Consider the following 54906-nt stretch of genomic DNA (forward strand, 5'->3'; position numbering starts at 1 on the left):
GGTGGTGGGGGAATTTGAGGGAGGGTGTCTGTGGTTCAGGTGCTCTTTCACAGGGACCAGCTGGCACTCAGAAGTGTGCCCACCATTGTGGCGCTCCTGGGCTGTGCAGAATTGCCCAGGGAAAGAGAGTTTAGAAGTTCCCAGCATAGGGAACAAAGGGAGAGGGCTGGCCTTTGCCAGCCTGTTCCTGGGGTTATGGGTGTGGGGCTGCTGGGGGTGGATTTGGGTCTGTGAGGGGCTAATGTGGGGATTTGGGTCTGTGTGTGGCAGCTGGGGGGGAATTGGGTTTGTGTGGGGCTGTAGGAGGTGGACTTTGGGGGCTGAGAGCACCTACTTGGGGAGGCCAAGAAATGCCCCCCCCCAAGTGGGAGCAGGCTGAGCCTTGGTGGGGGGGTGAGAGTAGAGGTGGGAGAAGGGCCCCTGAGGGTTGGGGGGCATTTTGCATGCAAAATGCCACCCCTGGCAAGACAAGCCTCCCGCAGCTGTAAGTAGTAGAGAAAAGAGCACCTACTTGGGGAGGCCATGAAATGCCCCCCCCAAGTGGGAGCAGGCTGTGCCTTGGTGGGGGGTGGGAGGAAAGGTGGGAGAAGGGCCCCTGAGGGCTGGGGGGCATTTTGCATGCAAAATGCCACCCCTGGCAAGACAAGCCTCCCCCAGCTGTAAGTAGTAGAGAAAAGAGCACCTACTTGGGGAGGCCATGAAATACCCCCCCCCCAAGTGGGAGCAGGCTGTGCCTTGGTGGGGGGTGGGAGGAAGGGTGGTAGAAGGGCCCCTGAGGGTAGGGGGGCATTTTGCATGCAAAATGCCACCCCTGGCAAGACAAGCCTCCCCCAGGTGGAATTGGTGGAGAAAAGAGCACCTACTTGGGGAGGCCATGAAATGCCCCCCCAAGTGGGAGCAGGCTGAGCCTTGGTGGGGGGTGGGAGGAAGGGTGGGAGAAGGGTCCCAGAGGGTTGGGGGGCATTTTGCATGCAAAATGCCACACCTGGCAAAGGAAGCCTGCCTCTTCATTTTTTCTCCATAGGAAATAATGAAGAAGATGAGCAGCAGCAAGCTAACAATATGCTCACCCTTCCCTTTCTTATGCGAGGATAGGGGGACCTGGTTTGGGGGCCATAACATGGCTCCCCAAAGTCCAATCGGTCTGAAACTTGGGGGGTTGTTAGAGAGGGGTTAGAGGAAGGTCCCCACCAATTTTGGGATGATTCGGTGGGAAAATGCCTCCCCCAGGCGTCCGGGAAGACAGAGGCATTTTCCCATTGAAAAACCCGAAACAACCCGAAACGTTTCGGGTTATTTTCTTTCGATTAACCCGAAACGTTTCGGGTTTCCCAAAACGTTTCGGATAACCTGAAACAACCCAAAACAAGTTTGTTTCGGGTTTCTTTTGGGTTTCAGAAACCCGAATTGCACACCCCTAGTCCCAAGTCTTAAAAGGTAAGAACCAGTGCTTTGAACTGTGCCTGGAAACAGGCAGGCAGCTAGTACAAATGTTTCAACACAGGGGTGTAACAATTCCCCTATCCTGTCATAAAGAATATTAGCTGATTTGGAAGGGGATCATATTCTTAGGAATTTCTCCAGTGAAGCCTATGGTGGCAATTGGATGTGATAGTTGAGGTTAAGAAGGGAACAAAAGGTACAAAAATGCTTGCCATGTTACTCTCCCCAATTGTGTCTTACATCAGCAGCAGTCATCTGTTTCCCCTTCTGCATTTCCCACTGGTAGCTTCCATGCAAGCATGGTAATACATCATTCTTATTCAAAGAAGTTAATTGTAGGGTAAAAGGACAGAGGGAAAAGGAATAAGATAGGAAGGAATGAGAGATGTGATGGTAATGGAGAACTTTAACAGTCACTGCTGAGTTTACTCTACCACAAACTTTACATCTATATTGCTCACCTTTGGTTTTGTAAGAATGATGATGTTACCATTTGATTTACATTTGTAGTTGTGAATCACTATGTATAGGAGGAAGCAAGTGTCTGGAGGCAAATAAAGTGAACATGCAGCCAAGAACAGACTAGCATCTAAAGTGGTAAAACAAAAATAAAATATTTACAGTGCAATCCTAGGCAGGGTTATTCTGGTTTAAGAGCATGGATTTAAGACTCTGCCTAGGATTGCACAGCTAGTGACTTTGATGAATAGGTTTATTATTGACATATTTTGGTATTTTATTGTTCTATCTAAACCTAAGGCTCAAGCAACTAGAATTTCTGCATCCTCTGTCTTTTCAATCTAATACCTAATGTGTGCACACATGCATAAATTACATTGAAAAGATGTTGTACTCCTAAGAGTTCTTAACTCAAAAATGGAATTACTGATTTTGTAGCAAATATATATAATTTGTCATTGACATCCACTATGTACCAGGAGATTAAAAAGTAGCTTATGGGATGCTGATTTTTAAAAACAAAAACAATAAGGTGGCAGCAAACTGTAGACGTGGTTTAATGTCTATCCTGAGTGAACCAGAAGAAAATGTTATTCAAAACAGAATTGTTAAACACAGAAGAACAAGTCTTGTTGAAGCAGCAGCAGCATGGCTTCTGTAAAGGGAAGTTCTGCCTCACCACATTCTTAGAATTCTTCGAGAGCATCAAGCAGCATGTACAAGGGGTGACGATTGTATATGTGGACTTCCCAAAACCATTTGACTTAGAGTGATATCAGAGGTCTAGAAAATTATACATAGAACTGACAATGGGTACTCTAATGCAGGAACAGACTCCTCAGAGAATGAACAAGAGGAAAAAGATACAACCCTGAGGAAGGGTTGGGGTGGGGGTAGAGGACACCTGACAATGCCAGACCCCCTCTAAACCTAGAGGCCCTGGATCCTAAGGCAAAGGACCTATCCCTGAAAGCTCAGCTCCATGCAATGCTCCAAGTCAGCCCCCCTGCATTGTAGGGCCAGATCCCAGATCACTAGGATCTCCCCCCACCTGAAGGGAGTGGCAGAGATCGTAGGCCCACAAGAAGACAGCCCAGAGATCAAGGGGCTCAAGCTACTGAGCTGGATCACTGACTGAGCATATATAGTACTTTGAAGGACTGCCCCCACCCTTGCTGGAGGAAGCCCAGGAATAGGTGGAGCTTCTTCCTCTTCAGAATACAAAAGCCCTGGGCTGAGCATAGGGTTGCCAGGTCCCCTTACCCTCCTGGTAGGAGGGGGGAGATCCAGCACTCACCTTCTTGTTGCTCCTCATATGAGTACATTGCTCACACACGTGCTCCCAGGCCTGTGCAATAATATAGCTTTCTAGAGGTGACATCATGCAGACCTGGAAGCGCATGCGCGCTTCACAGTGGGCCTAGTTGGGCTGAGTGGGCCGAGTTGGGCTCAAATGAAGCATGGGAATGTTCTTGGGGCGCTGCAATGACATCACTCCCAGGAGTACACTCAGGAAGCCTTTTCCCCTGCCTCCCCCCCACACACACACACTGGCCAGGTGAGTGGTGGTGGGAGTTGAGGATGGGAGCAGGGTATCCTCTGCCCCTACCGGATAACCTGGGATCTCTAGCTAAGCAGACAGCCTTAGTGGTTAAACTAGTGTGCATGTCTATTATGCCTCTCTGCTACCTGTGAGCTGGCTAGATGACAACCCTGATCACAGTACTTTTTAGAAGTCTGGGCCTGGCCTCCTGCTATACTCTTGTTCTTGCTCCTGGGGAATCCATAGCCTGCTTCAAGTCCTAGCTATTGGGGCCAAAACATAGACAAAGTTCATTAAGAGAAATTTTTCTCCTCATGATAGTAAATTTAGTACTAACAAAGGTAAATACTACTACACACAATGAGGAGTTTCCTTATGGAATTCACTGCCACAAGAAGTACTAATAGCCTCTGCTATAGATGGATTTAAAAGGGAGCAGGGTTGGACAGATTTATGGAGGAGAGGTATATCATTGGCTTTTAACCATGATAGGTGAATGGGGCCTCTGGATTCAGGGACACAATGCCTCTGATTGCCAGATGCCGAGAAATAGCAAGTAATGGCTGTTATCTAGGGACATGGCTTGCGAGCTTCCTTGAGGTATAATCTGACTAGGCCACTGTTGGAAACAGGTAGTTGGACTTGATAGACCATTGCCAGGGCCGGCGCGTCCATTGAGGCAGATTTGGCAACTGCCTCGAGCGTTGAGGCGCCGGGGGGGGCACAGGGGCAGGGGCGCACGCCACAGAGCTGGCGGCGGCAGTGCTGGTGGCTGAGCGGGAGGGCTGGCTGGCAGCGGCATGCTGCATGATGATGTCACGTGCAATGATGTCATCATGCAGTCCGGGTGCACGTGCGGCAGCAGACCTGAAGCTGCCCCTGGCCTTGGGCGCCAGAAACCCTGGCGCCGACCCTGACCGTTGCTCTCATTGGCATAGTTACTCTTCATATTTTTATGAACATAATAAAGGTATAGGGGAATAGGGATTCCCAAGTACAGAACATTTTGTGGCTGCATTATAATGGGGGGGATCTCTAGTCTGTGATAATACATTTTAGTGTTTATCACCTAGAAGTTACTGGTATTAGATGTAGATCTAATTGTCCTATTTTGAGCTGCTTGAAATGGCAGGAAAGTATGCATATTTACAAGTGAACACTACTGTTCATAATTTCAAATGGCATATCAATTCAATTCAAATACCTTTAATGGCATACAAAGATCTGAGACAGCAAACAAGTCACTATAAAATTACATAAAATATCAGAAGTCAATATATTTATACAAAACTTGTATGAACAAATGGCATATAACAAAGTTTCTTACAGTGTTACAAAGTTTTTGAGGGTAAATTAGGCTCATGAAAGCTTATGTGGTGGAAAGTGCCATGAAGTCACAGTTGACTTATAGTGACCTCATATGGTTTTCAAGGCAAGAGATAAACAGAGGTGGTTTGCCATTGCCTGCCTCCACAAAGCGACCCTGGATTTCCTTGGTGGTCTCCCAGCCAGGTCTGAGATCTGGTGAGATTGGGCTAGGTAGGTGGGCATCTTCTGGGCTAGAATGAGTTTGTGGAAGGCATTTTTTGCAACTGCATTTAACTTGCTTAACTAGATAGTCCTGCAAAGTACTACATGCTCTCGGTCAGTGATCCAGCTCAGTTGCTGGATGATATCAGGCTAGCCTTTGTCCAGGTCAGAGTTTGAAAACATACCCTAGAAAAAATTGTTAGTCTTTAAGGTGCTATTGAACTCAAATTTTTTTCTACTTCTACAGACGAACATTGCTACACATCATGAAACTTTTTAATAGTGTAAGCTCCAGGGCCGAATCCACACTTACCGGCACAGCGCTAAGCAGGCGGAGTGAGAGCGTCTTTCTGGCACGATTTTTGATGTCATCGCACCATGATGCTGCTCTCGTGGCGCGATGACGTCATAAAACGCACCAGAAAGACACTGTCACTCTGCCTGCTTAGCGCTGTGCCGGGTAAGTGTGGATTCGGCCCAAGTCCATTCGCACCATAAAGACCAACTAGATTTCCAAGGCATGAACTTTTGAAAGTCAAAGCTCCCTTCATCAGGTACGTGACAAAGGGAATTTGACTTTTTTAAAAATTCAAACAGACTTTATTAATTAAATAAAACATCCTTATACATATAATGATAACATTCGATGATAACATGAGGTTAACTGATACAAAATGTTGAACATGTAGATTTTGACAAATTATAACATTACAATTAGGTAACTCTGTTCTGGAAAAGCTTTGCTACTATAAGTAGTAGACGTGTATATAAAACATCATTGTTCTAAAATAGTTCGATATAGAAAACTTGAAGGCTGCATGTCATTTTTATCAATAAATTCGAAAAAGGGCATCCATTTTTCATAGAAATTTGGTTTTTTATTAGGTGAATTTGAACACTAGATCCTGTCAGTAATTTTTTCAACTATAAACTGATCCCAGACCCGGGAATACCATTGTGTTACTGATGGAGGGGTGTGTTTGTTCCAATTTAGTGCTAGCAGTGACTTCGCTGCATTCAAGAGACTTGATATAAGATGTCGTTGTATATTTGGAATCTGAACTGCTTGCCAAAGATCTAGAAATATTAGTTGTGAGTCTAGTGGGATTTTATATGAAGTTATATGTTCTATTTGTTCTAAAATGTCTCTCCAAAAATTTTTGACCCTACAACGCTCCCACCAGCAGTACGCATATGAACCATCTTCACCGTATTTTTTCCAGAAAAGAGGAGAATGGGACGATGTGATCTTTGAAAGTTTTTTGGGTGTGTAATACCACCTCATAATGATTTTGAAAGTCTGTAATCTAACATTTATTTCATGAGATTTTAATAGAGAAGATGTCCAGATTTGGGACCATTGTTCTTGTGTTATTATTGCCTTACAATCTTGTTGCCAGCTGTCTTGATATACGTATCTTTTGGGTTTACTGCTATGTAATATTATATGATACACTTTGGAAATTAAACCTTTGTCAATTTTGAAATTGGGGTCTAAGAGTTTTTCAAGATCTGTTTTGGGTTTTTCATTTATTTCATGTAATTTTATTTGCGAAGCCATGAAAGAAAGCTGGAAATAAATGAACCATGGTATGGAAACATGTATTCTGTTCAAGTTCTTCTTTTGTTTTGAGGCCTTTTGTTGTTGTTATATCTGATAGTTTTGTTATATTTAGTGTTTTCCGATAATTTCGTATAGTGAACTGATTTCCAGGAGGGTACCAGTCTTGTAGTAGGAAAATGATATTTTAGGAGTTAGTTTTCTTTTGTATAAGTCCCGTATTTTAAGTAGATGTGTTATAAATAGATTGTCATTAAGTTGTTTTGGGCGAGTATTACGTTAACTCCATAAAATTTCTTGAAATGACATTGAAGAGAATAGATAATTTGAAGCTTGGATCCACTCAACACTCTCAATATTTTTCATAACTTTTATTATTTTGGCTAAATGTACTGTACTAGCATATGCTGAGATATCTGGATATTTGATACCCCCGTTGGATGTGAGTGGTTTTAGAATTTGAAAGGAAATTCTTGGTCTCTTATAATTCCATAAAAATTTATTTAATATTGTTTGCCATTGCTTTAATGTAGATTTGGGTGGTAGTATAGGAATAGTGCAGAAGAGAAAAATAAATGTTGGTAAAATGAAGGCCTTGATTAAATGTAATCTGTCGTGCCAAGCCAATTGTTGTCTATTCCATTTAAGAATATCAAGTTTTATTTCCTTAATTTTCTTGGTATGGTTATATTTTACAATATGATTCACATTATTTGGTATATTCATTCCCAAATAGAGAAGGTATTTATCTACCCATTGATAATTGTGCATCTCAAAAATTTTATTTTTAGTTGTTTGTGATATGTTAATTGGAAGAATTGTTTGTTTTGCAATGTTTGTTTTTAACCCAGAAAATTGAGTGAATGAGTGAAGTGTGTCTTTCAATTGTTGTAGTGATTCTTCAGGTTTCGTAATGTACAAGAGTGTGTCATCAGCAAACATGCTAAGTTTAAAAACCTTATTTCCAATTGTTATTCCATGAATACTGGTTTCTTTTCGGATTTCTGCTGCAAGGGGTTCTAAAGCAAGGGCAAACAAAAGGGGAGAAAGAGGACAGCCTTGTCGTGTGCCTCTAGTTATATGTATTGCTTGTGAAGAAATATTATTTATTATAATTTGGGCTGTAGTTGGGGAGTAAATCATATTGATAGGGAATTTGACTCTTGAAAGCTCGTATTTTGGAAATCTAGTTGGACTTTAAGGTGCGAATGGACCTGGAATCTACTGCAGACCAACATGGTTAACCACCTGAAAACTTCTTATAGTGTGTTTCTACATATTATAAAGACTGTTGGCTTGGATCCTGACTAGTAGTTTTACTTGCGCAAGAACTTACATGCAGATTATAATTTTCCTACCTCTCCCAAGTTCCCCCCAAGGATGGGCATTAATCATGCTCTGTAAGCAGAAGTCCTTGCACCCATGGAAATGCTACTACTTGCAATCCAGCCTTAGAAAATTTCTAAACTTTATTTAAAGTGGCACTGAGTTCACTGAAACAAAATTTAGAAAATGGAACATCTATCAGGGATTCAGCTTGAGGGCCGTACTAGATGGGACCTGGGAGACCCTTGATTAATTGCAATTTGTTTAAATAATAAATGCAATGGAGATGAGAGAGATTTGGCTCAGGATCATTATGCATTTGTGTGGGGAGGGGAGGCTAACCCTTGCACAGGGGAGGGTTTTTTACCCTGATGACAATCACACACCCATGTATGGCACTGTACATTTTCCTCCATCACAGAGCAGCTTGAGAGGTTGTGCAGTTGAGATCAGGAAAACTGCTGGAGGAGAAGTTAAACATCTCTCATAGCAGCACAGCCCCAGCCTGAATACACCACTCTCCAGTGGCTTTTAACCTCTTTAAGAATTGCAGAAAACAGAGTCACGGTCCGATCTTCTAGGTCCTAGTTGCTTTGATATGAATGGTATGTGGTTCCAAGTGTTCCCATTAAGTCTTGGAACCTACTTTGGGGAAACAACTTTCAAAAGGCATTCCCTAAAATGTGTTACTTCTAACAGATAAGCAGATTGTCATTCTAATTTACTTTATTTATTTTTTTAAGTTCATTTTTAATTATCTGGGCTATTTGTATGCAGTCTTTTGATGAAAAATGCTTATTTATGTGTTGATTGGAACCTTTCAGGTTACCTACTTAATCACTGCAGAATTGTTTTCTTTGGGAAAGAAAGTAATTTTTTAAAATAAATCTGAAAAAATAATCAAGCATGCGTGAGGATATTGTGTCCCCTTTAAGCATGAGTAATACAAACTAATGTTTCAAACATACAAAAGAAAAATCTGTTTTTGTGACTCTCTCATTTTTACAAGCTTGCCATAAATAGTGTGATTTTTATGGTCATAACACTTCAAGGACAGAATATGAAATATTCAAAAACAGAGAAGGCTGGTCTTCATTTAATCTTACTTGGCCATGGTGGAAAGTGATTGTCATGTATGTAAGAGAAATAATAAGCCACGTTGCTGACTAGTTCTAATTAGTTGGTTACAGTAAAAAGAGAGACAATTAATTCATCTGGCCCTTATTTTTTAAAAACTTTCTTTTATTGTGTGTTATCTTTAATTTCTGCTGTGATGGTTTGATATGTAACCAGAAGGAAACCAGGCAGCTACTTAACAATATAATTACTTTTAAAACAGTACAATAGCTTGAGTTTTGTGGGTTTTCTACAGCGCAACCATAAGCAGACTCATACTTTTCTAAGCCCGTTGACCTCAACATGTAGATGTAGAAGGGTATAAATTTATATTGCACATGTGAAGATCAAGCATTGTAGTATGTGGAAAGCCACGAGCTTTCAGAAAATTAACATCATCCTCTTTTGAACAGATGCCACTAACAATGCTAAGACATACTTCATTAGAAAATATATTCTTGTATTGAGATTCATCAAATACAATTACTTTGGTAATCTGACAGTGCTTCAGTGATGCAATGAGATCACACAACCACACATTAAAATAATGGAAAAGAGTCCAGTAGCACCTTTAAGACTAACCAACTTTATTGTTGGAGAGGGGAGGGAGGAGTAGATGCAAACAGTAGCTTCTGATATGGAGATGAGTTTGCTTCTGTTAAGGAAGTCAGTTCCTTCTGATAATGAGATAACCATTCATAGTCTCTATTCAATCCCAGCCTGACTGAGTCAAATTTACATATGAATTCCAATTCAGCAGCTTCCCGTTGGATTTTGTTTTTGAAAGGTTTCTGTTGAACTACAGTGACCTTTAAGTCCTTGATGGAATGTCCTGGTAGACTGAAGTGTTCTCCCACTGGTTTCTGGATGTTGCCATTTTTAATGTCAGATTTGTGTCCATTTATTCTTTTGCGCAGAGGTTGGCTGGTTTGTCCAATATACAGAGCAGATGGACATTGTTGGCACATGAGGGTATATATCACTTTGGAGGATGAGCAGTTGTAAGAACCAGAGACAGTGTAGTTGATGCCATTGGGTCCTGTAATTGTATTTCCTGGGTAGATATAAGGGCAGAGTTGGCATCTGGGTCTGTTGCAGGGCCTGGTACCTGTGCTGGTGACTCTGCTAGCTGATTCATGATTGTAAGTGAGAAGTCGTTTCAGGTTGGGGGGCTGATTTCAGGTTGGGGGAACTGTGATTCTCGAAAGCTTATGCTACAATAAAGTTGGTTAGTTTTAAAGGTGCTACTGGACTCTTTTTGATTTTGCTACTACAGACTAACACAGCTAACTCCTCTGCATCTAAAATAATGGATAAATAGGTGGTAGCAGTGGCCAGGGGTTCCTTTCACCAGTTTTGGCCCTTCCTGGATGAGAAAGATCTTGCCACTGTGGTGCATACCGTAGGAACATTTAGAATAGATTACTGCCATGCGTTCTACATGGGGTTGCCCTTGAGGATTGCCTGGGAGCTACAGTTGGTACAGAATGCTGCTGCCAGAATTTTGACTGGAGTGGGTCACAGGGACTATATCACGCCAGTCTTCTTCCATTGATACTGGCTCTTAATTTGCTTCCGGGCTCAATTCAGGGTGCTGAGGTTGACCTTTAAAGCTCTATATGGCTTGGCACTAGCATTCTTTCTCCCACATGAACCTACCTATCCACTCCGATCATCTTCTGCCTTTGGGTGCCCTGTTTTGGCTGCCCCTGCCATCTACAACATGGAAGGCACAGGTCAGAATCCCTGCTCTGCCATGGAAGCTCGCTGTGTAATTTGGGCCAGTCACATTCTCTCAGCCTAACCTACCATCACAAGGTTGTTGTGAGGATAAAATGGAGAAGAGGAAAATGTAAGCTGCAAATTAAGTAATTATTTAATTAAATGAAGTAAATAAATATAATAAAAATATGAAGCTAGATTGGTGGCAGCCTGAGAAAGGATCTTCTTACTCATGATGCCAAAACTGGAATTCCCTCCCCAGGGAGATTCATCTACCTCCCTTGACAATCAAATAGAAGTCCACAGTTTCATTTGTAAGTGTGCGTGGTATGACCAAATGCTCCACCAGGGAAAAGCTATTGGTGCTAATTTGTTATGGAACCTGACTACTCATGAAGGGCTCTGTGCAGCAAAATAAACTTTTGGCCGTCTAGACTGCTGTCTACAGAATAGAGCTATCCCCAAGAATATGGAAGCTAGCCATTGTTCCCTGATATGAATGAAAAGTTAAAGATGGATGCCTTGGTCCAAAGCTCCATGTGGGCAGCGATATGCACTCAACTTCTGCCCATGCAGGCTGTGGCATTTACTGAATCTCACTGCTTCAGAGCTGAGAGTCTACTAATACTACCTTCTTGACAGTTCTAAAAAGGAAAAGTAGCTCAGTTTGGCTCAGTGCTGAAGGTCCCGTATTCAATCCCCAATAAAAAGGTTAGGTGAAGTGCTTAAGAAGACCCTGGAAAGCCACCATCAGCCAAAGTAAACAATAGGCCAAGATGCAAGGCGGCTTTGTTTGTGTCTTAATATTTGTTTCCTAACTTATAAGTGTTCATAGAGAAATAGTTATTTGCTTGATATATGTCTTCCAAGAAAAAAGGACAAGGGAAAAACTCATATATAAACAAATATGGTCCAGATGTGACACGTTGCTTCATGTCAAGCAAACATGGACACTTGTTAACAAGAATAAGCCTACCCCAGCTATTATTTTGTTAATTTCCAATGGGTACACCAAATTGCTAACATACAGTGTGAATTTCTGAAGAAATAGCAACATGTGTTGGAAATCATCAAGGAGAGTGATTTGTGAACTGTTTTCACTGCTGTTCTTTCATCCCAGCCACAGCACTTGGTGTTTATCCAGCTCTGTTCATGGCATTGCTGAGCATGACCAGTGATCCTAGATCCATATCAGCAGACATGGTCATCCACTTCAGTGGAGCCTGGATTAATATCAAGTGCTGGTATGCATCCAAATCCAGATGTGCATCAGCTTTATACACATATTGCCTTATTAAGTCGAAGCATTTCCATTTTAAGCACATCGTTCCTTCCTTCTATGGAAATTTCTGTGAGCAGAATGAAAACAATACTACTTATCTTACAGTGCCACCTAGAAGAATGGTATAATATTTGCTAGCCAGAATTAGGAACACGATGGTATATTATGATAAAGTGCAATGGATAAGAGATGACAGGCATTCTAAGAAAGGAATAGGAACAAGGAATTGACAAGCCATACAGTAAGTCACATAGCAAATATGGTGGGAGACCCTTCCCCAAACTTTGTCAAACAACCTGAGAGGGCTTTCTTGGTTATGGCACTAAAATTATGGATTCCTTCCTCTGCGATATTCATCTGACCCTTCTATCATTAGCCTTGTTCACATGTTACACATACATCCTGTGAAGTGAAAGTGTGTTCACATTACAAATGAAACCAGGGACCATTACCTTAAATGTGCGGTTTCAATCATACTTCCATCTGTACATAACAAATGTGTACATAACACATACTTTCATCTGTACATAACAAATGTGTACATAACACATTCTCATAATGTGAGAATTAATCAACAAATATATTAAGAACAATGAAGTGTACACTGTACATGGAATATAAATGCTTTCACTTGCGAACTTGTGAACAGGGCTACTGACTTCTGCCAGCAGGTGAAGACTTTTTTTTGTTTAATCTGGCTTTCCCCCAAAGATCCCATTTCTCCTGCCTTATGATTCAGTTGTTGTCTCAATCCTAAACTAATTAACAAAATGGAATGGATTTTAGTGGATTATACATCAAAATGACACTCCAAGAGTAGCTGTTAAAGAGTGCTGCCTTGCAGTGTAAGATAGTGCAAGTAGTACAAGGCTCTATTATAGTTCCAATATAATTTAACAGAATAATTCAGATTCAGATTACTTTATTACAGCACTTAGCCAGTACATTTACCATAGAAGTTTAAGTGTAACAGAATAATTAATAACTTCTAGTTGGGAGAAGTCAATGTAAGGATGGGTGAATTTTGGAGGAGTCACTCACGATTATCTCAACTACTTGGAAGCACTGGAAACATTAAGGTGCATGAAACTATTGAAGCAGGATGTACAAGATTTTTCAGTCGAGTAAGAACAACCAAATGCATAATCATTACTAGTCCAGGAATTTCCCCCTGGAGGAAGTAGCAATGTGGAAAAAATATATGACAAACTGAATATAAGTCAGCAGTATAGCACCATTGCAAAGGTCACCATCAATCTTAGGTTACCTTAACTATGGAAAACTATGAGTAAGACTTGGAGTAAGGGCTGTTATAGTCTTCTCTCATTTTACTCAGATCTTAATTAAGAATATTATGCTGAGTTCTGGTCTGCATACTTTAAAACAAGGCATCAAGATGCTTGAAAGAAGAGCAATGAAAATATGATTAGTGGTTATAGAGGATGACATATGAAGGAATACTGAAGGGACAGGTTTGTTTAGGCTGAGAAGACTGTATGTGACTTCATATCATTCTTTATATTTGTAGCTCTATGTATAACAGTTTGTCCATCAGTAGAGACAGAGAGGTACGTAGTCATTTGACAAAGATAGCTTTGTAGGTGGGATCTCTACTTCTGGTGAGGCTTTGGAAGCTGATGATTCAGGTGATCTCTTCTTATCCTATGTTTCTGTGATTTTCTCTGAAAATTAAATACTATTAATATTTCTTGGCTACGGCTTTACTATCAGTTCAGATGAATTAGTCTCAATGTCAATCACTTTAATTAAAATTTTCTTTCCACTCTCACTCTAGATTATGTTTATGAAAATCAGTGTGCAATTGTAACAATTTGTGGTTTGGGATGATCTCACATCCTGCTGTCACAACTGGAGTGTAGGCAAACAAAAAAACCCAATCCTTTCCTAGTCATGTCTAGGAAACCTGTGGTTTGTCTGTTCTAGAATATACTGAAAGCAAGAAGAAAAAAGATATTACTGAGGTAAAAATTATATGCTGGCACAGTGAAGATGCTGAAGTATCATGCTGTTATAAAGACATAAGTAGCCTCACTCCTGTTTGTCTATCTATTACATTTTTTTCTATTCTACTCTTCATTCGAGAACCTTGTGATTCTCAGATCCAAGCTACAAGTGACGCCTGACACAGGTTGGACACTTGTCAGCTTACCTCAAGTTTTGACGGGAAATGTAGGTGTCCTGGTTTTACAGCTTGGCTCTCCATTACAGCTGCAAGACCAGGATGCCTACATTTCCCATCAAAACTTGAGGGAAGCTGACAAGTGTCCAACCTGTGTAAGGCGTCACTTGTAGCTTGGCTCTCACTTTCTCCGTTTTATTCTCACAGCAACCCTGTGAGAAGTTAGGCTGGGAGAGACTGGTCCAAGCTCACTCAGTGAGCATCATTGGAAAGTGGGGATTTGAAACTAGGTCTCAATAGTCCCACATGCTAACAACAATACAAACTTGGCTCCCTTCCTTACCTTATTATCAAGGACTGCCCATTATGCATCCTCTTCTTTAGAGCATCTACTAATTCTGTGGTTGGAGAAATGGAAAGCCATAGACCTCCTGATCTATGCCAGGAAGACAGTGATTTATCAGCAGCAGTGACAAAATGGAAGGAGCACTGGAGAATGTAAGTACTGAGCTTGGAGAAAGGAAGTGGGAAAGATACTAGTTCCTGATGGGTATCCATGTTAGTCTGACAGCAAAACAAAACAGGAATCCAGTGGCACTTTAAAGATTAACAGAATTCATTCCAGCATAAGCTTTTGTGAATCAGAGCTTAGTCCATTAGGAAAAAGGTACCAAAATTGTTACACAAGAAGGATCAAAGTTGCCCCAGGTCAAAAAAATTGCAATGCCATACAGATAATTTCCAACAGAATTATAAATGTAACCATGGCATGTCTGTATATTTTTGTTTCCAACAATGAGCCATTTACTTCTCTGAGTTTTCTAAGTAAGCAATTGCAAAACCATGAACTAAATAGTTATAAGCGCAGAATATGAACAGGAATAGGTTCCAAAGTTTTAAAAGGGCAGAATGTAGCAATCCTTATGTTAATGAAGGGCAAAGCTTTTGAACTGGATAAAAAGCTCCATTGTATATGTCCTTTGTTTCCCAACACGCTCACTGATGCTGACTGTGTGTGAGGTAAAAACGAAAAATGGGGACAATCTGTACTGCCAAGAAAAGTAATGTAGGAATGGTGGACCTGTAGGCCCTTCCAGACCCCTGCAGAGAGAAAAAAAGGCCATGATTGCTGACTTTGGAAGTTTGGATACTTGGATTTAAACCTGGCAGATAAACCAAGCAGAAAGAGTTTCTAGGTAAGCAGTGATCCCAAGGGGGTCCATAAAGTAAAAGAAACACAAAGATTTTGCTCCTATAAATATATTGTAGGAGCCACACTATTATACCAACAATGGGAGAAAATTTGCAGTAATGTTGGACCAATGGATAGTTCATATCCAGTGAGGAGCAAAGACAATTCATACAAGTATGAATATCAGTTTATCACATTGTTATCCCATTGTTTCTCCAGGAGTCCCAGGGCAGCACACACAGGAACTTCAGAATTAATCTTTATACAAAACCTGTGAGATCGGTTAGCCCCAGAGAGTATGATTGGCTACCCAAGGATCTTGTGACTGAATAGGAACTTGTGTCTGGTCTCCCTAGTTCTACTTTAACCATTGCACCATACTGGCTTGGGTTGTGCGATTGATCTACCAGCAAGACTCACATACTGTCCATGGCTTGGACAGCATGGTCAATTCCTGCTGACAGAATGGATTTCTATAGATGGAACAGGACTTCTTCACTCCTCCCCCCTTTACAATGCAGCTTAAAATGATCTTTGAAATGTTGAAGGGGAAGTAAGAGGCCTCTCATGGGAGGGAGGACTGGTGAAAATTAACGCTTTCCATTAACAGAAATTTTCCATTGGTGTAGCTGCATATTTACTTTATGATACATTTGCCTGTTGAGTTGAGAAGAAGCAGAATATTAAAGTGTGTTGAGTTTTGACTTCATCATGTGGCAAAGCAATCATGACCAGTTTACCACGTGCTATGTGATGCTGGGAGCCTCTGGGATTCTCAGTGCATCAGTTTGGTTGTATACATTGGCCTGCTGTTGCTACCCTTAAACTTCTATAGAATTCTCCATAAAGCCACTGAGGAAAAACCAGGAGTCCTCAGTTCCCCAGGCTCTATCCCCCAAAACCTCCAGGAATTTCCCAGCTGGGAGCTGGTAACCTTAAGTACACCTCTATTTAAATTATTTAATAGCTACAACAATCCAACTCCTCCATTAGTACAAATCTTTCTAAAATATAAAGAACCATTATAAAGATATTTAAGGATATTACAAAACAAACATTATGGGGTTGATGTATTCCTGTAATCAAAAGCTATCAAGCAGGAGGTTGTGTGTAAGGATATGGAAGACTGTAACCTGTAAAGGGCCGTAGCTCAGTAGCAGGATTGCATGCAGAAGGCCCTACGTTCAATTTCCTGTCATCTCTGTTTAAAGGATTTCGATATTGGGAAAGGCCTCTCTTTGCTGGAAAGTTTGAAGACACTGCTGCCAATCAGAGTAGATTTTACTGAACTAAATGGTCCAATGGCCCAGCTTCATAGATTCATGCAAGGGCTCTGTGTGGTACACTCATGAGCAGCACACCTTTGGGAGACTGGAAGCTTCCACATGTTCAAGGTCTTCATAGGCCCTTACCTCCCTACAGCTCCTTCACAAAGATCTTCATTCAAGGGGCCCTGCAGAACATGTCCAATACAGTACATGGTACAGCAGTCAAAATGAAAAATCTGGTGATATGCTTGTGCCTTGGCCCCAGAAACCTAATTAGGGATTCCATGTTTGGATCATTAGAGTCTATTGTTTAGCAGAGGAAAATCGATTATAAGTGGTTGTGAGCTGGTTCTGCTGGCTACTGTGTGTGCAGGAGAGAAAATAACAAATCATACACTTGCTTTATATTTAGAAAAGAAATAAGAGTTATTTATTGTAGGAACTCCATACTCTGATAGGAAAGGAGGAGAGATAGATCCTAACTACCTATCTAGTCTAAGGATGGGCATGGATGCCAGCACAAGTCCTGCATCCATGCTTCCAAGATGGAGGGAGGAGGAGAGAGATGTTGCCTGGAACAATGTAAGGAAGAGAAGAAGTGAAAGGGAAGGAGGAAGAAATCCTGAGAATAGCAATCTACACATCAAAGGACAGTCAGAACAGTAAACAGAGTGCCCTGATCTATCTCTATCTTTCTGTTTGGTTGGTTTGTCCACCCGCTGAAACCTGAGGAAAGGGACAGCACTGAATTCTCCTCTTCCAACAAGTGGAAGCTAGTCTTATTTTTAATTAATTAAAATATTAATCTACCAAGATTAAAAACATATAATATTTAATTTTATAAAACTTCCCAAGAAAGTCCCTGGAGCTTAAACTCCATTAGTAGCCCTCACAAATAAAATTACCTAAAAACTTCTAAAGATGACGTTCCCGTTCCCCTCACTTCCTCAGGGAGGCATCATAAAAAAGGAACAGGTTCTAGTAGCTGCCAAATGGGCCACCTGAAGTGAGGGAAATACTAGAAGGTGGCAAATATATTTGTAACCCCTTTTAGCTTCATATCTGCTTTGGCTATTTAGCTGAGAAAAAAACACAAAGAACCAAATAGTCATGTGTGAGCATAAAATTGTGCATTTATTTTATTCTAAGAAATAGGATGATTATTGGGAGAGCTGTACCATTTGCTTCTCCTCCAACACCCCCTCTTTCACACACACACAGAGGAAATAATTAGTAAGTAATAAGTAGAAAGCTATAGAACTGTGTTATTTTCACTTTTTTTTTTAAGTTAACAGATCATATAATTAAATTATGACAAGTTGATGTCTCTTGAATTACAGTCTCAATCTGACTTAGCTACTCATGGGCATTACAAATACAATGTTCTGAGGTCCCCTGTGCAATAAAAGGAACTGGACTGCACCTTGAGGCTTTGATGAATAAGGGGCAGCATAGATTTTTTCCCCTCTCTAACATTACTCCCCTGCAGATTTAAGTATTAGACCCGCTTACCACAGAAACAGCTGCCAATGAGCTGCACTCTCCCTGAAGCCACAAGGGAAGACAGGCAGACATCTGTCATGCCATGAATCAGACCTGAAGGCGTAGATAGAAGGCAACATTAACTTTACATCTCTCCACCAGAAGCATGTGGTTCATTTTTTTTAAAGATAAAATTATATCTTTTTCTGTCTGGACTCAAAAGCTCTGATTTAGATCCTTGCCAACAGTAGCAGGCTGCAACCATGCACTCTAGTCAGGAAGATCTCCGTCAACTAACAGATGGAGTTCAGTTCAGTCCACAGAGGCTGAGCTGAGAGATCCCTGTGACATAAGATGGGGAGCCAGTATGAGGTCATGAAGAGACCGAGGATCTTTTCACACAATGTTTGTCCTGTACTTTGGCTGCCAAACTGCAACAGGTTTTTTTTTTTCTCTGAGCTTTCCTGTTTTCCATTTCCTTGTCCTCTATCTGTGTTTTCACCAACTGGATCAAAGGTAGCTTGAAAAAGCACAGAGACATGACAAGGGAAGCACAGAAAGAAAACATATGGAAAACAGGTAAACGAGGATGCTAAGAAGAAGAAAAAATGCTGCACTTTGGCACGCAAATAGTGTGAATACCTCCATGGCCATTTCCACACATGTTGAATAATGCACTTTCAATGCACTTTCACAATCCTTTTGAAGTGGATTTTTTGTTCCACACATGGAAAATCAGTTTCAAATGTTCACTAAAGAGTATTGAAAGTGAATTATCCAACATGTGTGGAAGCAGCCACTGTGAAAAGACCTCTAGGTGACTTTTTCCAATCCCAGTCTTCCTGAGCTCAAATTATTTTAAAGGGCTGTTGAGAAGATAAAATAAAAGAGAGCAGAGATGTATATGCTACTCAAAGCTCCTTGGAGGAATGGCAGGATGAAAATGTAATAGATAAATAACAGGTCAGCTCCCCACCCCCCAGCATTTTACGAAAAGTAAGTGATCTCCTCTGCTTAGGGTTGCTATGTGCCCACCCTCCATTGCCTCCGCTTGATCAATTGAACAGTGGGAGAAAAAAACATGGAGGCAGTGAAATCACAGCATCTGCAACTGTAACATTTTTATTTAACCTGCCTTCAATATTTATTACAGCTCCTCCTTACATTACATTAAACTTTCACCTCAGGAGAGTTCTGGTCACAACCAACTCTCTTCCCCCCCCCCCCCAAGTTTCAGGCATTCTCTATTTACCCAGGCCTTTTTACTTCCAGAACAGTTTGAAATTGATCCCGCCACTAATACCACCAGTGGCGTTTTGCCTTCTGTGTGACCTGTATATTGCTGCCTCCCTGACTTCCTTGGTGTTCCCAAAAGTTTTCACTGGCACCAAAGGCTTTTGCCTTAGATCTCTTCTGTTTAACTAGTATTATAGGAAGGCTAAGTTATAGATGGTAATAGGACAGAATGGTCATTGTGTAGGGGTGGCTATGAGGTAAAAAAGTGAGGTTAAAAAATATTCCAGATGAAACAGATGTTTTGCTTAACCAGAAGGAGAATTTAGTTATAAGTACATAAACGTGATGGTTGCCAAGTATTGATAAATGTATTGGTTTCAGAATAGGTTCATGAGCTTGGTGGTTGCCAAATAGTTATATATTCTTAAAGGCATATTCACAGACCCAGTCACAAAGACTAATTTTCCACACAAGTCTTCACTCACAGAATAGTTCTCCCATCCACACCGACACAGACTCTCTCAGGCTTCCACACAAATTGCCTGATTGAACTAGACTTTCCCTGTGTTGCTACTTAGGCTGTGTTCGTCTACAAAGTAGAAAACTCAGACTTCCACACAGATTCACTGCACTATACAGAATAACTTCACTCTGCGGGACTACATGAGATATCTTATATGAGAACGCTCAAGTGTAGGGACAAGCAAAGGCTCTGTCAATTTCACCAGTCTACACAGAGACAGCAAAGATCACTCCACAGACAGTTTTTTAATTTCATCTTCCCCTTGGAAGCTGAGGTGAAATTGACAGAGCCTTCAGGGAGGCGAAGATGAAATTAACAAAACCTCTGAGGAGTGATCTCTGCCTGCTGTGTTTACAGACGGGTGTTTGCAGGACTGTGTTTGCAGAAACATGCTGGAACAGAGACACAGTGGAACAATCTCTCTCTGTAGATCTAATAGTTTATTTTGATTCATAAGGCCATTTCCAGAAAAAAGTAAATGCATTGCTTGCACTAAAAATTATTGTCTCGAAAATCTCTAAATACCAACATCAATTAATAAATACGTTGCCTTAAGAGATTTTATACATCCGATACTTCAAGTTACTGAACTCGATGCTGGAGGCTTTTCATTGATCCAGAATTAACTCTCCTACATAATGGCATTTTGTTCAGGATAGCTAATTCTCAGGGTGTTAGGCAGGAAGATGGTGATCAGAGCAAGCAGGGAACCTCATAGGCCTATGCCTACAGCTTCCTCCAGCCCGTTTATCCTGCAGCAACCACTTTACAATGGATAGGGGCCATCATGCAGGAAAGGGTGTAACAACACATAATGTGATTGTTATAGAGAAGGAAGGACGCAGAGTTTAATGAAAAGATCCCAGGAAGTGCAGGAGGTAAATTTGGGGAGGGGATGTGGCTCAATAGTAAAGCACCTGCTTTGCATGCAGGAAGTCCCCAGCTCAGTCCTTAGCATGTAAGGTAGTAGGGTCAAGGGAAAGACCTCTACTTGGAGAACCTCTGCAAGTCAGAGTAGATAATACTGACCTTGGTAGACTATCTTGATTCAGAGTCTCTCTACACGAGACGCCTCAGCACGTGTTCGTCAAGTGCCGGAAGACGCAATGTTAGCCAGGAAGTGTAGTTTTAAAAGACAGTGCCAACAGAGATCACTCCGGAGAGGATGGATTCTCTCACAGCCCTCCACCACCTCTGACATGCCAGAGTGTCTCCACTTCCAGAGCCTTTGCCCTGCCCCCCTTGCTGCTTAAAACTTTGAATTAACTGAGCCTGAGAGGGCAAAGGCTCCAAAAGGGGAGACACTCCAGCATGCCAGAGGCAGCAGAGGGCTATGAGAGAATCCGTCCCCTCTGGAGAGATCTCCGCCGGCTTTATCATTTAAAACTACACTTCCTGGCTAACATTGCGTTTCCGGACATGTGAAGAATATGTGTCAGCATAGCTATTATGCTATATACACCTATAAACCATTTCACATGACCATTGATACATTGAGGGAAAAAATGGGAGTCTTGGGACACCTTAGAAACTAACACATTTTTATTGTAACATAAACATTCATGGACTATTGAATGACTACTTGGCATGCCCTAAGTGATTGCCGATTAGTGTCTCCTTGCTCAAGGGGAAATGATAAACTTTTCTAGTGAAGGCTAGGAGGTTACACAACCAAATGATCATGTGACACACAAGGAGAACAAAGTTGTATGAATGCAGCTCACCATTTCAGTGTTAAGAACTTGAAGGTTTACAAAAAAAAAAGATGTCTGTTTGCTTTGGCAAATTAGGATTTAAACAGTGACTTGGCTGCCGTAGACTTTGGACACTCATGTAAGGGAGACATAAAATGAGTCAGACTAACAAAACTCAGGGATCAGATTTAATTGTGAGCAATACTACAACATATTCAATTGGAGCAGGCTTGCTTACCTCACCAATGAAAGTACTATTTAAGATCTGGCAACCAGATGTTTCACTAGAGTAAGCAGCTGCGAGCAGGGCTTTTCCAGACCACATCAGCAGTGACTGCAAAAAACGGCAACAAAAGACATGGTTGTGTTCCCCTTTTTCTTTGCCTTGCTGTGGGAGAGAGCTCCTGGTTGGGGATTCAAGGATGGAGTTCTCCACAATTCGATTTGGTTAGGTAAGACAGAATTTTGCATGCGTACAATTCACCCTTGGCTACGGAAATAGCTGTTCTTTGTTATATCTCTACAAAAAATGACTGTGTATAAAGACAGCACCTTTAACTGAATGGGGAATAATTACATGGTTTGTCCTAATGTTCTTAATTTTACTTTTTTTAAAAAGGGGGGGAGGGGAGCTTTTTATTTATGTAAAAGAACAAATGTGAAATACAAGGAACAGAAAGTATACTATCTGAAAACCTGGACTGAATTGAAAGCTAGACCCCTAGAGATGGAAGCGCATAAGAACTTAAAAAGAAACAGCTGCACATGATACATGCCATTCTTTAGCTTACACATATATGAAATTCCTTGTATTAAAAAAGTTTGGAAAATATGCATTGTTTAAAAAAATGGTTGTACAATGTTTCAGAGCAGCTGAATTCGTCTTATGAGCTTGTACAATATCTTAGTCATTGTCTCTCTAGGCAGTCCCAAGCATGGCGGTGTATTTGGGGCTGCCACCCCCAAAACAGCAGGCCCGTAAGTTATCAGCTGGCCCCCTGCTGTGCAATTTCACTTACTCCCATATTATGATGCCTTAATGTACATTTACCCATCCCTGCCTGCAGCAGTCAGTGATAAGGATTTAGGCCCTGTATATTCCCTAAATTCTGAACTGGCATGTGGGTTAAGGATTTATGCACAGAAAGCTTTTGTTGTGTCCCCTACACAGTGTCACAGAAGGATATTCATTTGATTCATACTTCATTAACTGCTCCTTCAGGGGATGGGTATAAATAAAGTAAGATAGGTGTTTTTATTAATTTGTCTATAAGAAATATTTTCACCCTACCTTATGACCATAAAGTCTTCAGGGCAGTTTATGAAACAAAACCTTAAGAGAAGAGCACATTATAACAGTAGCATCCTAAGCAGAGTTGCGTCTTTCTAAGCCTATTGACTTCAATGGACTTAGAAGGGTATAACTCTGCTTAGGATTGTACTGTAATTGCTCTTGTAGCTTCCCAGGACAGAGACCCAAAGGTTGATGCCCTTTTGGTGATCCTTTGGCAGTGAAAAATAAGCCCTCTTTACCCTCCCCTGAAAGTTGTTTCCATTCCCAAGGGACTGGGTTTTCTTTCTCTGCAATATCTGATGATGTGTAGATGCAACCCAAATCTAAGAAGAAAAATATGGCCTCAAGGCTGGCTACCTGTTTGCCAAACAACATTTCCAGGGAGCCAGTATTATATCTGCATTAGCTATGCTCTCCGAATCTGGAATGCTATAATTTATTATTGGGGCACTTTAGGAACTTGATCCATATCCATGGTGCTCTAATAACTTCTGAAAATGGGATACTATGTTTATTGGCAATATAGCAGGGTCTGTTCCCATGGTAATGCTGCAGCTTCTGACCTGCTGGACCAGTAATGCTCCCAGGCAATTAACCACAATATTTAGCCAACTGTGTTAATATCCTTTGAAAAACCTTATCAAGCACTGTGGAACAGGAATATGGAGAACCAGTGTAGTATAGTGGGTAGAGTGTTGGATTAGGATATGATAAACCCAAGTTTGAATCCCCACTCTGCCATGGAAGTTTGCTGGGTACCTAGGGCCAATCACACTCTCTCTGCATAACTTGTCTCATAGGGTTGTCGTGAGGATAAAATGAAGGAGAAGACAATGATGTAAGCCACTTTGGGTCCCGTTTGGGGAGAAAGGTGGTGTATAAATGAAGTATGTAAATAAATAAGGAAAAATTGCTCCTATGCCTGTCCAATAACAAAACATTGATTAAGCTTCAAAGGAGAAAGTTCAGTTGGCTTGCTTTTGGATCTAAAACAAGGATTTGACGTTCCTGCTGTTAATGAATAACATCAAAACATAGTAAATGAACTTTCCCGCTATGTACACTACAGAAGGATTGGGAAAGATTACAAAAACTTTAGACAGCATGTCTCAGAGTTAATGTAGCCAATAACACCATCTCTGTTCCATCTCATGCTGACTGGCTGGCCTAGACTAAAAATAAATAATTGAATTGATGTGTAATAAGTTTATGAATGTACAGGGAAAAGGGGGATAAAAATATTTTTCATAAATGATTTAGCCAAATTCAGGCTTGGCTTAAGTCCTTCTATAACATTTAGATCCAGGAGAAGGTCAGAGACAGACAGACCAAAAGTAATACAACAAGCAAAAAAATTTCATCTGACTACCGTGTTAAACTATTAACCATTCCAAATGATAATGACCTACTATTATACTAAGCAAAGTTTGCTATGCTATGGAGCCATTCAGCTTAAGCTTCTCATCCACCAGCAAGAGCTACTTGTGTCAAAGGAACACACCTGAGGCTGGAGGAAGGCTTCTATCTTTTCTTGAACAGAGTAGAAGGAACAGGAACAAACTGGGATTTTAACACAGCCCTGGAGCAAACTGAGCCAAGTGGCACCTGCAATGAAGGCAACTCTGGAAGGACTATTTGGCTCAGTCTTGCGTAATCCAACACCTGTTGGTATTGTTGCTGTGGCACAAATCTATTGTGTCAGGGATGATAAGATCTGAATCAAGACCCTTATAGTATATGGCTGACAGCTGCCTAAGCGAGCTTTTCAAAATAGTGTATACACAGGACTACTCCAGATAAAACTTGGAGAGTACCTAGTCCAGAGCTCCCAACATTTTAAAAAATGTAATTACTGGGAGTACAGGACCCTAATTCTGATTGGGACTGTGGTATAAAGAAAGGAGTGAAATAGCCCCCATGCACCATTTTCCATTGTATAGTGGTCTCAGGGAGCTGTGGAAACAGGGCAAAAAGCTGCTTCGTGGGGCTGTTTTAGAATGGAAAAACAGAGCTGGGAGAAGGCTTAACCTTAACTACCATCTTCCTCAACCCTGCCACCCACTTCCACTTCCATTGCACAGCAGTCCCAATCCAAATTGGGAACCTGATAATTGCCGTTTTGAAAATACTTGGAGATCTGGAAAAAGAACTTCTAACCTCATTTCTAGCTTGGCCTTGAGCCTTCTTCAAAAGACCATAAAGTATGCAACATTATCCTCTTCGACCAACAAATGGTATAAAGCTTCTGAAATGATCAAGCATGGCATAAACTTGGGAAATGGCCTTCTTCCCTTGCAGGGTCAACAGAGCATTGCCTTTCCTGGGCACCATGCCACCCCTCCCTATTTATGGGCTGGTTTGAGACATACAAATCTGCATAGCAGAGCTCTGATCATTGCACCACCCACCCAGGAAAGCCACTTGAGAATGGGTTACTTTTATGGTTGCCAACCTCCAGGTGAGGCTGGTAGATCTCCCGAGATTGCAAACTGATTTTCTCCAGATCAGTTCCCTTGGAGAAAATGGCTACTTTGGAGGGTAAACTCAGTGGCATTATATCTTACCCTCCCCTCCCCAAACCCTGTCATCCCTAGGATCCACCCCCCAAATCTCCAGGAATTTGCCCAACTTAGAGTTGGCAACCCTAGTTACTTTGGAGTGAAGAAGTAGAAAGGGGAACCCTTCAGCCATTCTCTGCCCACCACTTTTCCACTCCAAACTGCAACCTTGGGCAGATTTTCTTTTTTAAAAAGATGTTGGGGATCTGTTTCACAATTTGCATGTTGTGTGTATTAAATTTGTTCGATAAGTAAATATTTTTTCTAGAAAGTAAATATATTTTCTAGAAATAAATAGGCTGAACCCCTTTGCTTAATTAGAATATTTTTATATGTTGACCACACACACATTGTCTCTTACACAAAAAGAAGCTTTTGACACACACTAACCTGGATGTATGAATTAGAGAAGTTTGGTTCATACTTTCTCTTCTGTATAGCATCAGGGACAGGAATAGCAACCAAATCTCAATAGAAGCTTGGAGAGGATGTTTGCTAGACCAGTCGTCATATGTTTCTGAGGTTCATATCTTTGATGTTCTAGATACAATCAAGTTTGAATTTCAATCATGAAAGGCTTACTCTCCAAGTATTAATCCTTTTTAATGCTTGTTCTACATGCAAGCATAAACATTCCTAAGCGGACAGATGGGCTTTGGATCTGCATGGAACATTTGAGAAGCGTTTCTTCCAAGACTCCCTGGGATAATGATTTCCTCAGAGCCAGCTATTTGAGGGGACATAATAGCATCCAGCTGGGACTTTCCTGCTCTATGGTGCCAGCAATAAAACCCCTCATTTCTTAAATGGAAGGGGGTGTGCGTGGATAAACATCTTTATAAATATGCCCTGAGTTTGCATACACACAGATGCGAATGACTCATGGCACAGCAAATAGTATCTATAATATGTATGCGCTTCTGGATAATAATTATATATATGAGTATATATTCATGAATGAAGGATACTTAATGAGATTCACAAAATGAAACTGGTTTACGAGCCACATATTCTAAGTGGTTCAAGTGTGGCCCTCCTAGCAATTCAAGAATACGAGTAGAAAGGACAATAAAGAAGTCCTAGTTTCTAATAAATATGCAAACTAGGACTTCTTTATTGTTTGCTTTAAAGAAGCAAAAATTTCCTTTCATATTTCCATTCTCAACTATTCTCTAGAAAGGGAAATATGAGAATATAGTCTCATTACAATATACAATGTCCCAAAATAAAAACTACCAGAAACCACAGATTTTACTTTTGTAGCAGGATGTGGAGATGGTGGCAGTTACAAAGTCTGAGGAAAGGATGTTGTAAAGTTTTATTTATTTATTTGTCTGTTTAGAGTCCATCTTTCCCACTAAGACAGCAGATTGCACAATATAATCAATGTTAGGTCATTGTCTAGGTGTTCTTCAGAAGGGGATTCTATATTTCTATACTCTTCACAAAATATTAAGATCAGGTTATATAAGACTGGGATTTTCCCCCAGGCATACTATGTTCACTTGGGATATACCTCAAAGTTATTCTTGGCTCTGCTTTTTATATTACTCTCTGGTGGAAAAAAGACATTCTGGGAAGAGGAAGAGCAGGCCTCACTTTGGCAAAATTCATACACAAAACAGGGCAAGAATTAGAATTTTACATCTTTTAAAAGTTAAGATCAAACTTGGTTTGATCTACGTCATCAGTTACCCTACCTGTGAAGTCACTAGTGAGAACTCAGACATTTTAATATTACACTATTTATAGTGCAATCTTCAGCAGAGTTATACCCTTTAAAGATCGTTGGCATCAGTGGACACGGAAGGGTGTAACTCTGCTTAGGATTGCACTGCTAGTCAGTTAGCAATGTGTGTGAAGCTCATGTGATTTTGGCCAAATGTAACCACACAACCCCTTCATTTTCAGCTGGTTTTGTTTCATCTCAGCCCAACCCATATATCAGCAGCATCACTGTTTTATACAAGTTGCTGATCAAATTATGTAATACACGTACAGCTTTTCATGGCAAATACCTTACAAATAACATACGGGGGTGGATACTACACCTATCTTGCTGCTCCACTGAGCAAAGTTTGAAGCCTTCTTCCAATCTAAGAGCCAAGCTACAAGAGACAAATTACATAAGGAGGAGAATGTGAAGGGAGTAGCAATGTTAGGTGGAAAGCTGAGTTTTAAAAGAGATCAGAAGGCTTTGTTAATTTCCCCTCTCTACTGAGCCAGAGAGATAATTGCTCAGAGGGTTTGTTAATTCCCTCTTTGCCTCCAGAAGGCTCTGTCAGTTTCACCTCCCCTTCTAAGAGAGGAGGAGGAAATAAACAAATCTTCTGAGCAGTCATCTTCCAGCTCTGTAGAGAGGGGAAATTGGCAAAGTCTTCCGATCTCTTTTAAAACTCCCAGCTAACATTGCGACTCCCTTCACGTGCTCCTCCTCATGTAATTTGTCTCTTGTAGCTTAGCTCTGAGGACACTTTCTCTAATCTAAGTAGCTCTTCTGTGGGAGGATTATTCATTTAAGAAGGCTCCTCGGAGGGTGGTTGGATTCATCCCAACATCTTTTGTGGGCCACAAATGCAAACAGCTTCAGTATTAAAGATTTTGAAGGACTTAAAGTTGCTTTGTGAGTTAGAAACTGTTTGTGTGGACATGGTCTGAGAGTCAGAAAAATGGGCTCTTGTGGAGGGAACGAGAAGGACCATGATAGTGTCATTGGGGAGGAAGAAGCAGCAGCGTTGGAAACTAGCAGAGATAAAAGAGAAATGAAGTGGGATAGAGAGGGAGTGTCAAGGTCTGGTTTGGCAACAAGAAAGTTTGGGGGCTCCTAGCCTTGGTTATTTTGTACAACCTGGTATATATACACATACACGAACACACGAAGCTGCCTTACACTGAATCAGCACTTTGGTCTGTCTAGATCAGTGTTGTCTATTCAGACTGACAGCAGCTCTCCAGGGTCTCAAGTAGAAGTCTTTCACATTCCCTGCTGCCTGGTCCTCTTAGGTGGAGGTGATGGGGATTGAACCTCAGACCTTCTGTGTATCAGGCAGATGCTCTACCACTGAGCCTCAGCCCCTCCCCAAATAGTAAATCAAAGCGAGTAACAGCGAGGATTCTCTCCATGTTGCTTTTATTGTTGCCATGAATGCAGAAACTTTTGCATTGGAAAGGGAGCTTCCACTCAAAAGTTTTCTGAGCACTTCTCTGCATCGGCCCCTCTCTGCTGCCTTTTCCCCAGCATTTTTTCCCTTCTGTTTTTTGAGGATTTTCAAATTAGTAATTGCTGTAGGCTATAGGGCTGTTTAGGGTTATAGCAATGACTGACTTGATTTACAAAAATCCTCTGCTTGCACAGCAAGGATAATGGGTATGACTGCAAGAAAATTGCTTCAGTGTGGGCAGAACCTTTGAAAATGTGTAGTTTTATGTTCAAGCCACATGATAATGTACTTATCATGCATTCTTACCAAGAAGACTGGAATAATAATAATAATAATTGTACTTATATACCACTCTTCTATACAGATGAGTGCCCCACTCAAAGCAGTGAATAAAGTCAGTGCTGGGGAGCTGGGGGTGAGAAGAGTGGCATACCCAAGACCACCAACTGAGCTCATGGCAGTAGTGGGATTCTAACCAGCAGAGTGCTGATTTGCATCCCAACCACTGAACTACTGGAAAAGAGAGGATTAGAACACAATGTCCTGTGGATGCTCCAAAAGGGGGGTGGGAATCCACTTTGGAAGCAGAAAAAACTCCTTGTGGAAGCAGCCAAAGATGATGTACAAAGGCAGAAGGATGTACTATCAAACTAATTTTTACAAGCCAGTAAAAGAAACTGACTTTTCTGATTACTCTCCGTAGATCTAGACCACCCACAGGAATGTTTCACAAAGACAAAGGCTGCCCAGTTTCTGTAGCAATTGCAAATAATATTCCAAAGTCGAGTCTAAGTAGCATAGTTTGTCTTCCATAAAATTTAGCAGAAATGGGGAGGGTGTATTTTAATAACTATGACAGCATAAGCTGTTTTTGAAAAAATAAGTTTTAAGTCCATTTGATGTTAATTTTATGAGATCTGTTTAATTGAATTTAGTGCCATTTTCCCTCTGTCTGGCCATTATTTTCCTGCCGTATCATTAGAGGGATTTTTGAGGGCTTTATTAGAAAATCAGTAATTTCTATAGCACTATTATGGTGTAACATTTTAATGCTTTCGTGCTGTAGCAGGTCTCAAATTAGGGGGTGTAGCATTTTTTAAAAAGCCCTCCAGTGGTGAGGTAGGGAAAAATGTTGAGGAAATGGTGCTTGGTGGAGTAAAGGGTGCCAGAGACTTGTGTGCAAATGTTCCTTTGCTAATGTGAATACTTCTGCATTCACACTGGCCATGAATGCATAACAGAGAATCCTTGCCTTGTGGTTGCAGCTAAAGAAAATGGCTAGTGTGTAAACTGTTTGTGCTTTACTCATGAACATACCAAACAAGATTAAGGGCCAAATGATGCAGGAGACTGGAGCTCCGTAACTGGAACTCCAGGCACGAAAGTTGGCCTTGGAAAAGGGATGCGTCATCAGGATCGGGGCTTTGGCACTGATGAAGGCAAGGCTGAGAAGGAAGCTTAGATCAAAGGATTGAGGGAAATTCTTTTTCTATTGGCCAAGGAAAATATAGAAGAGCAAATCCAAGAGGGGGTGGTCCCAAACAAAATGGAATGAAGATGAAGAACAGGACTACGTACAAAGAAGTTTAATGTTCTTGCTATCGAAACTCAAATATAAGGCACTCAATTGTAAGGCACAGTAAGCCAATGTCAACCGAGGAGTTGTGAAGAATTCCCAAACTCCCAGCTGGAGGTGGCAACAGGTTTGCCGGCTTGGAAATTAGGACCCGTTTCGCACAATGTGCTTTGTCATAAGCCACATATAAATCTAAAATAAACAAAAGAATACATCATTTGAAATAGCCAGTGTGCCAAACGGTCTTGCATGGTTACAAGGTCTCTTACTTCCAAAAACCAAAGTCACTTTAACCACACATACAAATTTCATTTAAACTGCCCTTGCTAGTGTATACAGCCATGCAGAAATCATAGCAAATGTTTTTACAAAGAGAAACACTCACCAATTATAATCTGCTATTGTTATTTTTCTCTTTTACATAGAAGCCACATGTAAATCTAAAATAAATGAAGGAATACATCATTCAAAATAACCAGTGTGCCAAATAGTGTTACATAGTTACAAAGTGTCTCATTTCCAAAAGCCAAAGTTACTTTAACCACACATGTGAATTATATTTAAACTGCCCTTGCTGGTATATACAGCCATGCAGAAATCATAACAAATGTTTTTACAGAGAGAGATGTTCACCAATTATTGTCTGCTATTGATGCTTTTCTCTTTTGCATAGGTACAAGGAATCCCCTTTCCCAAAAACAAAGTTACTTTAACAATACATGCAAATTACATTTAAACAGACCTTGCAAATACAAACATTACAGTAAAAAACTCACCAATTATGGTCTGCTACTGCTACTCTTCTCTTAGAAGCTTCTGTTCCCGAATGATTTTACTACACGGGGTGGAGTAGTGCTGACTACATCCACTATTTAACGTTATATTCATTATTACCCAGTGCCTTCAATTTAAAGGGGCCAGGCTATGATGTTACAAAAAAATAACTGTAAAATGCCAATTTGTTTTTATTAGCCCAGAAATGGAGAAAAATCCACCTCAAGGTTCAGCCCATGGGGTGCAAGGCTATTTAATCGGACAATCCACTGCGCTTCCAACTGTAGCAACATCCTGTGCGTGTTAACAGATTGTTTAGGGTCCACTGTCTGGAGCACAGAAAAAACAAATTCTCGTTCATGGGTATGGAATTGATCAAAATGCTGGCTTAGGGGTGCTTCCAAAGATTTGGTTCTGATTCGGGACATGTGTTCTTGGATTCACAGTTTAAGCTGTCTAGTGGTACTCCCTACGTAAAGTAACCCACATGAGCAACGTATAACATAAACAACCTGTGAAGTAACACATGTTGAAAAACTTTTGCTGTAAAGATTCTTACCTGTAATGGGATTAATTATATCTGTGAGATTAACTGAAAGGTCACATATGTTACAGTGACCACATTTAAAGTGTCCCACTGGCAAATTGCCAGATGTGGTTTTTTGTTTGAAGTCTGTATGTACCACTAAATCCTTAATGCTTTTCGTTTTTCTTAGCCCCACTAATGGTGGGGCGGCACACCCTGGAATGAATTTCAATATGTGCCAGTTTTTCCTGATGACTCTAATGATCTCGGGAGCCAAACTAGAAAACTCCATGGACCATGTAATTCTATCCTCATCATACCTAGTGGTTGGAGCCAACAAACTGTCCCTGGAAATCAAATAGGATTTTAATCTAGCTTTTCTGACCACTTCCTGTGGGTAACCTCGTTGTATAAATGCCCTCTCTACTCAAGAAGATTCCCTACTATACTCTTCAAAGGAGGTAGAATTACGTTTTCATCTTAAGAATTGGCCATATGGGATATTCTCGATAAGGCTTTTGGAATGATGAGAGGTGTAATGCAAATAAGCAAACCTATCGGTAGGCTTTCTGTAAGGTTTCACGCCTAACTTCCCTCCTATTCTTTTGTAAATGCATACATCCAAAAAATGGATTTCATCGGGGCTATAGTGCCAAGAAAACTTAATATTAACGTCCACTGAATTCATCCATGTGGCTAACCCCTCAGCATTACTGCCATCTCTCAAAATAATGGCCACATCATCAATGTACCTACCATAGTAGAGAATTTCCTCAAAAAAGGAATTTTGTTGTGGATTCAGAAAGAATTTATCCTCTAATATACGCTAATTGTGAAGCTGGTGCCGGGGCAAAAAATACATGACACACCATCTTTGGAGGAAAACAGGCCACAACTTTATTGATTACAGCCATTGGAGCATTGGTGCAGCATTGGGCAATGAATTCGTTACATTGAACAGCCCCCTGATGCATTCCCCAGCCCACCTGTCGGGCACCATGGGGTGGCAGGGGGTGTAGCACCCAACCATACATGACCACAACAGCCCTGCAATGGCCAGCCCAGGCATGTACCCTCTGTTCCCCCCAGATCCTTTAAGGGAACCTCAAAAAGTGGGGGTGAACCACCCAGACAGCACAGCTCCCCCCAGAGGATTCAGCCCAATGCCTCAAAACTGCTGCCAATTGGGACAAGCAACCCCAGCTGCAGCTGGCACCTGGGGAGGGAGGGAGATTGTCTGTCCACTTCCACTACATGAACTGGAATGGCATTATGGACCACAAGGGGCTACTGAAGAGGAGTCAGGCCCCTCCAACATTCCTCCTCCTCCTTAGCATACGCCACCCTCGTACCAGACAAGCAGCCCACCTTCTGCTCCAGCCTTGCCTCCCAGCTAGCCACAATTTTACCCACTGATGAGCCTGCAAGCCCTCTGTGCATGCAATTGCACTGGGAAAGCAGGGTTTATTTTGCAATTAAGAAGAGAGATCGGGGGGGGGGAACCCTGTACAATGGAGCAGTAAAGGGAAGTATATATGGTTAAACGTAAAAGTATCAGAGGTATAGGAAGCAATCCTATGCAAATCTACTCAGAAGTCCTAGGTAATTTAATGGGGCTTACTCCCAGAAAAGTCGCCTTGGGATTGCACTGATCGTTACTAAATTATCCATGCAGAATTTCTGCAGGCAAGATATAGAAATCTTAAGGATATAGTTGTTATAATTTTAAAGGTTGTGTTTTTCTTCTGTTTTTTGTTCCTTACTTAGTTGCTTTTCAGTTTTCTTTTCAGTACAAATAATTTGAGACCTGCAAAATTACTCAACTACAAAAAACATTTGGAACCAATCTGTATGCGTAATAACTCAGTGCTGTCAAATTAATATGAAACAGAACCAATTCCAAAGTACACCTGAGGGTAATTTGGGGTAAATGAAATAAAAGTCTCAAGTGGGGGCAAGTTCCCATAGGCAAACCATTTGTCACGCTGCATATTTGCCTTTTTTGACTTATTGTGGCTTAAAGCAGTTGAGAGGGAACTGTTTTTACCAGGGAAACAATACAGGAGAAGAATTAATCTTTCTCCTTCGCCAGCACCAGGATCTGGGCCTATGACTGATTTTTAGATCTAACATCTAGAATTCAAATCACAGGACTGCAGCATTAGGAATAGGTTAGCCTTCAGTTAGTTATTTAAACAAACAGGGCTGGGAAAAGAGAAAAGGGATTGTACTCTTGTAATTTGGCTTCTACTGAAATACTTCAAGGCCTCTTAGGAGCTTTCATTCTCAGATCAAATCTGAAATATCTTTAGACCTTTTTACTTATATTCCTGTTGGTCTTTCCCTCTGAAACACTTCTGCTACGTTTGTTTAATTCTGTTCAGCCAGGCATGTGGAATGGGCTTTTTAATGGCAGTTTCAATCTGTTCATCTCTCAGCTTTTTTGACTGATGATCAGTACCTCATACTGTTCCAGGACAAGTTTGATGGGCCATTCCTGACACCATGTAGAGTGCTGCAGGTAGCCAAATGACATCACTTCAGCAAGTGCTCCTGTTGTAAGAAAGTAACGTTTTAACCACAACCAAACCTCTACTTATAGTTGCTATTAAACAGCCTTTCTTTCCCCAACTTTCGTTATTGTTGACTGTTGCTTATTCCCTCCCACAGTTTCTAAATTCTTTCCCACAACTTGATCATAATTCATTCAAAGACTGTGCACTCTGCTATTTAGTAGTAGTATGCATGAATAGCTTGAGAAATGTGTGCCTTTATTTATTTAAAAGTTTTATATACTACCAGCCAGGAATTAACTCAGCATAAACAAGTATAATATCCACCAACTGATCTCAAAGTTTAAAGCAGTGGTAACTCAGTGGCTCATATTTGCAATTACCATCAAGCAAAAGTACGCCCTGTGCACCATCATATCAAACGCACTCACAAAATATTATAAGATACAACTAGTATGCAATATATAATTTTAATTCCAAGAGCAGCATGACATCATTTCTGTGGTTTCCTTAGTGGGGGGGGGGGAATCCATCACTCACCTGACTGGCGGGGAGGAAGACAGGGGCAGGAAGAGGCCTCCAGGGCATGCTTCCGGGGCGGCATGACAACATCACTCTCAGAGCCAAGCTACAAGTGACGCCTGACACAGGCTGGACATTTGTTAGCTTCCCTCAAGTTTTGATGGGAAATGTAGGCGTCCTGGTCTTGCAGCTGTAATGGAGAGTCAAGCTGTAAAACCAGGACGCCTACATTTCCCATCAAAACGAGGTAAGCTGACAAGTGTCCAACCTGTGTAAGGTGTCACTTGTAGCTTGGCTCTCAGAAGTGACATCATTATGCTTCACCGGGAGCACTCTTGCACTTCGCACAGGGCTGATTTGGGCCTCAAATGGGCCTAATCAGCCCTGTTTAGGGCCCAAATCAGCCCCAAGCCAAGCACATGAAGAAGAAGAAGATGAGTGCCGGGTCCCCCTACTCTCACAGGGAGGGTCAAGGGACCTGGCAACCCTATTCCCAGAAGTGATGTCACATTGTCACCTATGGCAATTTTAAAAAAAAATCTCCTCCTGGCCTACTGGAGTGCTAGTGAGCAAGGTCAGCTGGGAGAGGGACATCTCCCACCAGTCAGATGCATGACAACCATATAGGCTGCCCTTGTGTGTCTGGAGTGAAGGGAAGGGCTTTCCTCTCTGCCTTATTTCTGTCTCCTGAGCATGAGGTACAGCAGCTCAGGTGAGAGAGCCAGGTTGCCAAGGCCCTAGCTGTGGGGGCAGTAGTTTTACTCCCAAAATTATGATTAAAATATAAGCCGATTACACAAGGCAGAGGGGCAGTGGGAAAGGGATGAAACAATGGTCAGACAAAGGAAATCCAATTGCTAGGCAAATAGAAACAAGTTAACCCAATGCCTGAAACTAGGGATATTAAGTGCCAGGCAGGCAACTGAAGTGAAGCAGTCCCCACTACATAAATGACCCTGTCTCTCATGGCCACTCACCTCATTCCCAAGAGTGCTGACAGCAAGACAAGAGCCTTAGTAGATGACCTGAATTGCTAACCAGGATTGTATGACACTAGGTGGTTCTTAAACATAATGACCAGAACTTTATATTGTGCCCAGAAGCAAATAAGCAAGCAGTATTATTTTTTTAATAGAGCAGTGGAGATGTGTCGCTCATAATTTATAGTACCTGCCATCAGAGTCTGTCTATTACATTCTGAACCAACAAAAGGTTCTAAACAGTCTTCAAAGACCACCTCATGTTTAGTGCACTGCAGTCTAGATGTGGTTAGAACTTGGGTAATCGTGGCCAGATCCTGTCCATCCAGGAATGGCTGCATATGCTGCACTAGTCAGAGCTGAGTACAGATCGCTCTAGGTACAAAATAGATTATCCACAGTTGCAAAACATTGGTTGGTGTCCAGAAACTGCAAGCCAATGAAAATGACATGCATCCTTGAGAGAACTCACTTGAGGTTTTCAAATCACACGTAATTGAATCGAATGGGTTCCCCTTAAATCCAGAAGGTATTTTTTAGAATTTTAAATGATTTTATATACAGACGTTTTTTTAATTTAGAATTTGCAGTGATTAAAGATATTTGTGAATGTTAAAAAGGCAGCCTCAATGTACAGTTCCCATTGGGGATTTATGATTCAGTCCATCAGTGTGCCTTTATGTCTTTAAAAGAAATATGTGGGGAGGGAAGAAGAGTTGAATTGGGACAACAGTGCTAAGAAACAATGGGGGCTAATTCCTTTGCCGCTGCACTGTTTCCTCGGTTAAAGCTCCTCACCCATCTGCCTAGGCAACTAGTAACTTTGGGTGGAGAGGGCATAGTTTTGATCTCCTCTCTACCCGAGACTGATTTTTAAGGTGAAATCTAATGTGAGGAATGTGATTATGGATCACTATGTTTAGCCTTAGTGCTCTAACTATACTATCATTTGTTTAAAATATTTAAAGATCAGACAGATAGGTAGACAGACAGCTATCAGGTTTATCTCTATTTAACTGCATTGACTTTGAAGCTTCAAGTGTCCTTGCTTAGAACATTCACTGGCCCCGGTGATTTAATTCATTCGCATAATGTTTTCTGCTGCCAGGAGAAATCCCACTTCCTATTTCCTTGGATAATGCCACTGTCTTTTTTATCCAAATCAAGAACATCTTGGAAACAATGTTAGCCAAGTTGGAAGAACGTAACATGGAAAAGCACAACATCCTCACTCATCTGCCAAAAGTAGTTTTCAACACAATGTTGTTTAATCCTCATGGAGCTGTAGGAAGGGGATATTGATATTATGCAAGGTATCTTTGTTATTAATATCACTCAGTGATGGAAATGAAATTTGCAAGGTTCTTCGTCAAGTAAAAACATTACTCAAAACTAAGCTCTCATTATTACTTAAACACCAACAGTGCTATTCTAAGCAAACTTCTAGGTCCACTGAACTAAATGTGCTTAGAAAAGTATAAATTTGCACTGCAAATGTCCAAAATTCCTAGTTCTTCAGTTTAGGATGCAGTTCTATGTAATTATTTGAGAATGACCCTCTGACTTCAGTGGGACTTTCTTCCAAGATCTGCTGCTATCTAACAGTTATAACTATTCCCTAAAGCATTCAGATACGTGACAGTGTATTGAATGCCTAACAAAAGATCTCCCTGTGCACATTTTATTGCCAATTAATTTTTGTTTCTGTTTGAGCTTTTGTGATGATTTTCTAGCCTACAATCAATGGGATGCCCTATTCCGCAGATTCCATCTGGTTTAAAGACTCGCAGTCTCAAATCTTTAGGACTGATTCTGTAGGTACCATGAAAGGTAGGGATGTCACAGATGTAGAATCTTTGTAGACAAAACACCAAATAAATCCTGCTATTCCTTTGCCTGTTCTCTCTTCCTGACTTAGGAAATATCTGTACCATGCGCAAAATCTTCAAACAGAGGAAAGGAATAGGTATTAGCTCAGTGAGAGGGTGCTGAGTGGGAAACGTGGAGCGCAGCATGAAATGCAACTGCAACCCTTTGGGATCCATAGAATCAACACTTAATGAAGGGGATAAAGTGGGAACTTCAGCTTAAGTAATAGGAAAACAGCTATATGATGACGGAACAACCAGGTGGGAGGAGTGAGAAAGAATAACCAAACCGAGGAACTCTATGTAACTAGTGAAGTGCCATTTTATATTTTCACTACAGAGCTCAAAGGCCATGTTTGAAATACATTAGAATCTGCTTTTAACTTTGTTGCTTTTCTTCCAAAATATTTGGGAACTAAAAGTTTTTATGAGGGTGCTGGTAGAACTATCTGTTAAAAATCCATACTGCTTCCTAAAACTATAGTTCCTGAAGTTTATTCATTCCCAGGGTTCACTAAAAGTGATTTATTTCTGACATTTATGGAACAAAAAGAAGCGTACACAAGATTTCCAGTAGGTATCAGGCTGCTATTGTACCATCTATTTGCACTATTGGGACTGTTGGATAAACCCAGATATATTCCAGTGGAGCATGAGTGCTTCTTGAAGTGTCATACCTTAGGACTGCTGGAAGATGGAAAAATGGCATAAAGATGAAGGCTGAGGCACCTTCTCTGGGCACACCACAATCCTCACCCTAACTGGGCACCATCCATGCACAAATTGAGAGGAATTTGCAGTTACATCATATGTGTGTGTTATATCTGTGAGCCAAGCTACAAGTGACGTATTACACTTGCCTGGCAAGTGAATGGACTCACGTGTATTCCTCCTTGTTCGCTTGCCATTCACTTGCTCTCCACTTGATCAAGTAGAGAGCAAGTGAATGGCAAGTGAACAGGGAGGAATACACGTGAGTTCATTCACTTGCCAGGCAAGTGTAATTCGTCACTTGTAGCTTGGATCTGTGTTAGTGGCGATCCAGTCCAAACCTGTGTATCTTGTAATATGTGAAGAGGGAGCTTCAACAAGTTTGCTGCATCATGTGCCTTCCCATCATACTCTAATCATCTGAAATCGGCATCAAATTATTCTATATTTGTAATGTTGACCCTAAGGGCAATTCTTGATGCTGCAGTAGCACAGTGGTTAAGTGGTTCGGCTGCAAATCAGCACTTTACTGGTTCAGATCCCACTACTGCCATGAGCTCAGTAGGTGTCCTTGGTTAAGCCACTCCTCTCAGCCCCAGCTCCCCAGCTGTATTGTGGGGATAGCAATAACACTAATTTGTTCACTGTTCTGGGTGAGGCACTAATCTATCTAGAAAAACGGTATATACGCATTGTTGTTGTTGTTGTTGTTGTTGTTGTTGTTGTTAAAGGTTTTTCTGATTGTCTAAAGAGCACGAGCAGTGTTCACCCACAGACGCTCACAACAGGTTCACATGAACATGGATTACCAGATTTATGCCTAGTCTACAGAGTGCTACTGCTTTTTGTGTAATATTTTGAAGAATTCAGCAACAGCATGAAAGACCCTTGGAATGGATATATCTTTTAAAGACATTTCAAAGGCACAAAACCATTGTCTGAATGCTTGTGTTCACACTTGACCAAGAAACCAATAGCTACTATTCCAGGGAAAAGGTTGGTGGTAATAACAGCCAAAAAAAATGCAACTGTTAATTGTTTTGCATTCACAGAGCGAGCAGCTGGCGTATATCACAGAGAAGGAAGAAGTGGAAAATACCAGCTGACCTATGCAGAGGCAAAAGCAGTGTGTGAATATGAAGGAGGGCATCTAGCAACATATCAGCAGTTGGAAGCAGCAAGAAAAATAGGTATGAAAGTACAATATATGGAATCAGTTGGGAATTTTCCAGTGCAAACAGCGCAGCAGTGGGGGGAAAGCAGTGCAACAGAAGGCTGTGCCCTTTAATTGTCACACCACAGTTTTTGGGCACTGTAGATCTCTCAAACACTGAGCTTTGTTTTCTGTTCATTCATCTGTTCTCCATTTGTTCAAAATCCATCCCTGCCAATGATGCTGTGCATTTGGAAAATTTACTTCTCAGCAGTAAGGATAAAAATCCAGGAATGAAATTATTCTAATTTTATGGATTTAAAGTACTGTCGTGTTAATGCTTATGGAAACAAGGCTGCGAAGCTAACAGTAGGATCTGAGCCCAGTGGCACCTTAGAGGCCACCAAGATTTTCAGGGTATGAGCTTTTGTGAGTCGAAGCTCCCTTCTTCAGATACCACTGCTCATTTTGAGAGCTTTGAGAGGATCTATATTATTGAAAACCTAATCATGTGCAGGTTTACTCAGAAGTGAGTCCCACCACATTCCTTGAGAGTTAGTGTGTATAAGATTTTAGTCAATTTCCCTTTAGTGGCATTTTATAAGCCAATAGTGCAACTAAAAAATCAGTATGTTACTCTAACAGCACAAGCCTAACAGCTCCCTAAGGACGTATGCAGGAGAGCCGTGCTGGCAGGCTGCTCCTGGCAAGCCACGACCAGGAGAGAATGCTCTGCAGAAACCACCAATTGCAGGGTGGCTGCTATTGACAGTGCCGTGAGTTGCAGGGAAAGGTGTAGTCAGTCTGCAGGCTGGGCTGCTTTTCCCTGATGCCAGCTGCCAATGCTACTCCCCTGCAGAGAGCAGGTGCACAGGGCAATTGGGTTTTGCCATATCTGCCCAGAGGCATCTGCCCAGAGAGGAGCCCTGCCCTGGGGGTGGGGGGATGCTGGTACAAACAGGGCACCCACCCACCCCCTTACCAACCCCCGTTTCTGACAAGGGCCAGGCTGGCAGCTGAAGCTCTGATTGCTTGCAAACTTTGCCACCACCACTCCAAGAATCATGCACCCCCTCCTTGAAAAGCAAAACTAGGAAAGCGATAAGACCTGACAAGGGTTGCATCTGCAGCTCCTGGTACTCAGGATCAGCCCCCCCACCCAAAATGTCAGAGAGGCAGCTCCTTAGAGGATAGCGGAGGACATTTTCCAAAATGACAGGAATGCTCATTGGAAACTATGGTAGAGGCTGGAAGACCTATTGGATGTGATGGGAGCGGCAAATGACCATCGACTTGTGACGGCTCCATTGAAACATATCACTGCATTACAAAGATGTGAGGACAATGTAGGGTGGACCCCAAGAGCCATGCCCCAGTCCCGTAATATCACGCCCCCCCAGAGTGGAATGACAGCCTGCTGCGGGTGCACTTCCCCCAGCAGAGACACTCAGGTAACACTCCAAGTCCCACCCCAGTGCCTGCAGTGAAATTGGGGGTGGGGAGCGGGGAGCTGGACTGGGCCGAAACCTCCAAGGTTCCACTGGACACCTGCTCCTTTTGGCAGCAGAATGATGCCAAGCACAGAGACACCTGGAGCCTCTTTGGGGCCACCCCATCTGTCCAAGCCCAGAGCCAATTGGGATATGTGAAAGGACAGCCCTATGGGAAAGTGGGGGGGGGCACTGACATGTACAGGCAAGCAAACAGATGGGGAGGGAGTTGTTGTTGGACACAAACTTTATTGAACAGCCAAAAGGGAAGAAGATGTCTGGATGTGTGTTGCCAACTTTCCTCTCCCAGAAAGAGAGATGTGCCTGTTAGTGCAGAAGTTGGGGCCTGGCCAGGCATTCCTTGGGCTGCTTTCTCAGGAGCAGGGTTGACTCATGGGTAGACATGGGCATGAACCGAAAAAATTTAACGAACCAGCAGTTCGTGGTTTGGTGCCGACGATGATCCCGAGATTGCGAACTGTAGTGAACATTTCCCGTTGACAAACCGGTTCATGGTGCGTGGGGGGCAAGAAATGCCCCCCTGGCACTTACACAGCCCATATTCCTGGGGAGTCTTTTGCACACTCCCCTACAGCCATCACCCAAGTTTAGACAAGATTGCAAAAGGGATCTTGGAGTTATACCATCTCCAATCCAAGGTCCCAGGAAACTCCCACTCAATACAATTAGAGCCACCAGTTGATGTTGGCCCAGTGTACAAAAGGTGGGTGTCGATGGCAGCTGCCGGGCCTGGCGGGCAGAGGGAGGTGGCAACGAGCCACCTCCCCTCAGGGGGCGGGGGGTCTGGCCGCTCACCGGCAGCACCCCCCATGCACCTGCCCGTCAGCCAAAAAAAGAGCGCACTGGTATTCCCGGTGCAGGCTGGAAGGTGCGTATTGGGGGCGGCCGCCAGGCCTGGCGGGCACGGGGAGATGGTGATGAGCCGCCTCCCCTCAGGGGGCGGGGGGTCTGGCTGCTCGCCGGCAGCACCCCCCATGTTCCCGCCCGCCAGACCGAAAAGGAGCACACTGGTATTCCCAGCGCAGGCTGGAAGGTGTGTACGGGGGGCGGATTATCAGGATTATTACTACATTAATAACTGCCAGGATGAAGATTTGAAACGGGTGGATTTGCTGGCTTCCCGTCGCAGTTATTAATCTTTACATAGAATTTTACTTGTTGGATCATCCTATGAAGAATTTTGAACTTTAATATATATTGCACCATTCAGAAATATTGTATTTGAATTATAAAATTGGTTACTTGTTTAGACATTAATTTGTCATCTATAGGCACAAGCGCTTTATATTTATATAAGAAATTTTTTTATATAAGAAAATTTTTATATACTTAGCACTTGGCACTTTGTTTTCCTATTGCAAAAGTATTTTTGATGTGTTGCCTTTCACACATGTAACCATAACGGAATATATGCTTTTAAACATTACATACAAAGAGATTTTTTATAAGTTGTATAAAATTACTTTTATTGTGGCATAAAATATTCTATATAGTAAGAATATCATGGCAATGGTTGTTTTTTTTGCATTTTGGTTCACTTACTGTGATACTCTCCTTTTTTACTATGTACTAGGGGGGTGCCATGGCCGGGGGTGGTGACGACGGCTCCTTTGTCACAGGTGCTGTCAGTAATCAGACAAGGGATGTCCCTCCAGTGGAAAAGTGCTCCTCTTCCGCATCTGGCTGTTCTGTTTCCATGGCAGCTTGGAGTCCTGATTAGACATGGGCATGAACAGAAAAAAACCCGAACATGGTGTTCATTGTTCATTGCCATCTACGAACAACAAACATTGACAAACATGATCCTGTTCATGAACATGTTCGTTGTTCGTGGGGCCCAGCAGGCTCTCCTCCAGCCATCAAGATCCCTACTGCACCACTCCCAGAAACCCTACCTGAGCAGGCACCAGGAAAGGTACCAATAATAAATAATAGCTTGGCCCCAGAGCCTGGCAGCAGCCCTGGAACCTGAAGGGGTAAATCCCTATCCCACCACACACAAAGAAAATTCAAGCTCCAATGCATTCACCCTGTCTCTTTAACAGCAGCTGTCTCTCCCTGAAAGCCAGAGCTGGGAGGCCCCCTCCCCCCTGGTCTTTTCCTCTTGTAACAAATTTGGAGCTCCAGTCCACACTTGGAAGGAAGACCTGCCTAAGAAGCTAAATTGGGCTTAGATTGGGGTTTCCAGGGCAACAGCAGGAGTTCAGACAATCCCTGCCTGAGTTGCCAAAGGAATTGATTGCAGGTGCCAGACTCTCTGGCTTGACAAACAGCAACGAACGAGGCTTGCAACGACCACCTGTTCATTTAGAATTGGGCCTCACGAACAGCTTGTTCACAAACAGCAGATTGGGCTTTGTGGGTTTTTTTAGTTCATATTGCTGTTCGTGCCCATCTCTAGTCCTGATCCTGTGAGGGAGACAGTCATGGGCTTGCACGCCCACTGTGGGGGATTTATGGGAGCAAGCACCAATCACTCTGACCCATAGCCACGGTTTCTTCCTGGAAGGAGAAGTCTGAATGGGGCCTGACATGGGCTGCTGGAAGCCCCCTCTCCCACAGCTGTGTTGAATGTAGCTCCCTGGGCACCCACCTCCGTGGTAGGCAAGGGGCATGCAGGGTCACGGGCAAGGGCTGCATTCCCCCCCCAGCAAGCCTTAACAGCGGGGGCATTGGTGAGGAGAGAGGGGAGACTGGTGTGACTGAGAAAGCTGTGGCAGCCGCCTCCCCAGCTTCTTCTCACCTGTCTGTGTGGTCTCAGCCCCACCACTCCCCAGACAGAACTCATGAGTAAGGGAACTTGGGTAGTAGTCAGGCATTTTGGACTTAGCTCTCCTCCCCTGTGAGAGTGCAAAGTACTCCCCAAATTTCGCTAAGTTCTCTCAGCTCACTCTTGTCCCACCACCGCAAGCATCCTCTCCCACCTCACATGCTAAGTCATCACATCAGAGGGCTCTCGTGCAGATCCTCCAGCCCCTTCCCTACTTACCTAGGGACAGTGCTGCCCCAGCCAGAGGTTATGTATGGTGCCTGTGGAGCGGATTGGCCACGCAGGAGGGGATTCAACTGCCACTGGATTGGTCCCAGTGGTAGTTGGCATCCTATGCTCAGTAGGCCCCTTGGGCAGGGCTGGGTGTTTGTGTGTGGGGGGAAGATGAATTTTCCTGTCCAAACGGGTGCCTATAGGCCACACCACCATTTTTCATGGCATAACTTTCCGCCGCTGCTGGGAGTGTGGCCATGCCTGAAATGGCTTAAGGAGACAACTAACTCGTGCCTCGCAGGGCCTTACGGCATACTTACGCCAACACCTGGTTGCCAGGCACCTGCGGAAAGCTGGGGTGGAGCAGCACCATGGCCGGGCGCTGTTGGGGGGGGGGCTAAGCCAGCATAACTCATAGTTGGCTACTTGAGCACTTTCACCCCCCCCCCCAAGTCAAGATTGGGCTGCCCATCATCTTCGTATACAAGTGCTGGTTTTGTAGTTAATAGCTCTTCTATGTCCACTGGAGTCTCTAGTCTTAGAATTGCATTGCTAGTGAACATCTGTCTTTTTATTTCTTTTCATTTATTAGCTTCACAGGAAAAATAACATTTTTGTTATAAATGACAAAATATGACCACCTTTAAAAAGTGAACCAAACACAGATAATTCTCCATGCCTAAGGCAGAAATTCAATTTAACATAATTGGGCAATGATGATGTTTTTGGCAACTACAGCAATTATTAGTCTAAGTGTGCTATTCCTTTCTTAGCCAGCATTGGACTCATTTGACACTGCCTTTTCCCCCTCAGGTTTTCACATGTGTGCTGCTGGTTGGATGGCTAAGGGAAGAGTTGGGTATCCAATTGTTAAACCTGGAAGCAACTGTGGCTTTGGAAAGACTGGGATTGTGGATTATGGCTTTCGACTTAACAGAAGCGAGAGATGGGATGCTTATTGTTACAACCCTAATGGTATGCGTGCAACAGATATCTCTCTTAAGGTCATATTCCTTTGCCTATGGAAGGGAGCAAGAACACTTTCTCACATTCTTATCATGAACGTACTATACTTTACCTATCTAGAAAATGTATACCTTTCAACTGAGAAACAGTCTTCAGATCAGTATATGAAAATAATATAATTATAAAACATAAGAACATAACATAGAACATAATTTAATAAGAACAGTAAGGACATAAGAGCAGAAAAACTCTTTGTATATATAAGAACTCTTATTAAAGCAAGCCAGAAGCAATAATTTGCTTTTAGTAAGCCTAGGAGCTCTCTCTCTCATTCATTCACACGCACGCACACACCCAGAGAGAAAGAGAGATAGTTTAACTTTAACTTAACTTTAACTTTGATTGAATTTTTATACCGCCCATCTCCCGAAGGACTCAGGGCGGTGTACAGCAAAGATAAAACATACAAATATAAAACAATAAGAATATAAAATATAAACATATTAAATAATTTAACTCAGAAACAGGACAACTCAATTAAAACACATTTAGGCCAGCCCCGCTTGTTGGAATAATAATGTCTTAAGGGCACGGTGAAAGGTGTGTAGGTCAGGGACCATACGTATCTCCGGGGGCAATTCATTCCAGAGGGCAGGTGCCCCGACAGAGAAGGCTCTCCCCCAGGGGGTCACCAGCCGACATTGTTTGACCGACGGCACCCTGAGGAGGCCCTCTCTGTGGGAGCGTACTGGCCTGTGGGAGGCTATCGGTAGCAGCAGGGCTTAAAAGAAAACACAAAACACAAAAATCTCTTGGCTTGTTACTTCGTCATTGTACCAGCATGCCAGAGAAGACCCTATCCTAGGATCATATCTACTTCAGAAGTTGAGGCACTCATGGACCAGGTTGGAAATTGTGTAGGTTCAGATGGGATATCTTGGCCATAAACTGTTTAGCTCTTGGTAAGTCAAAACCAGTAAATTGAAGTGCGCCCAGAAACAGTCTAGAACAGAACAGTCTGATGAAAATCTTTTGACAGTGAGGAGGTGTGTTTATGTTAGCAAATTCTCTGAGGATAGAACTGCACATTATACATGACAGGAGCTACTACGTGAACTGGTATGCCATGTCTCCCTCCCCCATAAGTGAAGGACCCTACATTTATTACATTTTGCACTATCCCATTTCCTGTAGTAAAGGGGGAACAGTGACATAACAACACACAATGAATGATCCGCTGTGAGAGAGAAGAGGAGAACAACATGGGCTATAACACATGATTGTATCCTAAGACATAGTGAGTCACTGCAGGTCGCCCAGCTAATACACAAACAAAGGAAGGTTTAAAATCAAGTATGAGCTCTGTACCAGAGTTGTTAGGCTTGTTTGATTGCCAACATTATTTGCGTCATTAATATCCCAATTTGCTTCCCTTTCTTGTCCCTCAGTGGTGGAAAGTTTAGGGCAGACTTCATGGGGCCAGTTTCCTTTGGACAACAGAGCACTGGAGACCTATGAAGCCATTGTGAACATTTGTTTATTTGCCAGTTTGCTTTTGGAGAAGGAATAGTACGAAAACAGCTGCTTCACAGGCAGGCTTGGTTCCAAGGCAGCATGAGTGCAGGTCCCAGAGTTCAGCAATGGCAAAGCATTACTAGGCTGACTCCAAGCCTTTCCTTTCTGAAGTTAATGCAGCCAGTTCCAAAACTGCTGGAATCAATTCCTGTTGCTGATTTCCAGACTTGAGGGCCTCCACACTTCTCCTGTTAATTACTCCTGCTGTTTAGCAGGCCCCAACCTAAACAGATAGAGCTCCATGAGTCATTCCATATTATTCAAGGCAGATACAAGCTGGTGGTTATAAAATCAAGGCAAAGGGAAAAGGTAGTAGGAAAGAGGAAATTACCATACCACCCTATTCTTTATATTTTCTTAACCAGGGCTTTTTTTCAGGGGGAACACAGTGGAACAGAGTTCTGGCACCTCTTGAAAATACTTGACAATAGTGCTTGAAAATAATATGATTTCAAAGAATCCCATGTGTTTCTTCCTCATTTCCCTCTTGAGAGTTCCGCCACCTCTTTTCCCGGAAAAAAAACCCCTGTTCTTAACCAATACAGTAATAAGTTGCAAATTTATAGTGTCCACTGAAGATGCCATTGGAGATTAATTATAATATGGTATATGGTTAGAAAATGCATACAAAATGTTTGTTCTGCCTTATAGGATGATAACACACCATCTCATAGCACACAAAAGTGTCGTAATAACATATAACAGTCATGTAACACATAAAAAGATACAAGAAAGCCCATCATAAAGCTGCTGGTTTTGTTTTGTATTTTAAAGAATAGAAGTGTTTCATAGCGTATGATATATTCCTATCGCTCCACATAGAAACTGCATTGTTCGATATGTTGTACTTTTCCAGTCATTGAAAGAAATTGAAGTTATGCCCCCTTCATTTTGTAACTACATCTTGCAAAATAAGTTCATATGTTTTGTGTACAGAATCATGCCTTAAAAAAGGTGGAGGGAACGCTACTGTGTAGTAAACTGTAAGAGTTCAAGATGAACAGCTGTGTAGCTGTGCCTACGTATTCAGCTGAGTGACCTTTCAGGGAGGAGAACTCTCACAGATGTTGAACACGTAAGACAAAATGGGAGAGGCCACACATGGTTCTTACAGTCCAGTCGGATCAGCCTCCCTCTTCTGTTTTGGCCATATCCTTTGAGAGGCCAACTAGATGGCTTCCAAATGTATTGTTTGGGTGGTAAGCAGCATAATTAAACTAAGCTGTTTACAATGGGTGGCTAACATGTGTTCCTCCTGTTCTGAAGAAATGTCTTCATATTTTGGAAATAATATTGTTGGCAAAGTTGTTCCCTTTCTGAGGAACATAGCTTCACAGGGAGACCATTGGTGTTTTTTAAAAGGATTTTGTGATGAATGAAGAATGTGGGAAGTACAAAGGGGGGAAATACCTAAATGAACACAAGGTTCTTTTCTTTTCTTTTATTTACAGCCCACCTTTATCCCCAATTTATTTAGTTATTGTATTTATGCCCCGCCTTTCTACCAAATGGGGACCCTAGGTGGCTTACATAATTCTCCTCTCCTTTTTATCCCCACAACAACCCTGTGAGGTAGCTTAACCTGAGAGTGTATGAGTGGTCCAAAGTCTCCCAGCAATCTTCATGGCAGAGTGGGGATTCAGACCTGGTTCTCCTAGATCGTAGTCTGACACTCTAACCACTACTCTACACTGGCTGTGAATGAAGCTACCTCATCTCATCAGACCATTGTTCCATCCAGCTCAGCATCCTCTACTCTGACTTGCAGTGGTTCTCCAGGTCCTTTCACAAACCCTGCTAACCTGAAAGCAATATAAGCATGTTCATTTTTGGCCTTTTCAGTAGATTCATTTAGGTCTTTCACAGCAAACATCCTGGGGCATAGACATAGAGTGTCTCTAAACACGGGGTTGCTCAAGTGCAGGGAGACACAATGTTAGCTGGGAAGCATAGTTTAAAAAGACAGAACCAAAGACTCTGTCAATTTCAACTCTTTACAGGAGGGTAGTTTAAAAAGACAGCCAGTGGAGATCACTCCTCAGAGGGTTTGTTAACTTCACCTTCACCTCCCAGAAGGCTCTGTCAATTTCACCTCTACTTTGGGAAAGTATAGATGAAATTAACAAACCCTCTGAGGAGCAATCTCTGGCTCTGTCTTTTAAAACTGCACTTCCCAACTAACATTGCATCTCCCTACACTTGAGTGCCCTCATGTAAGATATCTCATGTAGAAAGACTCATAGCTGAATATAGATTCTCATCTCTCATATGGATTACCAGATGCATGCTTGGAATCAGCACAGCACCCAACATTTCCACAGAGGACAGACTTTTTTGCCACTAAAGCAGACATTGTAAAGAGGAGAGACTCGGGGAATATGATTTAGAGCAAAGTCATTGTGGCCAGGGGAAACATTAAGTGCTTTCCCGAGTTCTCTGACCCATAATTCCCATTCCAAAAATCGTTTTTAAAAAGAGTACTAAGGTTCAGTTACACAGGAATGTCTCTAGTGCATAGAATGTCATGCATAAATCCTCTATTAGTTCATCTAATATTGTTTGCAAACTGAGTATAAATATGTGTTACAGTGAAGGCACTTACCCTGAAGGAGGTACCCAAAGTTAGGAATTCTTTTGGAGAAAGGAAATGTGTGGCTGTCCCCAAATCCTCTGGAGTGAGAACCTCATTCAGCACCTGAGAGGAGAAACTGTACCTGATTCTTTTTTATTCTTTCCTAGGAAAAGATTGCGGTGGAGTCTTCACAGATTCAAAATATATCTTTAAAACCCCCGGCTATCCAAATGAGTATGAAAATGATCAGATCTGTTATTGGCATATAAGAGTGAAGTATGGACAGCGGGTTCAAATTCAGTTCGTTGACTTTGATCTTGAAGAAGATGCATCTTGCATGTCTGATTACTTAGAAATATATGACAGTTATGATGACGTCAATGGCTTTGTGGGCAGGTAAAATGTATTTTCACATCTTAATATTCAATGTGCCACAGCAGGAGTCAGCAAGCTCACATGATTAGAGAACTAAATTACTTCAAAGGAAGAGATCAGCTAAGAGCCAGAGTAAGACAGTATTACTTAAAATATAGTTAACATTACAGATAATTGACATGACACCAGCAGCTGTGCATGGCACCCTCTACTTGGTGGCACCCGGGGCAAGCAACACCCTGCCTCCCCTAAATACGGCCCTGTTACTAAGCCACAGTTGTCTCAGATGCCAAAGGGTGGAGATCCCAGCATTACAGGATCACAGATAGACCTTGGGATGGATCCAACAGAGAGTTTCTGTGGATGGAGGAATGTATGCTTATGAAATATGACTTTCTCATCTCCAGCCTACTATTGCAGCCCAAGATGCTACCCAAAATGCTGTGCCTAGGAGCAGGTTTGTGGGGGGGTGGGGTGGGGCTTTTTTGGGCTGTGCCGGGAAGGGTGAGGTGAAAAGGCCACACTTCTCAGGCAGAAATCCTTCCAACTGCACAAACCCTCCACTGGATCCTAGCCCATACGTGGATATATTTATCAGGATTTTTTTAGCCACCCAGTCTCAGAGGCTGTCAACAGTAACTGCACAATTATAAACAAAAGCCAAATTGAAGTTAAATTAATATTAATATCTTCGTTTCCCAAACTTTCTTCATCTCCTAGTGGCCATTTTCACTTCTCTGCCTCTCACTTTTTTGGTCCTAATCTGTCTTCAGATAACCACTTTCTTAGCTGCCAATCAGATAACTATCCTGGACAGTGCTTGATATACTACAAATTAGAAGAAGGTAGAAATTCCCACCACTTTTTTCTTTTTAACAAGGAAGCTATTTTCTAGGTGCTACATGTTAAATGTTGCCTCTCTTCTTTCATCACTTTAAATCCGGTTCCATGATAGTATGGTGCAAAAATATGGCAAATATGTTGAAGACAAATCTCAGATCAATTTGGAATTTAGATCAACCCTTTGATTACCATTGCAGCATGGTCTTATGCCCCTCTGGTAACATCTTTATATAAGGGATAGGTCTGTGACATGCCTCTTTATTTGCCCCTCTTGTGAGATTACCAGTGCAGCATGAAAATCCAATTATGCCCCTCCTTGTGAAGTTACCCATGCAACATGAAATCCAGTGATGTGAAAACACATTACCACACTACAAAGGTAATATAACATAATTTCATCATAGCTCTATATAAATCAGCCTCATATCAGATAAAGACAAAGGCATGGATCTCACCTAAAATTTCTGCAGACAGAAGGATTTCATGAGGTGTGACTTCCCTACTTCCCCCTACCCACTGCAGTCGAAAATGCCCCGCCGCTGCTCCTAGAGAACAGAGGACCCCAAAGGAATAGCTTAGGGTAGAGTCAGAGAGGTCCACCATGGCTGGGCGGGGGGGGGGGGCGGGCAGGGGGAGGATCAGAAAAAATGACCTGCCCTTGTATATGCGGAACTTTTAGATGGAATCAGTTCAAGGTAGCCTCTGTATAATCTGTGTCATTGCATTCCGTCTTACTAATGTTTGACTAAAATCATTTATTATGTTTTTCAGGTACTGTGGAGATGAATTACCAGATCCAATTGTTAGCACAGGTAAATTTCACTTACACAAACACATCATGGTCAACACTACAACAACTGTCTCAATAATTATCTCTCAAATAGCGCTATGGAAAGTAACATGTAATCCATTGATTGGATATCCAGGTTTTGTAAATATCATCATTCACCACCAAAAACCAGGAAAGACGATTATCAGACTTCATATAAGGCTATGCTTTAACCTATTAGAGCAGATTCATTCAGAGTGGCTGAACTATTATTAAAGTTTCTTATCATGCTTCACATGGTGACCAGTGTTTTGAAACTTTGATTACCACCCTGTTCACATGAACAAAAAGTGAACCATGTTGCCAACGACACCTTTTATCCGGTACAAGCACACTGAGGGGTCTGTGAGTGCACCTATGCTAGGCCTCTGAGGGGCCACGGAGGTGGCAGGGAGGTCTGGCATGGCAGTGTGGCCCTCCCAAGGCCCCACAGTGACTGTGGAGGCAGCAGGAAGGCCCAGCAGATTGGTGCAGCCGCTGTGAGGCCTTCGGAGGGCCATGCTGCTGCGCTGGACCTCCCTGCCACCTGCACCAGGCATCTGAGGGGCTGCGGAAGTGGCAGGGAGGCCTGGTGTAGTGGTGTGGCCCTCACAAGGCCCCACAACAGGGGGCTGCCAAATCACTTTTCTAGAGCCTGTTCTAGCTCTGTTGCTAGTATCTATATAATATTATAACAATCTGTGTATCAATTGAGTGAATTCTATGCTTTCATTTTTAAAAAAATTAAGGGGAGAGGCGTATCTCCACAACAAAGGGAGTTAGGGATTTATTTTAAAATACAAAAACAAATGGAAGCTTGGAATTCACTCAATTGATACACAGATTGTTATCTATATAATGATATTGTCACCTTTTTTTTTAACTGAAGAGGCTCCAGTGGCCTGGAGGCTTGTTGGGGAACTGAGGCAGTGAAACCTGCCATGTGAAAGCCCCATTATTTTGTGCTATATCAGCAGTTATAACAGGGAAACCACACAAGTCTGATGCCAGGTGGAAGCTTCCAAAATTAATACTTGGGAGTGCCACCAATGTCAGAACATGGTAGAAAATTTTGATATTTCAGTAGTGCCATATAGAGTACTTCATGGCAATTAGTTCATTCACACACAAACACTAATACCCACACACAAGCATAAAAATGAAAGAGTTAACAATGAGCAGAAAGAGCTAATTTTGCTTCTCAGTAGATAATCTCTTTTCTTTCTCTCTCTAGGAAATGTCATGACACTAAAATTTCTGTCGGATGCTTCTGTGACGGCAGGAGGATTTCAGATTAAATATGTTGCTTTAGACCCACCAAAAAAGAGCGCTGGGAAAAACGCAACTACCCAGAGTAACACAAATTATTTAGCTGGAAAATTTGGCATTATGTAAAAGAACATTGACATGAAGGGGGAAAATAGCCTGGAATGTCATGCCCTGCCATCGTTGAAATTGCTACATCTTGTCAGTGGATTCCTGTCCCTGTAATCTCCTGTCTGTCATCTCTTCCCAGTCTTCACTGGATCTTCAGCTGTAACACACTCCCCATCCGATGATTCCCACCATCTGGCAGATCTTCTCCTCTTCCTCCGTTTCAGAAAACCCTTCTTTTTGTTACATGCTTTTCATGTTTTCAGTAAAAAATGTCAGGGGCCAAGTGATCGAGCAGTTAAATGATCTCTTCTGCTTCAGGATTGCTCTTTGATAGGCATTTTGTATGGAACAAAGATCTCTTTACGCCAGGCAGTTATGAAGAAACTTTTAATTACAGATTCTAATAACCTGTTCTGCCCTTGATACATTATTAAGATTGTAGATAATAAAAATATTTATCAAATTTTGGCTGCAATTGTCAGAAAATGTTCCTGTGAGTAAACCCTACTGGATAAAATGGGACATACATCTGAGTAGGATAGGTTCCTTTTTATTACCTCAATTTTGTTTGTATCTGCTTTAAAAAAGCAATTTAATTGCTTTTTTAAAACGCTAAAATTCCTGAATCTGCTTGAAGGTTTCCAACTTCCTTTGAAAACAATAGAGGAATCCAGAGGACTATTACTGGATTCTAAGGCTACATCCACATGGGAAGGATTCTCTGTTCTGCATTCATTGCCACACACAAGTTTTCTACGTGCTTTTCCCCATCAGCTATTTTTCTGGGTAATTTTCCTCTATCTTGTCATTGAAGAGTTTTTTCAGGGCTTTTTTAAAAAATGATAATTGCTATAGCATTTTAGATAATTTATTAATTATCATTTTTTAAAAAATGAAAAAGTGCTCCAATGGTATGGTGGGAAAATAGCAGCTGCAAAAAGTTGATGGAAGGGAAATGGCACCATTGTGGGTTAGAATTTCAAAATGCACTTGTTCCATCCAGGCAGTGTGCTAATCCACTTGGACTGTGTACTTCCTGGAAAGAACGTAGCAACCATGTTTGAAAAAGAGCATGCAAAGGATAGGCGAAGTTTGGAAAGTGAATGATTAGCAAAAAAAACCCACATGGAAGGAGCTTAGGGATGCCAGCCCCCTACTGGGGGCAGGGGATCTCCTGTAACCATCACCACTCCATATACCATCTGGCTACTGCTGGTTGCCTGGCCAGAAGTAACAACCCTATCCACTTCCACTCAATAGGAAAGCAGGGGACAATGAGGGTGGAGGTGGGAAGTGGCATCCTGCAACGCTGCAGTGTCACTTCTGGCTGCATAACTGGAAGTGACTTCACTGTGTTGTGGGATGCTCTAGGATTTCCCCAGAGTTTTTACCATAGAGTTTCAGTAATATGGTGATGTCACTTCTGGTTACGCAGCTGGAAGTTATGGCACGTTGTCACAGGTTTGGCAAGTCTTCACAAGCTTCACAGTCATCTCATGAGGGTTGCCTGCCAAGTAACCCTCGCAATCCTAGTTTTTGTATGCTGGAAGAGACAGAGAAAAAGACAGTCAGACACTGCTGTGAGTTGGTTAATGTACTCAGAAAGTGCAGGATCACACTTTGACAATCTAGGGTGGTGGATTTGCTGCCTTCTAAGAGTGCTGCTTTGCCTCCTCTTGTGCTCTACATGTATATTTGTAAATAAAGCAAATATTGCAAAACATTCTAAGTCCCCAGTGCTCTCTCCTCCAAAAGGAAACTACAGGGTATTCGCCCTCCCTGCTTGCTGCACTAAGAGTCTCTCTACATGAGACGTTGGGGTGCATGTCCATCAAGTGCTGGGAGATGTAATGTTAGCCGGAAAGCATAGTCTTGAAAGACAGAGCCGGTGGAGATTGCTCCGGAGGGGACGGATTCTTTCAAAGCCCTCCACTGCCTGTGTCATGCTGGACTGCCTCCGCTTCAAGAGCTTTTACCCTGCCGCCTTTGCTGCTTAAAACTTTGAATTAACTGAGCCTTGGCAGGGCAAAGGCTTCAGAAGGGGAGATGCCAGAGGTGGCGGAAGGCTGTGAGAGAATCCATCCCCTCTGGAGCTTCCCAGATAACATTGTGTCTCCTGACACACAAACAGCATATGTCAGATGTCTTGTGTAGAGAGACTCTAAGAGATGCTGAATTTCAGCCTCTTAGCAAGAACAGCAGTTTCATCTTCCAGGTCCAAATCAGATGGGTTTTGCTAGCAACTATTTCAGTTAATCGTTTCCTTCCTATGTCCCTTTGTGATTGCAATAGCATTACCTGTTAGTTTTATGCCTTTGGTGTGACAGTCTCTTCATGATATACAACAGAAGTAAGAAGTAGAGAATACTTAACAATATGCATTGTACTGGATCCAAAGGCTCTCTTCCATTCACAGGAGTCCTTCTATGAGCAGAAGGGCACCACAATCATCCTATTACCGTCTTCAGACACCTGTTCAGGCCTTTCACTGACTCATCCAACTCAGCTGCTAAGGAGAACTAGGTGTCATCTATATATTGGGGGGTACTTCACTCCAAACCTCCAATGCTTTGATGTTATACAAGATGAAAGCCTGCAAGACCCCTAGCATAAATGTCATGGGGCCACCAGCAACCCTCCAGCACCACCTTCTAGAATCAATCAACCAAGGAAGAGTAGAACCACCAAAGCATGGTGTTCCTACTGCAATTCATCCAGTCTCTCCAGAAGGCTATTATATGCC

At 42.1% G+C, this 54906-nt stretch overlaps 1 protein-coding gene across 1 annotated transcript; it reads left to right on the forward strand.

The window, feature by feature from the left end:
• Positions 1 to 21644: 21644 nt before the first annotated feature.
• Positions 21645 to 52631, forward strand: TNFAIP6 (TNF alpha induced protein 6). The gene is made up of 6 exons (XM_054971678.1): positions 21645 to 21969; positions 39053 to 39190; positions 44461 to 44622; positions 48928 to 49156; positions 50750 to 50790; positions 52021 to 52631. Exons 1-6 carry the CDS (start codon positions 21876 to 21878, stop codon positions 52179 to 52181), a joined length of 825 nt encoding a protein of 274 aa, XP_054827653.1. The 5' UTR covers positions 21645 to 21875; the 3' UTR covers positions 52182 to 52631.
• Positions 52632 to 54906: the final 2275 nt, after the last annotated feature.

This window comes from Eublepharis macularius, chromosome 2 (assembly GCF_028583425.1).
Source record: "Eublepharis macularius isolate TG4126 chromosome 2, MPM_Emac_v1.0, whole genome shotgun sequence".
Taxonomy (NCBI): Eukaryota; Metazoa; Chordata; class Lepidosauria; order Squamata; family Eublepharidae; genus Eublepharis; species Eublepharis macularius.

Bases quoted from the DNA above. Each gene is read 5' to 3' on its own strand.
- TNFAIP6 (XM_054971678.1), top strand. From the start codon at position 21,876: ATGGTTGTGTTCCCCTTTTTCTTTGCCTTGCTGTGGGAGAGAGCTCCT. The intron at 44,623-48,927 runs GTATGCGTGCAA...ATTCTTTCCTAG, and splicing joins TTATTGTTACAACCCTAATG to GAAAAGATTGCGGTGGAGTC. The intron at 50,791-52,020 runs GTAAATTTCACT...TTCTCTCTCTAG, and splicing joins AGATCCAATTGTTAGCACAG to GAAATGTCATGACACTAAAA.